The sequence below is a fragment of the Lissotriton vulgaris genome, chromosome 7, assembly GCF_964263255.1.
Source record: "Lissotriton vulgaris chromosome 7, aLisVul1.2, whole genome shotgun sequence".
Classification (NCBI taxonomy): Eukaryota; Metazoa; Chordata; class Amphibia; order Caudata; family Salamandridae; genus Lissotriton; species Lissotriton vulgaris.
The window spans coordinates 13,946,855-14,018,943 of record NC_141695.1 but is presented as its reverse complement, the minus strand read 5'-3'; the positions used below and the strand labels follow the sequence as shown (position 1 = coordinate 14,018,943).

Below are 72,089 nucleotides of genomic sequence, written 5' to 3'. Positions count from 1 at the left end.
ACCAACCGTCCGTAAATTTCACGGACACTCCGTAATTTCGGCTGTCTGTCCGTTGTCCGTGAAGGGATCTCTAACGGACGCCATTTGTCCGTCATTTTTACAGGGCACCGGTTGCCTCACCCTAAAGCCGGCACAGCTTGCACCCACCTCCCTTCTTCACTCGGATGTTGCACCAAAGCTCCTTAGATGCCCCGCAGCATTGGCGAGGCACAGCGGGATGGCAACCCTCACACCTCCAGCCCTTGATGACCTGTTAAGAGGAGCTTGAAGGTGACTGAGAGGGAGGGGCTGCCGGTTCAGGAGCAGCGACATCTATTCACATGCAAACAGCCCTGAATGTGTCATGTCTCTGCTATTTAGAGGGGGGCTCAGTCAAGTCAAGTCAAGTCATAACATTTATATAGCGCACTACATACCCAGAGGGTTTCAAGGCGCTTAGGAAGGGGAGGTGGGTTATTTGTCAAATATCCACGTTTTAAGCTGCTTTCTGAACGCTAGGTGATTCTGGGTGAGGCGAAGGTAAGCGGGGAGTGAGTTCCATGTTTTGGCAGCCAGGTATGAGAAGGATCTGCCTCCCATGGTGGTCTTGTTGATGCGAGGTACAGTGGCGAAGGCTTGGCTGGAAGAGCGAAGTTGGCGGGAGGGGGTGTAGAAGGATAGTCGAGAGTTGAGGCAATCTGGTCCGATGTCGTAGAGTGATTTGTGTGCGTGGGTAAGCAGTCGGAAAGTGATCCTCTTATTGACGGGTAGCCAGTGGAGGTCTTTAAGGTGACCAGAGATGTGTTCGTTGCGTGGGATGTCTAATATGAGCCTGGCTGAGGCGTTTTGGATTCGTTGTAGTTTCTTCTGGAGTTTAGCGGTGGTACCTGCGTAGAGGGTGTTTCCGTAGTCCAGTCGGCTCGTGACTAGAGCGTGGGTGACTGTTTTCCTTGTTTCGGAAGGGATCCAGCGAAATGTTTTTCTGAGCATGCGAAGAATGTTAAAGCAGGAAGAGGATACGGCGTTGACTTGTCTGTTCATTGAGAGTGAAGAATCCAGGATGACGCCAAGGTTCCGTGCGTGGTCTGTCGGGTTGGGTGCATTTCCGAGGGCTTCCGGCCACCAGGAGTCGTCCCATGCAGAGGGGGATTTACCTAAGATGAGGACTTCTGTTTTGTCTGAGTCACACGTTCCATTTCTACCCAGGGCCCCAAACATCCGAGACTCGGCCAGATTACACCCCTGATTACACCGAGGCAGCACGTGGTTCTCTTCACAGAGCGTAATTACTGTCACTGAATTGTAAGCAAACCTCGGTTCTTCAAACATGCAGTCTATAATGTAAGAAAATAAAGAAATCGCACAATCGCACCCACACTGATTAACAAAGTATGGAGGACAATCAGTTCAATCAGTTCTCTCGGAGTATCTCCTGTAAGTACTGTACATCACAGTGGGGGATGGCATTTTGGACAGAGAGCCTGTCTTCTCGTTGTCTTGTGCAGGAGAGGAGCCCAAGATGATACTAGAATACTGCATGCCCACCCCTGTGTTCCCTCTCCTGTGATGGCTCCTGCCCTCCCCTCAGTGATGGCACCTGTCCCCCCCATGTGGTGGGTCCAGCCCACCCCACGCCTGGGATGGCTCCTGTCCCCCCATGTTGTGGCTCCAGTCCACCCCCATCTGTGGTGGCTCTTGCCCCCCCCTGTGGTGGATCCTGTTTCTGCCCTAGGTGGCTTCTGTCCCAGTCCTGGAACGGCTCCTGTAGCGAGGGTGAAGTTCTTGACAGGCCTCTTCTCAAAAGGGTTCAGCTCAAAATTAATATGGAAAGGTCGGCGAGTAAGTAAGTGAAGGGATGCGTGAATGGCTGGATGAATTAGTGAAAGAGTGAATGGATGAATGAAAGATTGAATAAATGGCTAACGAGAGAGGATAGATGGATTGATGAGTGAGGGGAAGGATGGAGAGAAAATGTAAATAGCTGGATGTATAGGTGGAAGGGTAGCTGGATGATGGATGAGGGGAAAGATGGATGAGGGGAAGGATGATGAATGAGGAGAAGGATGGATGGATGGATGGATGGATGAGGGGAAGGATGGATGGATGAGGGGAAGGATGGATGGATGGAGTGGATGGATGGATGAGGGGAAGGATGGATGGATGAAGGGGAAGGATGGATGGATGAGGGGAAGGATGGATGGATGGAGTGGATGGATGGATGAGGGGAAGGATGGATGGATGAAGGGGAAGGATGGATGGATGAGGGGAAGGATGGATGGATGGAGTGGATGGATGGATGAGGGGAAGGATGGATGGATGAGGGGAAGGATGGATGGATGGAGTGGATGGATGGATGAGGGGAAGGATGGATGGATGAAGGGGAAGGATGGATGGATGAGGGGAAGGATGGATGGATGGAGTGGATGGATGGATCAGGAGATGGATGGATGAGGGGAAGGATGGATGGATCAGGAGATGGATGGATGGGTGAGGGGAAGGATGGATGGATGGAGGGGAAGGATGGATGGATGATGAGGGGAAGGATGGATGGATGATGAGGGGATGGATGGATGAGGGGAAGGATAAATGGATGGGATGGATGGATGGGTGAGGGGAAGGATGGATGAAAGGAAGGATGGAGGAGGGGAAGGATGGATGGATGAGGGGAAGGATGGATGGATGAAGGGATGGATGGATGAGCGGATGGATGGATGGATGGATGAGGGGAAGGATGGATGGATGGGTGGGTGAAAGGATGGATGGATGATGAGGGAAAGGATGGATGGATGATGAGGGGATGGATGGATGGATGATGAGGGGAAGGGTGGATGGATGGATGATGAGGGGAAGGGTGGATGGATGGATGATGAGGGGAAGGATGGATGGATGATGAGGGGATGGATGGATGGATGATGAGGGGAAGGGTGGATGGATGGGGGAAGGGTGGATGGATGGATGATGAGGGGAAGGATGATGAGGGGAAGGATGGATGGATGATGAGGGGATGGATGGATGGATGGATGATGTGGGGAAGGGTGGATGGATGGATGATGAGGAGAAGGATGGATGGATGGATGGAAAGGAAGGATGGATGGATGGAGGGGAAGGATGGATGGATGATGAGGGGAAGGATGGATGGATGATGAGGGGATGGATGGATGAGGGGAAGGATAAATGGATGGGATGGATGGATGGGTGAGGGGAAGGATGGATGAAAGGAAGGATGGAGGAGGGGAAGGATGGATGGATGAAGGGATGGATGGATGAGCGGATGGATGGATGGATGAGGGGAAGGATGGATGGATGGGTGGGTGAAAGGATGGATGGATGATGAGGGGAAGGATGGATGGATGATGAGGGGATGGATGGATGGATGATGAGGGGAAGGGTGGATGGATGGATGATGAGGGGAAGGATGGATGATGAGGGGAAGGGTGGATGGATGGATGATGAGGGGAAGGGTGGATGGATGGATGATGAGGGGAAGGATGGATGATGAGGGGAAGGATGGATGATGAGGGGAAGGGTGGATGGATGGATGATGAGGGGAAGGGTGGATGGATGGATGATGAGGGGAAGGATGGATGATGAGGGGAAGGATGGATGGATGATGAGGGGAAGGATGGATGGATGATGAGGGGATGGATGGATGGATGATGAGGGGAAGGGTGGATGGATGGGGGAAGGGTGGATGGATGGATGATGAGGGGAAGGATGGATGATGAGGGGAAGGATGGATGGATGATGAGGGGATGGATGGATGGATGATGTGGGGAAGGGTGGATGGATGGATGATGAGGGGAAGGATGGATGGATGATGAGGGGATGGATGGATGAGGGGAAGGATGGATGGATGAGGGGAAGGATGGATGGATGAGGGGATGGATGGGTGAGGGGATAGGTGAGGGGATGGATGGATGGATGAGGGGATGGATGGATGGATGAAGGGATGGATGGATGAGTGGATGGATGGATGGAGGGGAAGGATGGATGGATGATGAGGGGAAGGATGGATGGATGATGAGGGGATGGATGGATGAGGGGAAGGATAAATGGATGGGATGGATGGATGGGTGAGGGGAAGGATGGATGAAAGGAAGGATGGAGGAGGGGAAGGATGGATGGATGAGGGGAAGGATGGATGAAGGGATGGATGGATGAGGGGAAGGATGGATGGGTGGGTGAAAGGATGGATGGATGATGAGGGGAAGGATGGATGATGAGGGGAAGGATGGATGGATGATGAGGGGATGGATGGATGGATGATGAGGGGAAGGGTGGATGGATGGATGATGAGGGGAAGGATGGATGATGAGGGGAAGGATGGATGGATGATGAGGGGATGGATGGATGGATGATGAGGGGAAGGGTGGATGGATGGATGATGAGGGGAAGGGTGGATGGATGGATGATGAGGGGAAGGATGGATGATGAGGGGAAGGATGGATGGATGATGAGGGGATGGATGGATGGATGATGAGGGGAAGGGTGGATGGATGGATGATGAGGGGAAGGATGGATGGATGATGAGGGGATGGATGGATGAGGGGAAGGATGGATGGATGAGGGGAAGGATGGATGGGTGAGGGGATAGGTGAGGGGATGGATGGATGGATGAGGGGATGGATGGATGGATGAAGGGATGGATGGATGAGTGGATGGATGGATGAGGGGAAGGACGGATGGATGGGTGGGTGAAAGGATGGATGGATGATGAGGGGAAGGATGGATGATGAGGGGAAGGATGGATGGATGATGAGGGGATGGATGGATGGATGATGAGGGGAAGGGTGGATGGATGGATGACGAGGGGAAGGGTGGATGGATGGATGATGAGGGGAAGGATGGATGGATGATGAGGGGATGGATGGATGGATGATGAGGGGAAGGGTGGATGGATGGGGGAAGGGTGGATGGATGGATGATGAGGGGAAGGATGGATGATGAGGGGAAGGATGGATGGATGATGAGGGGATGGATGGATGGATGATGTGGGGAAGGGTGGATGGATGGATGATGAGGAGAAGGATGGATGGATGGATGGAAAGGAAGGATGGATGGATGGAGGGGAAGGATGGATGGATGATGAGGGGAAGGATGGATGGATGATGAGGGGATGGATGGATGAGGGGAAGGATAAATGGATGGGATGGATGGATGGGTGAGGGGAAGGATGGATGAAAGGAAGGATGGAGGAGGGGAAGGATGGATGGATGAGGGGAAGGATGGATGGATGAAGGGATGGATGGATGAGCGGATGGATGGATGGATGAGGGGAAGGATGGATGGATGGGTGGGTGAAAGGATGGATGGATGATGAGGGGAAGGATGGATGGATGATGAGGGGATGGATGGATGGATGATGAGGGGAAGGGTGGATGGATGGATGATGAGGGGAAGGATGGATGATGAGGGGAAGGGTGGATGGATGGATGATGAGGGGAAGGGTGGATGGATGGATGATGAGGGGAAGGATGGATGATGAGGGGAAGGATGGATGATGAGGGGAAGGGTGGATGGATGGATGATGAGGGGAAGGATGGATGATGAGGGGAAGGATGGATGGATGATGAGGGGAAGGATGGATGGATGATGAGGGGATGGATGGATGGATGATGAGGGGAAGGGTGGATGGATGGGGGAAGGGTGGATGGATGGATGATGAGGGGAAGGATGGATGATGAGGGGAAGGATGGATGGATGATGAGGGGATGGATGGATGGATGATGTGGGGAAGGGTGGATGGATGGATGATGAGGGGAAGGATGGATGGATGATGAGGGGATGGATGGATGAGGGGAAGGATGGATGGATGAGGGGAAGGATGGATGGATGAGGGGATGGATGGGTGAGGGGATAGGTGAGGGGATGGATGGATGGATGAGGGGATGGATGGATGGATGAAGGGATGGATGGATGAGTGGATGGATGGATGGAGGGGAAGGATGGATGGATGATGAGGGGATGGATGGATGAGGGGAAGGATAAATGGATGGGATGGATGGATGGGTGAGGGGAAGGATGGATGGAAGGAAGGATGGAGGAGGGGAAGGATGGATGGATGAGGGGAAGGATGGATGGATGAAGGGATGGATGGATGAGCGGATTGATGGATGGATGAGGGGAAGGATGGATGGGTGGGTGAAAGGATGGATGGATGATGAGGGGAAGGATGGATGATGAGGGGAAGGATGGATGGATGATGAGGGGATGGATGGATGGATGATGAGGGGAAGGGTGGATGGATGGATGATGAGGGGAAGGATGGATGATGAGGGGAAGGATGGATGGATGATGAGGGGATGGATGGATGGATGATGAGGGGAAGGGTGGATGGATGGATGATGAGGGGAAGGGTGGATGGATGGATGATGAGGGGAAGGATGGATGATGAGGGGAAGGATGGATGGATGATGAGGGGATGGATGGATGGATGATGAGGGGAAGGGTGGATGGATGGATGATGAGGGGAAGGATGGATGGATGATGAGGGGATGGATGGATGAGGGGAAGGATGGATGGATGAGGGGAAGGATGGATGGATGAGGGGATGGATGGGTGAGGGGATAGGTGAGGGGATGGATGGATGGATGAGGGGATGGATGGATGGATGAAGGGATGGATGGATGAGTGGATGGATGGATGAGGGGAAGGACGGATGGATGGGTGGGTGAAAGGATGGATGGATGATGAGGGGAAGGATGGATGATGAGGGGAAGGATGGATGGATGATGAGGGGATGGATGGATGGATGATGAGGGGAAGGATGGATGATGAGGGGAAGGATGGATGGATGATGAGGGGATGGATGGATGGATGATGAGGGGAAGGGTGGATGGATGGATGATGAGGGGAAGGATGGATGGATGATGAGGGGATGGATGGATGAGGGGAAGGATGGATGGATGAGGGGAAGGATGGATGGATGAGGGGATGGATGGGTGAGGGGATAGGTGAGGGGATGGATGGATGGATGAGGGGATGGATAAATGGATGAAGGGATGGATGGGTGAGGGGAAGGATGGATGGAAGGAAGGATGGAGGAGGGGAAGGATGGATGGATGAGGGGAAGGATGGATGGATGAAGGGATGGATGGATGAGCGGATTGATGGATGGATGAGGGGAAGGATGGATGGGTGGGTGAAAGGATGGATGGATGATGAGGGGAAGGATGGATGATGAGGGGAAGGATGGATGGATGATGAGGGGATGGATGGATGGATGATGAGGGGAAGGGTGGATGGATGGATGATGAGGGGAAGGATGGATGATGAGGGGAAGGATGGATGGATGATGAGGGGATGGATGGATGGATGATGAGGGGAAGGGTGGATGGATGGATGATGAGGGGAAGGGTGGATGGATGGATGATGAGGGGAAGGATGGATGATGAGGGGAAGGATGGATGGATGATGAGGGGATGGATGGATGGATGATGAGGGGAAGGGTGGATGGATGGATGATGAGGGGAAGGATGGATGGATGATGAGGGGATGGATGGATGAGGGGAAGGATGGATGGATGAGGGGAAGGATGGATGGATGAGGGGATGGATGGGTGAGGGGATAGGTGAGGGGATGGATGGATGGATGAGGGGATGGATGGATGGATGAAGGGATGGATGGATGAGTGGATGGATGGATGAGGGGAAGGACGGATGGATGGGTGGGTGAAAGGATGGATGGATGATGAGGGGAAGGATGGATGATGAGGGGAAGGATGGATGGATGATGAGGGGATGGATGGATGGATGATGAGGGGAAGGATGGATGATGAGGGGAAGGATGGATGGATGATGAGGGGATGGATGGATGGATGATGAGGGGAAGGGTGGATGGATGGATGATGAGGGGAAGGATGGATGGATGATGAGGGGATGGATGGATGAGGGGAAGGATGGATGGATGAGGGGAAGGATGGATGGATGAGGGGATGGATGGGTGAGGGGATAGGTGAGGGGATGGATGGATGGATGAGGGGATGGATAAATGGATGAAGGGATGGATGGATGAGTGGATGGATGGATGAGGGGAAGGACGGATGGATGGGTGGGTGAAAGGATGGATGGATGATGAGGGGAAGGATGGATGATGAGGGGAAGGATGGATGGATGATGAGGGGATGGATGGATGGATGATGAGGGGAAGGATGGATGATGAGGGGAAGGATGGATGGATGATGAGGGGATGGATGGATGGATGAGGAGGGGAAGGGTGGATGGATGGATGATGAGGGGAAGGGTGGATGGATGGATGATGAGGGGAAGGATGGATGATGAGGGGAAGGATGGATGGATGATGAGGGGATGGATGGATGGATGATGAGGGGAAGGGTGGATGGATGGATGATGAGGGATGGATGGATGGATGATGAGGGGATGGGTGGATGGATGGATGATGAGGGGAAGGATGGATGGATGATGAGGGGATGGATGGATGAGGGGAAGGATGGATGGATGAGGGGAAGGATGGATGGATGAGGGGATGGATGGGTGAGGGGATAGGTGAGGGGATGGATGGATGGATGAGGGGATGGATGGATGGATGAAGGGATGGATGGATGAGTGGATGGATGGATGGATGAGGGGAAGGACGGATGGATGGGTGGGTGAAAGGATGGATGGATGATGAGGGGAAGGATGGATGATGAGGGGAAGGATCGATGGATGATGAGGGGATGGATGGATGGATGATGAGGGGAAGGGTGGATGGATGGATGATGAGGGGAAGGGTGGATGGATGGATGATGAGGGGAAGGATGGATGATGAGGGGAAGGATGGATGGATGATGAGGGGATGGATGGATGGATGATGAGGGGAAGAGTGGATGGATGGATGATGAGGGGATGGATGGATGGATGATGAGGGGAAGGGTGGATGGATGGATGATGAGGGGAAGGATGGATGGATGATGAGGGGATGGATGGATGATGAGGGGGTGGGTGAAAGGATGGATGATGAGGGGAAGGGTGGATGGATGGATGATGAGGGGAAGGGTGGATGGATGGATGATGAGGGGGTGCGTGAAAGGATGGATGGATGATTAGGGAATGAATGGATGATGAGGGGGTGGGTAAAAGGATGGATGGATGATGAGGGGAAGGATGGATGATGAGGGGAAGGATGGATGGGCGGATATGTGGGCGGAGCCGAGACGGGACGGACGTGGACCGTCTCGGCTCCCGGCCCGCGCGCTGCTCCGGCCTGGAGCCCAGCGTCCTTAGGAGGCCCCCCGCGACGCACACGCTTCCTAATTGTAGCGGAAGGTGTGGGGCACCTGCAGGGCTACCCCGATCGCTGCTGGTGCCTGTGGAGCGGCGATTGCTGAATGCTCCCGATCCCCGCCGAGGACCCAACATGGCGGCCGCCCGTTACCAGCTCGGGCTTTAGAACAACAAGGAAGAGGAGCGGAGACCGGGGGCGAGTCGGACAGGCGCTGGTCACCCGAGCCGTATGTAGGGCTCCTACCGCGTCCCCCGCTGCCACCTCGTTGCTGGTGTCTGTGGAGCGGCGCTGGCTAACTGCTATCGATCCCTGCCGGGGACCCAACATGGCGGACGCCCGCTACCAGCCCGGGCTTAAGAACAACAAGGAAGAGGAGCGGAGACCGAGGGCGAGTCGGACAGGCGCTGATCACCTGAGCGGTATGTAGGGCTCCCACTGCGTCCCCCGCTGCCACCCGCTGTCACCCGCCGAGACTCTGAGGGCATTCCAGGGGCACACCAGTAAAGGGCCGGTGATTGACGACGGCGCCCCTGCTGATGACGGCGCCGCCTTGAAACCTTCCCACCACCTGCTCCGGCGGCCATACACCCCTCTCTCCGCCACAGACGGGCCTGGGCCCGAGGGCAGAGATGTGCCCCCCCCTTCCCCCTTGCTGACTACGCTGTTTAGCGCCAACGGTGCCTGAGTTCAAGATGGCGCCCTTGGGGACACGCTTTCTATGACCGGCAGACACAGGCTCCGGGAACACGAACGCAGAGGATAGTGCCCTGGTGGACTCTGGAGGACTTTTTCGTTGGACTAGTCCCTCCCTCCATACCCTGCATCCTACCCACCCTTCCGCTATGCTGTGAATGCTGCTGTTTTTTTTTTTGGACAGTTTTCGCTGGACTCTAGCCCTTCCCTCCAGACCTTTGCATCCCACCCACCCCTCCTCTATGCTGGTACTCGTGTAGTGTTTGCAGCGGTCCTTTGTACTCTCTACCACCCCTATATTACCCATAGAGTGTTTCCAGTCACATCCCTCCTGTCAAGATAGAAGATAACTAACGACTAGTATCCTAGTTGATTTTTAGATTGTATCCATGTGTATCCCCTCCTGGTGTTTAGAATTATAGCTTTAACGACTAATCGCCTGTGGAATTGTTGGAATATAGCCAGGTGTATCCCTTCCCCCGTGTGAAGAGATAACCCTATTCACTAGAGCAAAAAGAAATGTGTTCCTGAAATGTGTAACATAACTGATTCTATGTAAAGTGCCTTGTAAAGGGGCAGCTGAAATTCCAGGAGCCTAGTCCCGACAGCTCGACGACTTCGGAGGGCTGGAAGAGGTCCCCCGCTACACGGCGGAGGAGGGCACTGGACATCGAATGCTGTCTTATGTAAAGCACTCTGATAACCTAATCAGTTCAAGATCCTGAAATGTGCAACGTAACTGATTCTATGTAAACTGCTGTGATAACATGTAACGGAACTGGTGCTATGTAAAGCGCTCTGATAACCTAATCGGTTCAAGTTCGCGCTATAGAAAACTCTAAAAATAAACAAATAAATAAATAAATGGATGATGAGGGAAAAGGATGGATGGATGATGAGGGAAAAGGATGGATGGATGATGAGGGAAAAGGATGGATGGATGATAAGGGAAAAGGATGGATGGATGATGAGGGGAAGGACGGATGGATGAATGGATGATGGATGGGTGAAAGAATGGATGGATGGAGAGTCGGTGGGTGAAAGGATGGATGGATGATGGGTGGGTGAAAGGATGGATGGATGATGAGTGGGTGAAAGGATGGATGGATGGATGAGTGGGTGGGTGGATGGATGGGTTGGTGAAAGGATGGATGGATGGATGGATGAGTGGTTGGGTGAAAGGATGGATGGTTGAGTGGGTGGGTGGATAGTGGGTGGGTGAAAGGATGGATCAGTGGATTGGATGGTGGGTGGGTGAAAGGATGGATGAGTGGGTGGGTGGATGGTGGGCGGGTGGATGGTTGGGTGGATGATGGGTGGGTAGGTGGATGAGTGAAATGATGGATGGATTGATAAGTGCAAGGGTGAATGAATGGATGTATGAGTGAAAGGGTGGATGTAAGGATGGATGAGTGAGTGAAAGGGAGGGTAGATGGACAAAAGGATGAATAGATGTGTGAAGGAGTGAAATGATAGATGGATGAGTGATAGGATCAATGGATGGATTCATGAGTGGATGAGTAGATGGATGGATGGGTGGGTGGATGGAAGGAAGGATGGCTAAGTGAAAGGGTCGATGGAGAGAGAAAGGGAGGATGGATGGATGGATGACTAAAATAGTGTATGGGTGGAAGGATTAGTAAGTGAAAGGATGGCTGGATTGGTGAAGGTAAATGGCTGAATGGGGGGGTGAATGGATGGATGGGATAAAGAGTGGATGGATAAGTGTACAGATGGATAGGGTGAAAGGGTGGATGGATGATGGATGAGTGAAAGGATGAATGAAGGGATGGATGAGTGAAATGATAGATGGACGGATACATGATGGATAGGTTTGCAAACGGTTGAATATGTTTGGAAATGGCTGGGCTTACTTATATACTATTGCGCGACCTCTGATGTGTCTGTAAAACGTACCTATTGTCCTGAAGTTTTGTCTTGAATTTTGAGCTCCTGTCCTGAATTTCTGTCCTGAATTTTTACACTCATCGTCCTGAATTTGCACCAATGCCAGTTGGTCACCCTAGCTGTGGACGAAGACAAGGAATTCACAAGAAGAATACACGGGGTGTCCATATGAGGCAGTCGGGAAACGCTTCAGGATACGCTCGAAAACACTCTGCCAACATTGCACCTCAGACCTCACTGCCAGCTCTCGGGCCCTTCTTGAGAAGAGATGAGCGGGGCCTGGGAGGCAAACTCTCAGTGAGAAGAACGCAGGTTCAGGGAAATGAACGACCACCGCCGACAAGACTGGCAGGGGGTCTTTCGAAACTAAAGCGCACCCACTCCCATGGTCCTGGGCTCACTGATGCCAAGTGCGCCTCGCCGAGCCCGAGACCGGCCGCCCTGCAGCTGCCCCCGCATCACCGCAGGGGCAAGTCTTTGATATCTTTACCCATCAGAGGCTGCTGAGTCCACCCTGCTTCTGCCCCTGTCCGTGCTGGGAGAGCAAAGCGTGTTACGCGCTGGACTTGCTTACACTATCTACCTGTAGAATCTACTCTGAAAGGTGTCACTGGTACAAATATTTATGATTAAGCGACCATTCACCAACCTACAGTGGAGGCGGAAACATGATAAACTCACATATCCCCATATACGGTTTAGGTGTGCACAATACCCGAAATGAAAGTGCGCCAAACGCCATGCCAAGAATGGCTTTAGTCACTGAAAAAACCTTCCATACAGTATTTCACAGGGCGCCGATGCAGATTCGAAGCGCTGTAAATAACAGGAGGTGCGATTATCCAACTGATGGGACTCCATTTTGACAAAGTACGTATTCAACTATGATTTCTGTTTTCTTTTCTTGCCTAAATCATCTGTAAACGCAATTAAAATGCAGTAACTGTTACAAAGCAAACAGTAACAAGCCAAACCACGAAAGGGAAAATTACAGTGATTGGATGGAGGCCGAGGCTTCTGTTGGTGAAGACGTGTGAGGAGCGTCCTATGGGCAGATGGCGTCTGCGCGCGTTCATGTGGCCTAAAGCGCACGTTCATGTGCGCGTGAACGCAAGCTTTAGGCCACGTGAACCCAGTGGGCCGCACTTTCTAAAGCCCATTTACTATAAGTCCAGCGCTCGACCTAAAAAGGTGATTAACATAGTCCGGTCGCCAACTATCCTTGAATGTCAAGAGAGAGAGGAGTCGACTCGGATAATGAAGTCGAGGTTAGTTGACGTTGGTCAGGAAAGTATTTGTTTAGGAGATGGAGTTTCAGGTCCCTTTTGAAACAGGAGAAGGAGGGGTCGCATCTGAGGACTCCCGGGAGAGCCTTCCACATCCTGGGAGCGTTGCCAGAAAACGATCGGTATTGGGTGGTTTTCTTTTTCAGTTTCGGAGGAATAAGAAGGAGTGGGTTGGAGCTTCTCAGTGTTCTGGATTGACCTGCTCTTACCAGTTTGTTGTTTAGGTAGTTGGGGGCAGGAGAGTGAAGGGTTTTGTGTGTGATGCAGGCCAGCTTGTAAATACACCTCCCTTCCATGGGAAGCCAGTTGAGGGAGTTGAGAGCTGGAGTGATGTGTTCAAATCTTTTTACTCCACATACGAGTCGAGCGGCCATGTTCAGCACTGCCCTTAGAGGGGCTAGGTGAGATTTTGGAATCCCTGCAAGCATGGCGTTCCCGTAGTCGATTTTAGAGAGAATCTAGGGATTGGACTACTGTCTTGAGGTCATCATGGGGAAGAAAAGGTTTCAATTTCTTGAGGTGTTTTAGAGAGAAAAGAACACTTTTTGCAGAGTTTTTGATGTGGGCCTCCATTGATAAGTTCTTGTCAAGGGTGATGCCGAGAGACTTAACTGAGTCGGATAGAACGGGGGGGGGCAGTTTAGGGCAACACGATTCTTGAGCCACTCTTGGATAGGACGATGGTTACTTTTTGGAGAGAATATGATCAGTTCCGTTTTATCTGGGTTGAGCTTCAAGTGGTTAACGTTGAACCAAGTTTGGATCTCCGTTAGAGTGGTATTGATTAGTATTGTTGGATGGCGCTGGGAGACGTGATTCTGAAATAGATTTGGGTGTCGTCCGCGTATGGATGATAGTTCACTCCAGCTTTTTTCAAGATGATTGTGAGGGGCTCCATGAAGAGATTGAAGAGGGACGGGGAGAGAACGGGCCTTGTGGGACCCCAAGTGTGACTTTTGTTGGCTTTGAGAGACAGGAGCACTGACCTTTGAATTTTAACCTCTTCCCTGCGGGTCCCTCAGCCCGGGCACTGACCCTTGTGTATTTTAACCCCTTCTCAGCGGGTCACTCACCCCGGGCACTGACCCTTGTGTATTTTAACCCCTTCCCTGTGGGTCCCTCACCCCTCACCCCGGGCACTGACCCGTGTGTATTTTAACCCATTCCCAGCGGGTCACTCACCCCTCATCCCGGGCACTGACCCTTGTGTATTTTAACCCCTTCCCTGCGGGTCACTCACCCCGGGCACTGACCCTTGTGTATTTTAACCCCTTCCCTGCGGGTCACTCACCCCTCACCCCGGGCACTGACCCTTGTGTAATTTAACCCATTCCCTGCGGGTCACTCACCCCTCATCCCGGGCACTGATCCTTGTGTATTTTAACCCCTTCCCTGCGGGTCACTCACCCCGGGCACTGACCCTTGTGTATTTTAACCCCTTCCCTGCGGGTCCCTCACCCCTCACCCCGGGCACTGACCTTTGAATTTTAACCCCTTCCCTGCGGGTCCCTCACCCCTCACCCCGGGCACTGACCCATGTGTATTTTAACCCCTTCTCTGCGGGTCACTCACCCCGGGCACTGACCCTTGTGTATTTTAACCCCTTCCCCGTGGGTCCCTCACCCCTCACCCCGGGAACTGACCCTTGTGTATTTTAACCCCTTCTCTGCGGGTCACTCACCCCGGGCACTGACCCTTGTGTATTTTAACCCCTTCCCTGTGGGTCCCTCGCCCCTCACCCCAGGCACTGACCCTTGTGTATTTTAACCCCTTCGCTGCGGGTCACTCACCCCTCACCCCGGGCACTGACTTTTGTGTATTTTAACCGATTCCCTGCGGATCACTCACCCCTCATCCCAGGCACTGACCCTTGTGTATTTTAACCCCTTCCCTGCGGGTCAATCACCCCGGGCACTGACCCTTGTGTATTTTAACCCCTTCCCTGCGGGTCACTCACCCCGGGCACTGACCCTTGTGTATTTTAACCCCTTCCCTGCGGGTCCCTCACCCTGGGCACTAACCCTTGTGTATTTTAACCCCTTCCCTGCGGGTCACTCACCCCTCACCCAGGGCACTGACCCTTGTGTATTTTAACCCCTTCTCTGCGGGTCAATCACCCCTCAGCCCGGCCACTGACCCTTGTGTATTTTAACCCCTTCCCTGTGGGTCACTGACCCATCATCTCGGGCACTGACCCTTGTGTATTTTAACCCCTTCCTCGTGGGCCACTCACCCCGGGCACTGCCCCTTGAATTTTAACCCCTTTCCTTCGGGTCACTCACCCCTCACCCCGGGCACTGACCCTTGTGTATTTTAACCCCTTTGCTGCAGGTCTCTCACCCCTTACTCCGGGCACTGGCCCTTGTGTATTTTAACCCCTTCCCTGTGGGTCTCTCACCCCGGGCACTGACCCTTGTGTATTTTAACCCCTTCCCTGCGGGTCACTCACCCCTCACCCCGGGCACTGACCCTTGTGTATTTTAACCCCTTTCCTGTGGGCCACTCACCCCCGGCACTGACCCTTGTGTATTTTAACCTCTTCCCTGTGGGCCACTCACCCCGGGCACTGACCCTTGTGTATTTTAACCCCTTCCCTGTGGGTCACTCACCCCTCACCCCGGGCACTGACCCTTGTGTATTTTAACCCCTTCCCTGCAGGGCTCTCACCCGGGCACTGACCCATGTGTATTTTAACCCCTTCCCTGCAGGTCTCTCACCCGGGCACTGACCCTTGTGTATTTTAACCCCTTCCCTGCGGGTCACTAACCCCTCACCCCGGGCACTGACCCTTGTGTATTTTAACCCCTTCCCCGCGGGTCACTCACCCCTCACTCAGGGCACTGACCCTTGTGTATTTTAACCCCTTCCCTGCGGGTCACTTACCCCGGGCACTGGTCCTTGTGTATTTTAACCCCTTCCCTGCGGGTCAATCACCCCGGGCACTGACCCTTGTGTATTTTAACCCCTTCCCTGCGGGTCACCCACCCCGGGCACTGACCCTTGTGTATTTTAACCCCTTCCCTGCGGGTCCCTCACCCCTCACCCCGGGCACTGACCCTTGTGTATTTTAACCCCTTCGCTGCGAGGTCACTCACCCCTCACCCTGGGCACTGACACTTGTGTATTTTAACCCCTTCGCTGCAGGTCTCTCACCCCTCACTCCAGGCACTGGCCCTTGTGTATTTTAACCCCTTCCCTGCGGGTCACTCACCCCTCACCCCGGGCAATGACCCTTGTGTATTTTAACCCCTTCCCTGCGGGTCACTCACCCCTCACTCCGGGCACTGACCCTTGTGTATTTTAACCCCTTTCCTGTGGGCCACTCACCCCGGGCACTGACCCTTGTGTATTTTAACCTCTTCCCTGTGGGCCACTCACCCCGGGCACTGACCCTTGTGTATTTTAACCCCTTCCCTGTGGGTCACTCTCCCCTCACCCCGGGCACTGACCCTTGTGTATTTTAACCCCTTCCCTGCAGGGCTCTCACCCGGGCACTGACCCTTGTGTATTTTAACCCCTTCCCTGCAGGTCTCTCACCCAGGCACTGACCCTTGCGTATTTTAACCCCTTCCCTGCGGGTCACTCACCCCTCACCCCGGTCACTGACCCTTGTGTATTTTAACCCCTTTCCTGCAGGCCACTCACCCCGGGCACTGACCCTTGTGTATTTTAACCCCTTCCCTGTGGGTCACTCTCCCCTCACCCCGGGCACTGACCCTTGTGTATTTTAACCCCTTCCCTGCAGGGCTCTCACCCGGGCACTGACCCTTGTGTATTTTAACCCCTTCCCTGCAGGTCTCTCACCCGGGCACTGACCCTTGTGTATTTTAACCCCTTTCCTGCGGTCACTCACCCCTCACCCCGGGCACTGACCCTTGTGTATTTTAACCCCTTCCCCGTGGGTCATCACCCCTCACTCCGGGCACTGACCCTTGTGTATTTTAACCCCTTCCCTGCGGGTCACTCACCCCGGGCACTGGTCCTTGTGTATTTTAACCCCTTCCCTGCGGGTCACTCACCCCGGGCACTGACCCTTGTGTATTTTAACCCCTTCCCTGCGGGTCACTCACCCGGGGCTCTGACCCTTGTGTATTTTAACCCCTTCCTTGCAGGTCTCTCACCCCTCACCCCGGGCACTGACCCTTGTGTATTTTAACCACTTCCCTGCGGGTCACTCACCCTGGGCACTGACCCTTGTGTATTTTAACCCCTTCCCTGCGGGTCACTCACCCCGGGCTCTGACCCTTGTGTATTTTAACCCCTTCCCTGCGGGTCACTCACCCCGGGCTCTGACCCTTGTGTATTTTAACCCCTTCCCTGCGGGTCACTCACCCGGGCACTGACCCTTGTGTATTTTAACTCCTTCCCTGCGGGTCACTCACCCCGGGCACTGACCCTTGTGTATTTTAACCCCTTCCCAGCGGGTCACTCACCCCGGGCTCTGACCCTTGTGTATTTTAACCCCTTCCCTGCGGGTCACTCACCCAGGCACTGACCTTTGTGTATTTTAACCCCTTCCCTGCGGGTCACTCACCCCGGGCACTGACCCTTGTGTATTTTAACCCCTTCCCTGCGGGTCAATCACCCCTCACCCGGGCACTGACCCTGGTGTATTTTAACCCCTTCCCTGTGGGTCACTCACCCCGGGCACTGACCCTTGCGTATTTTAACCCCTTCCCTGCAGGCCACTCACCCCTCACCCCGGGCACTGATCCTTGTGTATTTTAACCCCTTCCCTGCGGGTCACTCACCCCTCACCCGGGCACTGACCCTTGTGTATTTTAACCCTTCCCTGCAGGTCACTAACCCCTGGCACTGACCCGTGTGGATTTTAACCCCTTCCCTGCGGGTCACTCACCCCGGGCACTAACCCTTGAGTATTTTAACCCCTTCCCTGCGGATCACTCACCCCTGGCACTGACCCGTGTGGATTTTAACCCCTTCCCTGCGGGTCACTCACCCCGGGCACTGTCCCGTGTGGATTTTAACCCCTTCCCTGCGGGTCACTCACCCCGGCGCTGACCCTTGTGTATTTTAACCCCATCCCTGCGGGTTACTCACCCCGGGCCCTGACCCTTGTGTATTTTAACCCCTTCCCTGCGGGTCACTCACCCCTCACCCCGAGCACTGACCCTTGTGTATTTAAACCTCTTCCCTGCAGGTCACTCACCCCGGGCACTGACCCTTGTGCATTTTAACCCCTTCCCTGCGGGTCCCTCACCCCGGGCACTGACCCTTGTGTATTTTAACCCCTTCCCTGCGGGTCACTCACCCCTCACCCGGACACTGACCCTTGTGTATTTTAACCCCCTCCCTGCGGGTCACTCACCCCTCACGGGTGCTGACCCTTGTGTATTTTAACCTCTTCCCTGCGGGTCACTCACCCCTCACCCCGGGCGCTGACCCTTGTGTTTTTTAACCCCTTCCCTGCGGATCACTCAACCCTCACCCCGGGCGCTGACCCCTTACCCTCAGCACTGACCCCTCACCCCGGGCACTGACCACTCACCCTCAGCACTGACCCCTCACCCCGGGCACTGACCCCTCACCCTCAGCACTGACCCCTCACCCTGGGCACTGACCCCTCACCCTCAGCACTGACCCTTGTGTATTTTAACCCCTTACCTGCGGGTCACTCACCCCTCACCGCGGGCACTGACCCTAGTGTATTTTAACCCCTTCCCTGCGGGTCACTCACCCCGGGCTCTGACCCTTGTGTATTTTAACCCCTTCCCTGCGGGTCACTCACCCCGGGCTCTGACCCTTGTGTATTTTAACCCCTTCCCTGCGGGTCACTCACCCGGTGAGGTTCCGTGACAATTGTAAGTGGTGTTTTTTGACTCGCACGAATATGGTCGAGTCTAGTATCTATGAACCGCAAATGACGAGTTTAGTAAGTGTGCGCAGTTTCGCTGTGCTAACTTAAACCGTTCGTCTGTTATGTGGGTTTCTCATCTGTACCCACGGGTTCCATCTTAGATACGGCATCCATTTTGTCTCTTGCCCTCAAGTAGTCAGCGAACGGACGCTGTCCGCTTCGCGACCCTGGGACTCCCAAGATACTTGCGGAAGACACATGTCCTTTGAAAGTGTCTTTATGACGAGGGGGTTGCTACTATAAGGCAGGTGGCGCCGCTCGAGGCTCATCTTGCCTCACGGACTTATTGTCTCAGCCGTGCATCTCATTAGGCACGTCCCTTTGATGCCTGTATCTCGTGCTTCCCGGCACCTCCCCTTTTACACCCTTTCCGATCTCCCCACTGTCTCCGTCTTCCTCTGCACCTGTCTTCGTTCCTGTTTCGATCTACTTTACTGCTGATTGGAATTTGCTAATGGTGGGAAGATGGGTTTTTACAGTTGGGAACCGCCAAATGTTTCCGCACTTATGTTCCGGACCTTGTATGTTTCAAAGCGACCAAAGCGACCCCTCTGGGAGCTAGATGTGGGAACTGAGTTGTAAACCTTTGTGTTCAATGTTAGCCTATGGGTAAAAACTGTATAAAAGGAGCGATCCACAAAACCAATTTGAAGCAGTCTCCCCAAGTTGCACGTGGTGTACTTGTCGTGACTTCTGTGTTCCCTGCAGTAAATAAACCTTGACTCTTTGACGCCGAAGGAAGTGTCCCGTGTCTCTGTGACTTGTGCGCCGGAGCAGGTTACCCACGAAGGTTTCAGGTGTTGTGCCCTGGCACCGCTGGGTCCAAAAGAACCCAGTCCTTCAGTTGGCGCCCAACGTGGGGCTGCATCAGTGGTACCGGTCCAAGCCCGACGATCGTGAGGAACTTCGTGTGAAATCTCCGAGGGAAGGTGCACCCCGCTTCATCGATCCAGTTGTCGAAATAAGTGGCCCGAAGACTTTTCCCGCGAAGATTCCCGCCTCCTAACGGCTGCGACGGACTGCTGCCCTGACTGTAGACCTGTTTTGGCGCCTGGCGTAGACCTTGGTATAGCGAGACGATAGACGGGCCTTCCTGAGGACGCCATTGATCTTTGAGTTAAGTATTTGTGGGTCGCTCCCAGAATCCTTGGTTGTAGACACTTTAGCGAGTGTCTTTGTTGTAAACACTAGTGGTTTGTTGTTGTTGTACACGCTGTGTGAGTGTTTTTGTCGGTGACACTTTGCTAGCGTAACTTTGTTGTTGTATTTGTTTGACGACTGCAGCCGCCAAAGACCGAGGGTTTAGTTCTTTGCTGGGACTTGGTAAATCCCGAAATCCCGTAACCCTTGAAGTTTGTGAAACTCGGCTAGCGTGCAAGATGCCTGGTCGCAGTACTTTGTTCAGTTGCTTTAGACCTTGTGGTGCGGATTCCCTGCTGGAGGACTCGTGTCCGATACCTCCGGTAGGAACTCCTACTTATGACTTATATAGCAAACATGGGCTAGGCCCGATTGCTTTTAATGACTATTGGATAAAATATACAAAGAAAGACGGCGATCTTCGTTGGCCACCTCATGGTAGCTTCGAAGCGTCGATCTTAGATAATTTGGAAATTAAGTTGTTCGAACGTAAATCTAGGCCGGCCATGTTTGATGCCTTTCGATTGTGGCGCAAAGAAGCCCGACAGAAAGAGATCAGACAGAATAAACGTAGTGAGCGAGATAATGTTGCTACTATTGTAAAGAAAGCTGAGCAGTTTCAGCGTGATAAGGAGGATAAGGACAAGGAAGTGTTTGAGAGGCTGCAACGTATGACCATAGATAAATGCTATCCTGCTTTGCCTACGGAGTCGGATAAGAAGGAAGAGGCAGTTGAGGATCCTTTAATGTCCTATCTTATGAAGTCGCCACCTCCGTACGTACAGGGTACCGCAGCTCCTGTGGTCCCTGCCGTACCTGTTCTCCCACCTGTTATTCCTCCGCCTATTCCTCAACCTGCACCCGCTCTTCCGACTATTCCTGCTCCTGTGCCTGTGTCTATTCCTACTGCTCCTCCGCTTCCACACACTCCTGCTCACACTACTGCTCCTGTGTTGTTAACCCCTGTCGTTGCTAATGTCTCTACTCCTTCTCTTGTTAGTCCTGTGTCTTACTCTTGTCCCTCTACTCGTAACCGTAATTCCCCCATTGCGGCTAGCTTCTTTCAGTCGCTCGGACCTGTTTTTGGGTCCGCTGGTTCTGATGGCCCACCGCAGAGGCGTAGTCAGCTTCCTGGTAATAGGGAACGCGCTGCGCTATACAATATGGCGATGAGTTGGATCGACAATCCGCAGAGAAATCCACCTCGTGTTGTTCTTGAAACGTTTAGTCAATTCAACATACCGACTCAGAGATATGTGTTTGATGAAATGTGTAAACTTTTACGTGATCAGATAGCGGCAGTTGCGCCTGACGAGGTGCTGACCGCCCTGTCCAATCTTCGGCTTCAGTTCGCAACTGGACTGATAGTCGATACTAATGTCCGACGTGCTATTGAGCAGTTGCTGTCTTTCCGCCTAGCTCCTATTCCTCACGCACTGTTTGTAGAGGATCTTGAACGCCAACAAGCTGAGTCTGGTCAATATCCTATGCGTGAAGTTCCGCCAGTTTGGGTACCTGCTGATAATACCGATGTTAATAACCCAATAGCGGCGCATTTCCAGAGAGTGTGGATACATCTCCCATGGAAACGATCGGAAGTGCTTCAGGTGAAACAAACTTTGCCCGATCCTCGCAAGAATCCTGCTGGGTATTATAAGGAATTGTCGCAGCTCGTAGATGCTACGGTAATGAATCTTGCCGATATCGACATGTTGTTTGGCAATGTCGTACCGCAACCGGTATGGGCCAAGATTCGTCACCAAGATCACGCAAATGAATTAGGTGGTGATTGGAATGCTATTACAGCGGCAGACGCTGGACAAGCGGCTGCTACTAAACCCGATCAATTGATTGAACTTCTTCCCCAGCGAATCATTACGTTAATGAAAACGCTCATGCCAGCTATGAAGGTAAATTGGGATAAGTTGTCAGCCTGTAAGCAAAAGAAAGATGAGAGTGTTTCAGACTTCTTTACGAGGTTTGAGGAAACATTCGTTGATCATAGTGGACAGGATATGGGTACTGAGGGTGGACAGAGGTTGTTTGTGGATAAATTTGTATCGAACTTATTGCCCGACTTGTGCAATAAATTGAAGAATTCAGAAAGTGCATGGGCCGTTTCTACCTCAGCTCAGATTCTGGCTACGGCACAATATTACGAAAATAGAGAGAAAGAGGAAACTGACCGCGCTGATAAAAAGACAAAAGAGCTGAAAACTAAAGTGTTGTTACAACAAGCATATCCGCCGCGTTCTAATCAGAATGCGTCTCAGCAGAATAGATCACAGTCGCAATCGCATCGATCGCAATCGCGTAATGATTCCTCTTTCAACAGATCTTCATTAGGGTACAATCAATGTGCTTATTGTAGACAGGAGGGACACATTAAATTTGATTGTCCTGCTTTAAATGATCGTAATAGTGGTAATTCGTCTAGAGGAGGCCGTGGTGGTGCACAGCACGCATCACGTGGTAGAGGTCGTGGTGCTCAGAACGACCGCTCTGACAACTCATCAAACTCTAATAATTGTTTCGATCAACGTGGATCATCGCAAGGACGATCTGCGCAGTACAATGTAGACGATTATCACGTCGATCAGGGAACTGACGACAGTAATTACTAGGACAGCCACAGACAAGGAGAGGGAGTGGTATCAGTTCCGGTTGATCAGAGAGGGCCTTATGTCGCAGTTGCTACATCGGGCGTCGTTGAGCCTTTTCTGTTGGACACTGGTGCAGCGAAAAGTTCTATCATGCATTCGAAACTCCCTGGCGCACCTTTGTCTGGCTTAACAAATGTTTCCGTTGGATTCTCTGGCGCCCCCGTTAGCAATCCAGTTTCGCGCCCTTTGCCCCTTAAAATTGGGCCTCGTGAGCTCGAAGCTCCGTTGATTTTAACCACTGGTTGTGGTGAAAATCTTTTGGGTCTGGATTTGCTTAAACGTTTGTATGCGACTTTGTATTGTTCTCCTGCGGGTGTAAAGCTTACGTTCGGAGAGAAAGTAGTCTCTCCCATGTATTTGTCCCTCGATAAGCTTCCACCGGAATTGGATTCTCTTCCTGCGTCTTTGTGGGCGACGGGTCCAAACGATGTGGGCCTACTTGATGTTTTGGTTGTGGTTTGCGCATTCTCCCGATGGATCGAGGCCTATCCCCTCAAAGACAATACCGCTTTGTCTACTGCGAAAATCCTACTGAAGGAATACTTTCCTCGGTACGGAATGCCTAGAGTCGTGTGGTCAGATAACGGAAGTGAGTTCGTTGGAAGTGTGATGAAGAGTGTGTGTAAGGGCCTTGGAATTAATCAAAAATTCCATAGCACCAATCATCCCCAGTCAGCTGGATTGGTTGAAGGTTACAATGGTACCCTTAAACTAAAATTAGCGAAGATTCAGGCTACGACTGGACTTTCGTGGCCTGACGCTTTGCCTCTAGCATTACTGTCAACTAGGGCGACTGTACACTCCCGAATAGGGCTTAGTCCCTATGAAATAGTGTTCGGCCGTCCTGCGAATGTGTGGGGGGTTCCTAGGCCAGGTATATTCGTTGATCTTGAGTATCCGATGTTGATTGACTACTTACATGACTTGACTGCTAAACTGAGGTTAATTCATCAACAGGTTTACGACGCCTTGCCGACGCAGACGGAGGGTCCAGGCCACCAGCTCCAGCCCGGTGATTGGGTTGTCACCCGTAATTTTTCGCGCAAGAAGAATCTGGACCCCCGTTTTGTTGGACCTCACCAGGTGCTCCTGGCCACGAGGACTGCCGTTCGTCTTGAGGGGCGGAAGAATTGGGTACATGCTACCCATTGTAAACGAGTCCCTATTCCTTTGCTGGCAGACCCGTGGGTGAGGAAAGGCATTGCGTCGACAGAAGCAGAGACATTGCCGGCGTTTGTACCTTTTAGCGACGCACAGCTTGTTGGTGAACACTCAGCGCAGCAGAAAGCCACTGTTGGAACATTGTCAGCAAAAGACTCCAGACCAAATCAACAAACTGATCAGCAGGACGCTGTCTCTTCAACGGATCCTTTATTTGACGAGCAGACACGTCCCGGGAAACATCGATATTCTTTGCGTTCTCATACTAAGGACAAATAAAATTGTTTTCTTGCTTTGCTAAAAACTGATAACTGCAATATCCTCGTTTCCCCTGATCAACTTTGAACATTTCGTATGATTGAAAATTGTTTGTACGTGTATTAAGATTTTTGTATCTTTTTCCTTCCACAGCTGATTTTTGTGCTAAATAAAATACATATTGTGTATTGAGGGCCGTAGGGCCGCGCGCGTACTTCCTTCTGGACAGTAGGTCTTGACGCTAGGTTAAAGGCCGTCGGTTCCTAGGAACTCCTGGGGATTGACTATTGCTGCACAGAACGAAGTGCGTCAAGAAACGTTGCGGACGGTCGTAGGGAAATGGCATTTTCGAAGCTGAATGATTTGGAAGGAGCTCAGGCGTATAGAGTTAAACTGCAGAAACTTAGTCGTACTAAATGTGTTGTATTCCAATTGTTTGTACTGTTTTTAACTGCTTCTGCATTCTTGGCGGGTGGGGTGTATTATGCTATGTCTTACTTTTTACTTCCTACCCCTACTCCTACTTCTTACCCTAACGTTACTCTTACTGCTACTACTGCTTCTCCCCATTCCTTTCATATTTTACCGGAACACGAACAGGCTAGACGTGTAGAATTCCGCAACAATTCCTTTATCCAGCTCCTCCATCAGCATCAGTTAGTGGTTAACACTACTAATTGTTGGGTGTGTGGGTTGATGCCACATACTACGGGTAAGGGAATTCCATATCTGGTGTTACCGTATAGTTCCCAAGGGTCAGCTCGAGCATACCAAACAATGCTTCGAAGCGCACTAGGTTTCCACCCCTCTCCAGAACGTTCCCCCAAACCTGGTCCTACCTCGTATCAGTGGGTGGTGTCGATGGCCATACAGGATTTGGAAGATGAGATCTATGATGCTTTTCTCATCCCTAAGGCAGAGGTACAAGCCTATAGGGCACCGAATCGAGGGGAATATAGTATGTTCACTAATGAAAGGCAGCTTAAAAACTCGCCACCAATATGGGTCGTACCCCACACTGGTAATCTTTGTCTCGTGGGTCGTGGTTCGCAAGCCTCACTTGGAGTAAGTGCTTGCACTGAGAGTTACGTTCTGCCAATGTCCCCGATCCCTGTGTTTCTGGCTGCCAAGGGTACGTACTTCATCTGTCATGATCGTGCATATACATGGTTGCCCTCAGACTTCATGGGCTCATGTTTTGTTGCAAATCTGTTGCCTCCGACGTTCACTGTAGATGCCGATTACCATAAGACTAGAGTTGTACGAGGCGTAATTAGCGAAGAGGATACTGCCGGTCAAGAGGCAGGAGACTTTTTCAAGGGTTTCCTCCCGTTTTGGGGACCTATGGTTAATAGTAGGAACCTGAGACATTTGACTCGAGTGGTAGAATCGACAGCTAATGTTACTGCCAGTGCCCTTGGTAATATCACCACAGAACTTCAGGCGGAGAGACTTATGACGTTACAAAACCGTATGGTTTTAGATGTCGTCTTGGCAGATCGCGGTGGGGTATGTAAAGTGATCCATTCGAGCTGTTGCATTTTCATACCTGATAATGCCCCTACTGTCTATCAAGCCATCTCGAAGTTGCATAAGATCTCCGAATCCATACACGTGGATGTAGGGGATTGGACGCTGCTCGGTTGGTTTTGGGGCCTGATGTCGACTTGGGGTTGGAAGATTCTGATGATCATCGGGGTTGTGGTAGTGTTCCTGTTCACGTGTTGCCTTTGTGTGCAGTGTGGTCCTGCCTTATGTGGCCTCTGTGCTACAACGTGTATGAGACAACCACCTGCTACCAAGGGGAATCGCTCGGACAGATCTATGCTACAACGACATCTTGATGGTCTGATGAATATCGAATATGATTCCGACTAGTGCTTGCCTACATGAGGGCAAAAGGAGCGTCTGAGGTTCCGTGACAATTGTAAGTGGTGTTTTTTGACTCGCACGAATATGGTCGAGTCTAGTATCTATGAACCGCAAATGACGAGTTTAGTAAGTGTGCGCAGTTTCGCTGTGCTAACTTAAACCGTTCGTCTGTTATGTGGGTTTCTCATCTGTACCCACGGGTTCCATCTTAGATACGGCATCCATTTTGTCTCTTGCCCTCAAGTAGTCAGCGAACGGACGCTGTCCGCTTCGCGACCCTGGGACTCCCAAGATACTTGCGGAAGACACATGTCCTTTGAAAGTGTCTTTATGACGAGGGGGTTGCTACTATAAGGCAGGTGGCGCCGCTCGAGGCTCATCTTGCCTCACGGACTTATTGTCTCAGCCGTGCATCTCATTAGGCACGTCCCTTTGATGCCTGTATCTCGTGCTTCCCGGCACCTCCCCTTTTACACCCTTTCCGATCTCCCCACTGTCTCCGTCTTCCTCTGCACCTGTCTTCGTTCCTGTTTCGATCTACTTTACTGCTGATTGGAATTTGCTAATGGTGGGAAGATGGGTTTTTACAGTTGGGAACCGCCAAATGTTTCCGCACTTATGTTCCGGACCTTGTATGTTTCAAAGCGACCAAAGCGACCCCTCTGGGAGCTAGATGTGGGAACTGAGTTGTAAACCTTTGTGTTCAATGTTAGCCTATGGGTAAAAACTGTATAAAAGGAGCGATCCACAAAACCAATTTGAAGCAGTCTCCCCAAGTTGCACGTGGTGTACTTGTCGTGACTTCTGTGTTCCCTGCAGTAAATAAACCTTGACTCTTTGACGCCGAAGGAAGTGTCCCGTGTCTCTGTGACTTGTGCGCCGGAGCAGGTTACCCACGAAGGTTTCAGGTGTTGTGCCCTGGCACCGCTGGGTCCAAAAGAACCCAGTCCTTCACCGGGCACTGACCCTTGTGTATTTTAACTCCTTCCCTGCGGGTCACTCACCCCGGGCACTGACCCTTGTGTATTTTAACCCCTTCCCAGCGGGTCACTCACCCCGGGCTCTGACCCTTGTGTATTTTAACCCCTTCCCTGCGGGTCACTCACCCAGGCACTGACCCTTGTGTATTTTAACCCCTTCCCTGCGGGTCACTCACCCCGGGCACTGACCCTTGTGTATTTTAACCCCTTCCCTGCGGGTCCCTCACCCCGGGCACTAACCCTTGTGTATTTTAACCCCTTCCCTGCGGGTCACTCACCCCGGGCACTGGTCCTTGTGTATTTTAACCCCTTCCCTGCGGGTCACTCACCCCGGGCACTGACCCTTGTGTATTTTAACCCCTTCCCTGCGGGTCACTCACCCGGGGCTCTGACCCTTGTGTATTTTAACCCCTTCCTTGCAGGTCTTCCACCCCTCACCCCGGGCACTGACCCTTGTGTGTTTTAACCACTTCCCTGCGGGTCACTCACCCTGGGCACTGACCCTTGTGTATTTTAACCCCTTACCTGCGGGTCACTCACCCCTCACCGCGGGCACTGACCCTAGTGTATTTTAACCCCTTCCCTGCGGGTCACTCACCCAGGCTCTGACCCTTGTGTATTTTAACCCCTTCCCTGCGGGTCACTCACCCCGTGCTCTGACCCTTGTGTATTTTAACCCCTTCCCGTCGGGTCACTCACCCGGGCACTGACCCTTGTGTATTTTAACTCCTTCCCTGCGGGTCACTCACCCCGGGCACTGACCCTTGTGTATTTTAACCCCTTCCCAGCGGGTCACTCACCCCGGGCTCTGACCCTTGTGTATTTTAACCCCTTCCCTGCGGGTCACTCACCCAGGCACTGACCCTTGTGTATTTTAACCCCTTCCCTGCGGGTCACTCACCCCGGGCACTGACCCTTGTGTATTTTAACCCCTTCCCTGCGGGTCAATCACCCCTCACCCGGGCACTGACCCTGGTGTATTTTAACCCCTTCCCTGTGGGTCACTCACCCCGGGCACTGACCCTTGCGTATTTTAACCCCTTCCCTGCAGGCCACTCACCCCTCACCCCGGGCACTGATCCTTGTGTATTTTAACCCCTTCCCTGCGGGTCACTCACCCCTCACCCGGGCACTGACCCTTGTGTATTTTAACCCTTCCCTGCAGGTCACTAACCCCTGGCACTGACCCGTGTGGATTTTAACCCCTTCCCTGCGGGTCACTCACCCCGGGCACTAACCCTTGAGTATTTTAACCCCTTCCCTGCGGATCACTCACCCCGGGCACTGACCCGTGTGGATTTTAACCCCTTCCCTGCGGGTCACTCACCCCGGGCACTGTCCCGTGTGGATTTTAACCCCTTCCCTGCGGGTCACTCACCCCGGCGCTGACCCTTGTGTATTTTAACCCCATCCCTGCGGGTTACTCACCCCGGGCACTGACCCTTGTGTATTTTAACCCCTTCCCTGCGGGTCACTCAACCCTCACCCAGGCACTGACCCTTGTGTATTTTAACCCCTTCCCTGCGGGGCACTCACCCCTCACCCCGAGCACTGACCCTTGTGTATTTAAACCTCTTCCCTGCAGGTCACTCACCCCGGGTACTGACCCTTGTGCATTTTAACCCCTTCCCTGCGGGTCCCTCACCCCGGGCACTGACCCTTGTGTATTTTAACCCCTTCCCTGCGGGTCACTCACCCCTCACCCGGACACTGACCCTTGTGTATTTTAACCCCGTCCCTGCGGGTCACTCACCCCTCACGGGTGCTGACCCTTGTGTATTTTAACCTCTTCCCTGCGGGTCACTCACCCCTCACCCCGGGCGCTGACCCTTGTGTTTTTTAACCCCTTCCCTGCGGGTCCCTCAACCCTCACCCCGGGCGCTGACCCCTTACCCTCAGCACTGACCCCTCACCCCGGGCACTGACCACTCACCCTCAGCACTGACCCCTCACCCCGGGCACTGACCCCTCACCCTCAGCACTGACCCCTCACCCTGGGCACTGACCCCTCACCCTCAGCACTGACCCTTGTGTATTTTAACCCCTTCCCTGCGGGTCACTCACCCCGGGCGCTGTCCCTTTTGTATTTTAACCCGTTTCCTGCGGGTCTCTCACCCCGGACACTGACCCCTGTTTATTTTAACCCCTTCCCTGTGAGTCACTCACCCCGGGCACTGACCCTTGTGTATTTTAACCCCTTCCCTGCGGGTCACTCACCCCTCACCCCGGGCACTGACCCTTGTGTATTTTAACCCCTTCCCTGCGGGTCACTCACCCCGGGCACTGACCCTTGTGTATTTTAACCCCTTCCCTGCGGGTCACTCACCCTGGGCACTGACCCTTGTGTATTTTAACCCCTTCCCTGCGGGTCACTCACCCCTCACCCTGGGCACTGACCCTTGTGTATTTTAACCCCTTCCCTGCGGGTCACTCACCCCTCACCCCGGGCACTGACCCTTGTGTATTTTAACCCCTTCCCTGCGGGTCACTCACCCCGGGCACTGACCCTTGTGTATTTTAACCCCTTCCCTGCGGGTCACTCACCCCTCACCCTGGGCACTGACCCTTGTGTATTTTAACCCCTTCCCTGCGGGTCACTCACCCCGGGCACTGACCCTTGTGTATTTTAACCCCTTCCCTGCGGGTCACTCACCCCGGGCACTGACCCTTTTGTAATTTAACCCCTTCCCTGCAGGTCACTCACCCCGGGCACTGACCCTTGTGTATTTTAACCCCTTCCCTGCGGGTCACTCACCCCGGGCACTGACCCTTGTGTATTTTAACCCCTTTCCTGTGGGTCACTCACCCCTCACCCCTGGCAACGACCCTTGTGTATTTTAACCCCTTCCCTGCGGGTCACTCACCCCTCACCCCGGGCACTGACCCTTGTATATTTTAACCCCTTCTCTGCGGGTCACTCACCCCGGGCTCTGACCCGTGTGTATTTTAACCCCTTCCCTGTGGGTCACTCACCCCGGGCACTGACCCTTGTGTATTTTAACCCCTTCCCCGTGGGTCATCACCCCTCACTCCGGGCAATGACCCTTGTGTATTTTAACCCCTTCCCTGCGGGTCACTCACCCCGGGCACTGGTCCTTGTGTATTTTAACCCCTTCCCTGCGAGTCACTCACCCCGGGCACTGACCCTTGTGTATTTTAACCCCTTCCCTGCGGGTCACTCACCCGGGGCTCTGACCCTTGTGTATTTTAACCCCTTCCTTGCAGGTCTCTCACCCCTCACCCCGGGCACTGACCCTTGTGTATTTTAACCACTTCCCTGCGGGTCACTCACCCTGGGCACTGACCCTTGTGTATTTTAACCCCTTACCTGCGGGTCACTCACCCCTCACCGCGGGCACTGACCCTTGTGTATTTTAACCCCTTCCCTGCGGGTCACTCACCCCGGGCTCTGACCCTTGTGTATTTTAACCCCTTCCCTGCGGGTCACTCACCCCGGGCTCTGACCCTTGTGTATTTTAACCCCTTCCCTGCGGGTCACTCACCCGGGCACTGACCCTTGTGTATTTTAACCCCTTCCCTGCGGGTCACTCACCCCGGGCACTGACCCTTGTGTATTTTAACCCCTTCCCAGCGGGTCACTCACCCCGGGCTCTGACCCTTGTGTATTTTAACCCCTTCCCTGCGGGTCACTCACCCAGGCACTGACCCTTGTGTATTTTAACCCCTTCCCTGCGGATCACTCACCCCGGGCACTGACCCTTGTGTATTTTAACCCCTTCCCTGCGGGTCAATCACCCCTCACCCGGGCACTGACCCTGGTGTATTTGAACCCATTCCCTGTGGGTCACTCACCCCTCACCCCTGGCAACGACCCTTGTGTATTTTAACCCCTTCCCTGCGGGTCACTCACCCCTCACCCCGGGCACTGACCCTTGTATATTTTAACCCCTTCTCTGCGGGTCACTCACCCCGGGCTCTGACCTGTGTGTATTTTAACCCCTTCCCTGTTGGTCACTCACCCCGGGCACTGACCCTTGTGTATTTTAACCCATCCCTGCGGGTTACTCACCCCGGGCACTGACCCTTGTGTATTTTAACCCCTTCCCTGCGGGTCACTCACCCCGGGCACTGACCCTTTTGTATTTTAACCCTCTCCCTGCGGGTCACTCACCCCGGGCACTGTCCCGTGTGGATTTTAACCCCTTCCCTGCGGGTCACTCACCCCGGCGCTGACCCTTGTGTATTTTAACCCCATCCCTGCGGGTTACTCACCCCGGGCACTGACCCTTGTGTATTTTAACCCCTTCCCTGCGGGTCACTCACCCCGGGCACTGACCCTTTTGTATTTTAACCCCTTCCCTGCGGGGCACTCACCCCTCACCCCGAGCACTGACCCTTGTGTATTTAAACCTCTTCCCTGCAGGTCACTCACCCCGGGCACTGACCCTTGTGCATTTTAACCCCTTCCCTGCGGGTCCCTCACCCCGGGCACTGACCCTTGTGTATTTTAACCCCTTCCCTGCGGGTCACTCACCCCTCACCCGGACACTGACCCTTGTGTATTTTAACCCCCTCCCTGCGGGTCACTCACCCCTCACGGGTGCTGACCCTTGTGTATTTTAACCTCTTCCCTGCGGGTCACTCACACCTCACCCCGGGCGCTGACCCTTGTGTTTTTTAACCCCTTCCCTGTGGGTCACTCAACCCTCACCCCGGGCGCTGACCCCTTACCCTCAGCACTGACCCCTCACCCCGGGCACTGACCACTCACCCTCAGCACTGACCCCTCACCCCGGGCACTGACCCCTCACCCTCAGCACTGACCCCTCACCCCGGGCACTGACCCCTCACACTCAGCACTGACCCTTGTGTATTTTAACCCCTTCCCTGCGGGTCACTCACCCCGGGCCCTGACCCTTTTGTATTTTAACCCGTTTCCTGCGGGTCTCTCACCCCGGGCACTGACCCCTGTTTATTTTAACCCCTTCCCTGTGAGTCACTCACCCCGGGCACTGACCCTTGTGTATTTTAACCCCTTCCCTGCGGGTCACTCACCCCTCACCCCGGGCACTGACCCTTGTGTATTTTAACCCCTTCCCTGCGGGTCACTCACCCCGGGCACTGACCCTTGTGTATTTTAACCCCTTCCCTGCGGGTCACTCACCCTGGGCACTGACCCTTGTGTATTTTAACCCCTTCCCTGCGGGTCACTCACCCCTCACCCTGGGCACTGACCCTTGTGTATTTTAACCCCTTCCCTGTGGGTCACTCACCCCTCACCCCTGGCAACGACCCTTGTGTATTTTAACCCCTTCCCTGCGGGTCACTCACCCCGGGCACTGAACCTTGTGTATTTTAACCCCTTCCCTGTGGGTCACTCACCCCTCACCCCTGGCAACGACCCTTGTGTATTTTAACCCCTTCCCTGCGGGTCACTCACCCCTCACCCCGGGCACTGACCCTTGTATATTTTAACCCCTTCTCTGCGGGTCACTCACCCCGGGCACTGACCCTTGTGTATTTTAACCCCTTCCCCGTTGGTCATCACCCCTCACTCCGGGCACTGACCCTTGTGTATTTTAACCCCTTCCCTGCGGGTCACTCACCCCGGGCACTGGTCCTTGTGTATTTTAACCCCTTCTCTGCGGGTCACTCACCCCGGGCACTGACCCTTGTGTATTTTAACACCTTCCCTGCGGGTCACTCACCCGGGGCTCTGACCCTTGTGTATTTTAACCCCTTCCCTGTGGGTCACTCACCCCGGGCACTGACCCTTGTGTATTTTAACCCCTTCCCCGTTGGTCATCACCCCTCACTCTGGGCACTGACCCTTGTGTATTTTAACCCCTTCCCTGCGGGTCACTCACCCCGGGCACTGGTCCTTGTGTATTTTAACCCCTTTCCTGCGGGTCACTCACCCCGGGCTCTGACCCTTGTGTATTTTAACCCCTTCCCTGCGGGTCACTCACCCCGGGCTCTGACCCTTGTGTATTTTAACCCGTTCCCTGCGGGTCACTCACCCGGGCACTGACCCTTGTGTATTTTAACCCCTTCCCTGCGGGTCACTCACCCCGGGCACTGACCCTTGTGTATTTTAACCCCTTCCCAGCGGGTCACTCACCCCGGGCTCTGACCCTTGTGTATTTTAACCCCTTCCCTGCGGGTCACTCACCCAGGCACTGACCCTTGTGTATTTTAACCCCTTCCCTGCGGGTCACTCACCCCGGGCACTGACCCTTGTGTATTTTAACCCCTTCCCTGCGGGTCAATCACCCCTCACCCGGGCACTGACCCTGGTGTATTTTAACCCCTTCCCTGTGGGTCACTCACCCCGGGCACTGACCCTTGCGTATTTTAACCCCTTCCCTGCAGGCCACTCACCCCGGGCACTGACCCTTGTGTATTTTAACCCCTTTCCTGCGGGTCACTCACCCCTCACCCCGGGCACTAACCCTTGAGTATTTTAACCCCTTCCCTGCGGATCACTCACCCCGGGCACTGACCCGTGTGGATTTTAACCCCTTCCCTGCGGGTCACTCACCCCGGGCACTGACCCTTTTGTATTTTAACCCCTTCCCTGCGGGTCACTCACCCCGGGCACTGTCCCGTGTGGATTTTAACCCCTTCCCTGCGGGTCACTCACCCCGGCGCTGACCCTTGTGTATTTTAACCCCATCCCTGCGGGTTACTCACCCCGGGCACTGACCCTTGTGTATTTTAACCCCTTCCCTGCGGGTCACTCACCCCGGGCACTGACCCTTGTGTATTTTAACCCCTTCCCTGCGGGGCACTCACCCCTCACCCCGAGCACTGACCCTTGTGTATTTAAACCTCTTCCCTGCAGGTCACTCACCCCGGGCACTGACCCTTGTGCATTTTAACCCCTTCCCTGCGGGTCCCTCACCCCGGGCACTGACCCTTGTGTATTTTAACCCCTTCCCTGCGGGTCACTCACCCCTCACCCGGACACTGACCCTTGTGTATTTTAACCCCCTCCCTGTGGGTCACTCACCCCTCACGGGTGCTGACCCTTGTGTATTTTAACCCCTTCCCTGCGGGGCACTCCCCCCTCACCCCGAGCACTGACCCTTGTGTATTTAAACCTCTTCCCTGCAGGTCACTCACCCCGGGCACTGACCCTTGTGCATTTTAACCCCTTCCCTGCGGGTCCCTCACCCCGGGCACTGACCCTTGTGTATTTTAACCCCTTCCCTGCGGGTCACTCACCCCTCACCCGGACACTGACCCTTGTGTATTTTAACCCCCTCCCTGCTGGTCACTCACCCCTCACGGGTGCTGACCCTTGTGTATTTTAACCTCTTCCCTGCGGGTCACTCACCCCTCACCCCGGGCGCTGACCCTTGTGTTTTTTAACCCCTTCCCTGCGGGTCACTCAACCCTCACCCTGGGCGCTGACCCCTTACCCTCAGCACTGACCCCTCACCCCGGGCACTGACCACTCACCCTAAGCACTGACCCCTCACCCCGGGCACTGACCCCTCACCCTCAGCACTGACCCCTCACCCTGGGCACTGACCCCTCACCCTCAGCACTGACCCTTGTGTATTTTAACCCCTTCCCTGCGGGTCACTCACCCCGGGCGCTGACCCTTTTGTATTTTAACCCGTTTCCTGCGGGTCTCTCACCCCGGGCACTGACCCCTGTTTATTTTAACCCCTTCCCTGTGAGTCACTCACCCCGGGCACTGACCCTTGTGTATTTTAACCCCTTCCCTGCGGGTCACTCACCCCTCACCCCGGGCACTGACCCTTGTGTATTTTAACCCCTTCCCTGCGGGTCACTCACCCTGGGCACTGACCCTTGTGTATTTTAACCCCTTCCCTGCGGGTCACTCACCCCTCACCCTGGGCACTGACCCTTGTGTATTTTAACCCCTTCCCTGCGGGTCACTCACCCCTCACCCCGGGCACTGACCCTTGTGTATTTTAACCCCTTCCCTGCGGGTCACTCACCCCGGGCACTGACCCTTTTGTATTTTAACCCCTTCCCTGCAGGTCACTCACCCCGGGCACTGAACCTTGTGTATTTTAACCCCTTCCCTGCGGGTCACTCACCCCGGGCACTGACCCTTGTGTATTTTAACCCATTCCCTGTGGGTCACTCACCCCTCACCCCTCACCCCTGGCAACAACCCTTGTGTATTTTAACCCCTTCCCTGCGGGTCACTCACCCCTCACCCCGGGCACTGACCCTTGTATATTTTAACCCCTTCTCTGCTGGTCACTCACCCCGGGCTCTGACCCGTGTGTATTTTAACCCCTTCCCTGTGGGTCACTCACCCCGGGCACTGACCCTTGTGCATTTTAACCCATTCCCTGTGGGTCACTCACCCCTCACCCGGGCACTGACCCTTGTGTATTTTAACCCCTTCCCTGTGGGTCACTCACCCCTCACCCCTGGCAACGACCCTTGTGTATTTTAACCCCTTCCCTGCGGGTCACTCACCCCTCACCCCGGGCACTGACCCTTGTATATTTTAACCCCTTCTCTGCGGGTCACTCACCCCAGGCTCTGACCTGTGTGTATTTTAACCCCTTCCCTGTCGGTCACTCACCCCGGGCACTGACCCTTGTGTATTTTAACCCATCCCTGCGGGTTACTCACCCCGGGCACTGACCCTTGTGTATTTTAACCCCTTCCCTGCGGGTCACTCACCCCGGGCACTGACCCTTGTGTATTTTAACCCCTTCCCTGCAGGGCACTCACCCCTCACCCCGAGCACTGACCCTTGTGTATTTAAACCTCTTCCCTGCAGGTCACTCACCCCGGGCACTGACCCTTGTGCATTTTAACCCCTTCCCTGCGGGTCCCTCACCCCGGGCACTGACCCTTGTGTATTTTAACCCCTTCCCTGCGGGTCACTCACCCCTCACCCGGACACTGACCCTTGTGTATTTTAACCCCTTCCCTGTGGGTCACTCACCCCTCACCCCTGGCAACGACCCTTGTGTATTTTAACCCCTTCCCTGCGGGTCACTCACCCCTCACCCCGGGCACTGACCCTTGTATATTTTAACCCCTTCTCTGCGGGTCACTCACCCCGGGCTCTGACCCATGTGTATTTTAACCCCTTCCCTGTTGGTCACTCACCCCGGGCACTGACCCTTGTGTATTTTATCCCATCCCTGCGGGTTACTCACCCCGGGCACTGACCCTTGTGTATTTTAACCCCTTCCCTGCGGGTCACTCACCCCGGGCACTGACCCTTGTGCATTTTAACCCCTTCCCTGCGGGTCCCTCACCCCTCACCCCGAGCACTGACCCTTGTGTATTTAAACCTCTCCCCTGCGGGTCACTCACCCCGGGCACTGACCCTTTTGTATTTTAACCCCTTCCCTGGGGGTCACTCACCCCTCACCCGGACACTGACCCTTGTGTATTTTAACCCCCTCCCTGCGGGTCACTCACCCCTCACGGGTGCTGACCCTTGTGTATTTTAACCTCTTCCCTGCGGGTAACTCACCCCTCACCCCGGGCGCTGACCCTTGTGTTTTTTAACCCCTTCCCTGCGGGTCACTCAACCCTCACCCCGGGCGCTGACCCCTTACCCTCAGCACTGACCCCTCACCCCGGGCACTGACCACTCACCCTCAGCACTGACCCCTCACCCCGGGCACTGACCCCTCACCCTCAGCACTGACCCCTCACCCTGGGCACTGACCCCTCACCCCCAGCACTGACCCTTGTGTATTTTAACCCCTTCCCTGCGGGTCACTCACCCCGGGCGCTGACCCTTTTGTATTTTAACCCCTTTCCTGCGGGTCTCTCACCCTGGGCACTGACCCCTGTTTATTTTAACCCCTTCCCTGTGAGTCACTCACCCCGGGCACTGACCCTTGTGTATTTTAACCCCTTCCCTGCGGGTCACTCACCCCTCACCCCGGGCACTGACCCTTGTGTATTTTAACCCCTTCCCTGTGGGTCACTCACCCCGGGCACTGACCCTTGTGTATTTTAACCCCTTCCCTGCGGGTCACTCACCCTGGGCACTGACCCTTGTGTATTTTAACCCCTTCCCTGTGGGTCACTCACCCCTCACCCTGGGCACTGACCCTTGTGTATTTTAACCCCTTCCCTGCGGGTCACTCACCCCGGGCACTGACCCTTTTGTATTTTAACCCCTTCTCTGCAGGTTACTCACCCTGGGCACTGACCCTTGTGTATTTTAACCCCTTCCCTGCGGGTCACTCACCCCGGGCACTGACCCTTGTGTATTTTAACCCCTTCCCTGTGGGTCACTCACCCCTCACCCCTGGCAACGACCCATGTGTATTTTAACCCCTTCCCTGCGGGTCACTCACCCCTCACCCCGGGCACTGACCCTTGTATATTTTAACCCCTTCTCTGCGGGTCACTCACCCCGGGCTCTGACCCGTGTGTATTTTAACCCCTTCCCTGTGGGTCACTCACCCCGGGCACTGACCCTTGTGTATTTTAACCCATTTCCTGTGGGTCACTCACCCCTCACCCGGGCACTGACCCTTGTGTATTTTAACCCCTTCCCTGCGGGTCACTCACCCCTCACCCTGGGCACTGACCCTTGCATATTTTAACCCCTTCTCTGCGGGTCACTCACCCCGGGCTCTGACCGTGTGTATTTTAACCCCTTCCCTGTCGGTCACTCACCCCGGGCACTGACCCTTGTGTATTTTAACCCATTCCCTGTGGGTCACTCACCCCGGGCACTGACCCTTGCTCTGCTTCTGATTCTCATCTGCACCCCGCCTAGATGGGGCGCCCCGTTTTCTTTTCATTTGTGACTTGTTCTCTGTTACTTCAGCTCTTTGCCCCTCATTATACGTTTTTAATCACTTTTCCTTTTCTTCTATTTCTCAATTTTCTTTCAAACTTTAACATTTTCTCTCTTTCTGATCTTTTCTCATGCATATTGTCTGCAATCCCTGTGACACACGCCTCCTGTGAGCTGACCCCAGTTTGTTTTTTCTTCTTTGCAGGGTCATAGATTCCACAGGGCTCCGAATCCCTGGTGAAACCAAAACCTACTCAGCCTTGGCAAAAGCAATGTGTGGAGTCCAGGGTCACCCAAGCCAGCAGGTAATGGCGGAAGCAGCAACTTCTCTCCTTCTCAGTGACCCCCCCAGACCCTCTACCCCCTTAGACCACAGGTCTCCCACCCTAGAGATTCCTATAATATCCCATCTTTCGAAGCCTGGGCCGCTGCTCCGCATACATAGCCCCTCGGCGTCCCACCGTGGTGTGGCTCGGATCACTTTGTCACGCCCACCCAGCACTCCATGTACCGAATACCAGAGTCGAAGCGTCTGCTCTGTGGGTCCCCTATGGTGGAGGTGCTTGGGGTTGGTACACAGTGCGTGCACACACCCTCCCGGGTGCAGAACATATCTGTCCAACTGATATGCGGGCTCGTCCGGCAGCCAATGCCCCCAGTGATTGATGACCGCCACAAGTTGTGCAGCCCAATAATATTTCCGGATATCAGGTAATGCTCTCTCCCCATCATACCACCCTTACATCAGTTTCAATGTGGAAATTCGCGGGGTTCCCATCCCTCAGTAGGGCTCTAACCTCACCTTCAATGGCCCTAAAGTAAGACCCAGAGACCGGGAACGATGTATTTTGTAGAGCATAGAGAAACTGCGGAAGCGCCTTCATTTTAAACAGGGTCGTCCGTCCGAGCAAGGAGAGAGGCAGTGTTCTCTAGTGGGGCGCGTCTCACTGTAGTCACGTCAGTGGGACTTGGGGATTGTGGGTGTGGACGAGATCTGGGTTTGTGGTGACATATATCCAGAGATATCGAAAGCCTTCCTTCACCACCTCTGCTACGCACTTTGGTGGCAGGGTTGGTGTTGGGCCGCGCAGAATGTATGTCGTGGGTTTGGACCAGTTAATTGCATAGCCGGAGTACATGCCAAAGTTAATGAACGTATTCAATATTCTGTTGATGGAGGAATGTGGGGTTGCGATGTAAAGTAGCACATCATCAGCACATAGGGATATTCCGTCCTCCCAGTCCTCAGTCCAACATAGTCCCCGAATCAGCAGGTCTCACTGAACCCAGGTTGCAGTAGGCTCAAGAATTAGAGCAAAGATTAATGGTGACAGGGGGCAGCCCTGCCTGGTTCCGCGCCAGAGGGAGAACGTATGGGAAGCTCACCCATTCACCACCACTTGAGCCAAAGGTCTCTCGTAGAGAAGCTGAAGCCACACAAGAAACCTGGGCCAAAAACTCATTCGCTCTAGAATGGAACATAGGTACGGCCTTTCAACTGTGTCGAAGGCCACTTGCATGACACCTTTACCCTTTCTCCTCCCAGTAGTTTGCGTCTTCTGCTGATCACATTTTCTTACTTTGGCAAATATCATTGACAATTCGTAACATGCAGTCTTTTCAAGTCTTTGCCTCAGATCGCTAGAGTGATCATTGACGATAAGTGGGCCTAAGAAAAGAATCATTCACAGAAAAGCAAACAGAATTGAGGAGGCGCAGTAAAAACGAGCTCAGCTCGTCATGAGCACCGAAGCGCCGAGGCTCATGACGAACTGACCTCGTCATGAGCACCCAAGGGGTTAAACAGTCCAGTGCGATGAGGCAAAGGTTGGAAATCATCATTAAGTCTGGGTTTAAAGGCTCTTGTAACCACCCTCTCTTGTTCCTTCTCTACTACGCCCAACTCCTCAGCTCGGATATCATTGAGGTCGCACTAAGAAAACAAGAATTCCCTGTCTGAAGGTATTCATCGGGCACTTTGCTTTGGAGGATACAATTAGAACAAACAGCAGTGCAACCAGGATTACCGTCTCTACTGTACCAGGATACTCCTATGACTAGGTTGATATTGTCCTGAAAGCACACTAAAGGCGATTGGAGGAATGCTTGCAGATAGCGTAACTGTTGCTGACCGCTCCCAACCCTTCGTTTCATACCCATCATTCCACTCTGGACAGAGGCTTGCCTTATGCAAATCAGTACTGACCCTGCTCCTCATGGAAACAGTCAATCCCCAGCTGCCTGGTGAGGCACGCTGCACATGGGTCCACAAGCCATCGCAGAGCGGTTTCAGCTTTATTAGGCCTCGTCAGTGAGGTATAGCTTGGATGCCGTAGCACAGAGATCAGGGTTAGCACTGATTGTTGGCTCACACATGATGAACATTGACTGCACCAGCATACATACAACATACATATGCAGCGTCGATGAGACACCACTTTTCATCTTGTTTGAGTCACAGCCAAGGATCTTCTTTCTCCTACCTCGCCCCCAAGTCCTGGAACGCCCCCCTTCCTCTCCCCCCCAGCTCTGGACATCACTCTTGCTAGAGGATTTTAGAAAGAGACCCAAGACCTGGCTTTTCGACTGAGCCCTGCTACCGAGCGCCTGGATACCCTCATGAGTGATTAGTTGCGCTATACAAATACTGATTGATTGATTGTAACTTTTCTCTGTATTATTTGCTAAACGGTCATGTGATCAATTCCTATACATTCTATGGTTTGACACTGATGATCCTTTCGATGCCAGTTTGCCTTTGGCGGGCCAGATAGTTAATTTTTCTTTTTCTTTATATGTAATTACATGTAACTCCGTTTTTATAGCTGTTTTCATTTTGTGATTACTATTTTTGTCTGTAAAAGCGATTGGCGGTCCTCTTTCGTCTAGTGGTAGTATTTTTTTCAGTAATTATCTCTCTTTTTGTTAATGGATCATTTTATGTTGTCATCAACAATTATTTTAAATACTCTTTTCCTTCTTTGAGCTTTTGGGGGTTGATACCGGGTACTGCTTTACCTGTTGCCAGGAGGTCTCCACCATCTGCTCCCTGACCAGGACAGTGGCGGTTACATTGCTGGCTTGGGGTGGTTCTATTTATGTGTCCGCGCCGGTTGATGATTGATGCTTTGCCTGCCCACACTGAGTGCCATCCTGGCAATGTTGGGCTCATCATTTTCTAGGTGATTCCTTGACCTCCAGTCAAGTAGCACTCGCCCCAGCTGCGCCGCTCCTCAGCCGGAACGCCAAGTCTTGAGCCTCTCTTCCCAGGGCTCGAGGTTGCTGCGGTACATGTGACCATATTTTATGCCTGATTGCTGCCTCACTGTATTTACTGTCTTTCACAGTTTTTTGCCCTTTTTCACCCGCTAATGTTTTTCTGTGCCCAACTGGTACCACTTTCCCGCTGCTCCTGCCCCTGCGGCCCTGCCCCCACAGTCAGGCCTGCCCCCGCCTCCCACTCCTCTGCTCCTACCCCCCTCCCCTGCTAAATGGCAACCGCACGCAGCCTGGCCGCCCCTAAGCGCATCCAAGGAACCTTCTCCTGCCGAAACTCCAGCTTCACCAGCATCCGCCCGCCAACCCACCCACCGGGAAAGAACCCAACCACCTCAGATGCATCCTTCTCAACACCCGCTCAGCCCGTAAACACGCTGGTAAACTCTGGGACCTACTCGACTCAATCTCCCTAGATGTTGCCTTCCTGACGGAGACCTGGCTGAACCCCTCCTCGGCACCTGACATCGCCATGGCTATCCCGGACGGCTACAAGATCTCCCACAGGGACTGCACCAATGGAGTAGGAGGAGGAATCGCCATCGTCCACAGGAACACTCTCAGAGTCTCGACCAACACCGACAACACCCTCAGCACCGCCGAACACCTGCATTTCCAGATCCACACCGATTCCAACACCACCCTCAGAGGATCCCTTGTCTACAGACCCCCCCGGACCCGACCACTGCTCAGCGACTCCATCACCTCCTCGGGGACCTGAACTTCCACCTCGAGAACAACAATGACACCAACTCCACCTCCCTGATCGACAACCTTGCCAACCTCGGACTCAGACAACTTGTCTCAACACCGACCCAATCCGCCGGCCACACGCTTGACCCCATCTTCTCCGCAAACTCCCACGTCTCCTTCAACCACACCACCGAACTCCACTGGACCGACCATCGCTGCATCCACTTCACCTTCCGGAAACCCACCACGCACCACCGCACCCAACAGATCCCCCGCTGCTGCCGGAGCAAAGTCACCGAAGACCAGCTAACCTCCACCAACGCCCGGAGCCCACCCGCCGATCCCACCGACCCCAACAGCGTCACTCGCAACCCCAGACAGTGGATCGACGACTGCGCCAACACCCTCGCCCGGATCAAGAAACCCTCCAACAGTCACACCAGCAAGAAAGCCAGCTGGTTCACTGAAAACCTCCAGGCCTCCAAGCAAATCTGCCGAAAGATTGAGAAGAAGTGGCACAGTGAACGGACACCAGACAGCTACGCGGCCCACAAGAACGCCTCCCGCAGACACCATCACCTCATCAGATCCGCCAAATGGGCCTCCTTCAAAGACCGCCTAGACAACAATGCACACAACAGCAAAGAGCTCTTCAACATCGTGAAGGAACTCTCCAACCCCAGCTCCAACACCAACAACATCCCACCCTCGGAAGACCTCTGCGACTCCCTCGCCACCATCTTCCATCGCAAGATCGCAGACATCCACGACAGCTTCAACGCCACGACCGACCCGACAACCACCGAGACCTCAGCCTCAAGGGCCCCCAGCCGCAACGACCTCCTGCTCTCCTGGACCAACATAAATGACGATGACACCATCAAAATCATGAACACCATCCACTCCGGTTCTCCGTCAGACCCTTGACCACACCACATCGTCAACAAAGCCAGCACCACCATCGCACCCCATCTCCGGAAAGCCATCAACATCTCCTTCGAGACAGCGACCTTCCTGGAGAGCTAGAAGCACACCGAGATCAACGCCTTACTCAAGAAACTAACGTCTGACCCCAAGGACCTCAAGAACTTCCGGCCCATCTCCCTGCTTCTGTTCCCGGCAAAGGTAATCAAGAAGACCGTCAACAGACAACTGACCCGCTACCTCGAGGAAAACAGCACCCTGGACCCGTCCCAGTCCGGGTCCCACAGCAACCACAGCACCGAAACTGCCCTCATCACCGCCACTGATGACATCAGAACCCTGCTAGACAATGGAGAAACCCCGGCCTCATCCTCCTGGACCTCTCAGCCGCCTTCGACACAGTCTGCCACCGCACACTACGCACACGCCTTCATGACGCTGGGATCCAAGAGAAGGCCCTGGACTGGACCACCTCCTTCCTCTCTGGCAGAACCCAGAGTGTCCACCTCCCCCCTTTCCACTCCGAAAACACCCAGATCATCTGCGGCGTACCCCTGGCCTCGTCCCTCAGCCCAACACTGTTCAGCATCTAAATTGCATCACTCGCCCACGTCGCTGTAATGACTAGGTTTTTGGTATATTGGAGCTCCTGTCACTCACCAAGTCATTACTTACCACAGCCCTTCTCAGGACTCATAAAAACACCACACATAGAATACCTGCCTGAGAAAGGAATAATACAAATAACAACGCATACAGCTGGAAATACTAAAGATCTGTAGCCATAGTTTTGGGGAATATGTACAAAAATGCAAAAAACGACGACGAAACAACGCCTTCCGGTGAAACAACGCGCCTCAGCACGACAAGAAACAACGCCTTCCGATGAAATAACATCTTCTGGTTAAACAACGCGCCTCAGCACGACAAGAAACAACGCCTTCCGACGAAACAACACCTTCCGGTGAAACAACGCGCCTCAGCACGGCACCGCATACCTATGCAACAAAGCAATCCTGCGAGAGAACAACACACCTAGAGTTTGGACATTCCTGCTGGGAGCCGATTTCCCTCCCGTGAAAAGGGGCCCGACATTCCCTCACAACGAATACAAAATAAGGATTGCACTTGTATTCATCCCTAATTAGAAGTAGAATAATTCCTTGTCTTCAGTTACCTGTAAGAAGGGAAACTTACCATCCTTCTGTACGTCAGCAGCTGGCTAAGAATAACCCTCACTCCCTCTCAGAGACAACAGACAAATGATACTAATGCACTTTGGGGTCTCTTTATTACATGATGATAGGATGACAAGGAAAGAAATAACTAAACATCACAGTGAACATTTGTAGCAATCACCAACACATACATACATATAGAACCTAGGAATAAAAATATAGTTTACTATTGATGTTCCCGCCCATGTGGGCAAAACTGATCGACACATTCTAGTATCACAGCTTCAAGAAAAAGCTGCTGAGATTAATGACAATCATACCTGGAAAAAATACCGAAATATATATAATTAAAACAAAATTTTGGATAAAACAACGGAAAACAGTAGTCTGATAGTCAAAGTCTTCTGAATATACTAAGTCATATATAACAAGCATTGGAAATGCAATAGGTCTCGCAGTAGGAAAGTTAGAGCTATAGGTGTTATTTATTTTTTTGTTTTTTATTTATGTGTTGTTTTTTCTAAATAGCTAAATTAATAGCTTTCTTCTTTACAAAGCCAATAGTTATAATTTTTGTAAATGTGACACCTCTAGCATTTGTAAAGCAACATGTTTTGTATTAACGTGACTTATATGTATTGATATAAAAAAAATCAATGGCTTTAAAAAAATAATAATAATTAATACGTAAATAAAATGGATTTTATTTTATATTGCTAATAGCTTAAAGTTTATTAAATATATTTAGTGAAGATGCTGTGGTTGCGCTGAGTGATGCTGTTGTTGAGCTAAGTGATGCTGTTGTTGCGCTGAGTGATGCAGTGGTGGTGCTGAGTGGTGCTGTGGTGGTGCTGTTTTATGTTGTGGTGGTGCTGAGTGATGCTGTGGTGGCGCTGAGTGATGCTCTGGTGGTGTTGAGTGATGCTGTGGTGGTGCTGAGTGATGCTGTGGTGGTGCTGAGTGATGCTGTGCTGTTGAGTGATGCAGTGGCATTGAGTGATGCTGTAGTGTGGAGTAATGCTGTCGCGTTGAGTGATGCTGTGGCTTTTGTTGTTTCTGTGTCGTTGAGTGATGCTGTGGCATTTTTTTGTTTTTGGCGTTGATGGATGCTGTGCACTGAGTGGTGCTGTGGCGTTGAGTGGTGCAGTGGCGTTGTGGGGTGCTGTGGCATTTTGTGGTGCTGAGTGATTTTTTGGCGCTGAGTGATGCTGTGGCATTGAGTGGTTCTGTTGCGTTGAGTGTTGCTGTGGTGTTGAGTGGTGCTGTGGTGTTGAGTGACGCTGTGGCATTGAGTGAGGTGTGTGAGGGTGATGGGGTGTGAGGGTGATGGGGTGTGAGGGTGATGGGGTGATGGTGAGTGATGGTGTGTGAGGGTAATTGGGTGAGGGCAAGTGAGTGTGTGTGATGGTTATTGTGTGAGTGATTGTGGTGTATGAGGGTGAGTGGTGTGTGAGGGTGATGGGGTGTGAGGGTGATGGGGTGTGAGGGTTATGGTGAGTGATGGTATGTGAGGGTAATTGTGTGAAGGTGAGTGAGGGTGTAAGGGTGAGTGATTGGGGGTGACTGTAAGTGTGTTGTAAGTGTGTGTGTTGTTGTGTTGTTGTGAGCTTGTGTGTGTGTGGCTGTGTGAGTTTGTATGTGTGTGCGTTTTGAGTACAAATTCCGTACTCATTTGGCATAGTCCTAGAATTAGTCCCTTTTTTTTTTGCGCGTATAAATGCTGGACGCTACCCTGTGCCATAACGCTACCTATGTTTTTTAGGTAGTACAATGTCCAGAAATGCTCTAAATGTATCCAACATGATTTCAGTGCTGAAAAAAATGCTAATCGCTATGCACAAGTCACTGTTGAAATCAGTATATACAGAGCGCAGTACACTGTCCAGCTTTCCGTTCTGGTAAGGCACAGGGGAGCCTGGAGAGCAAGTCATGTTGTGCAACATAGTACACGCTTCCGGAGAACTCCAGTCAACATTCATAATAATGTCTTAATTAGATAGGACGACAAACCAACATTTCAACTTCCCACCTGCCGTGCTCCTTTAATAATAATGGTGACCTAGTTAGAGGCAAGCAGAGAAAAGCTAAGAAGAAGCACGGTCAACTCCAGGCTGGCTCAGCTGTACTCATCAATACTTACAAAAACGGCCGGGATATGAGAGTTAGAAAGAAAGCAAACAAGCCACAGAAAAAAACATGGACAACAGGAGGGGAGAGAGTAATTTACAAATTGAACGGCATGAGGCGGGGAGGGAGGGGCTAAAGGCAACACTACCAGGTGATGGGAAAAGTGAAATGTGGGGCATGCTTGGAGTAGAGAGAAACATGGGAAACAGGAGGGGAGTGGAAAATGTACAACTTGAACGGCATGGGGAGGGGCTAAAGGCAACCCAACACCGACACCGAACAACCGGTAAAAGAAAACAGGCTGCGTTGTATGAAAAGAGGGCAGGCTTGGAGCAGGCAATTAACATTTGAAGCAGAGGCAAAGGAAACGAGTTATGGCGACTGCTGAAAATACCAACCACAGCCAGCATGACCTCGCATAAACCAGCGTCCTACCCGCTTCATCAACACTGCAACTATTTCCTGTAACAATCACTGCTGTACTACAGTGCTGAAACGCATCTGTTAACATCCTGTGAGCGGTGCCCACATTTGGAAAACAGCTCTTGTCCGTTGATGCAGAGGAGAGACATTCGGTTAAGACATTTGCGCGCTCGGTGGGCAGATGGGTAAAAATGACCCTAAATAAATGAAGAGCAGGGCAGTGGGAAAGCGCTGGTTTTACTTTCATAGTGAGCGTATGCGGATAGCGGAGTTGGAACAAAAGGAGCAGCGAACACGTCTGCCACACCGGGCATTGCTGTGGGGAGGGGGAGAAGAAATGCGACACGTCCGAAAGGCTTTGATGCAGCAGGGGGCGGAGCGGTGGATACCTTTCAAGTGAAGCTGCTGGCGGCAGATGGCTGGCTTTGATGTGCACGCGCTTTGTATGTCAATGCGCATGCGCATTGAGCGAGCTTTTCACGGGCACTGCAAGGAATCGCCTTGGAATCGCAAGTTGGTTAAAGTCTGTTTAAGCCCCCATAGTCTCGCAAGCTCAATGCGCATGCGCATTGACAGGCGAGATCTAAAAATGGACTGCCAATTCCTCACTGGAATTAAGCCCCATTGGACTCATTGTCGCCGATTTCACTATATATCTAGACTCAAGCTGTCTCAAAAGGAGCACCCTATTGCCCCCACGGATGTTAGCATCAATGGAGTCTAAGACCACCATCTGTAACAGTTTCTCATTTTGAAAGTGGTGCTCAAAAAAGTGCCTGGCCACTGGGTACTGCTTGTTATTATGTCTGATGGCCCTTAGATGCTCCAGGCATAGTGAATAGTACTCCCTATATAGGCCATGTTGCAGGGACAAATCAAGGCATACACGCAATGCGTTGTAGTGCAAGTAAGACTTTTCCTGATCTCCCACTCTTTATCAATGCTAGATATTGTGAGTTTGGAACAGTCAGTGCTATTACTGCACGCCTTGCACTTCCTACATCTTTGACACCCAGGACTACTATCATTACTGCCTCGATGAGTTTCTATTGTGCACGTGCAAACACGGACATGACGGCAATGGAATGCGTGGAAACAAGTTTCCCGCTGTAGCACTTAAACATAGATTTATTGTTTTGTTATTTATGCACATCATCCAAAATTGTTTTTTGAGACACCAGTATTTGATTGACTGCGTTGCCTTACTCTGCTCTGGGAAGGCCTTTCATGGGCGCTGCGTGGGCGTTGCGTGGGCGTTGCGTGGGTGTTCCCACGCAACGCCCATGGATTTTGATGCATTCCCAGAACTACCAGAATTAGTAAACCTGGGATTGCGCCAGAAAGATCCGCCTTCCCAGGAACGGCGACACCTGGTTACTTGCTCTTTCCATGTGGGCTGCAGGAATACGCCTCTCAGGATTGTTTTTATGCAGGAAGGAGACCCTTCCTGCACTAAAGCAACCCTGCATGTAACGGAGACACCCTTACTCCATGGTGTAAGGGTGTGTGCTTTGGTGCTAGGCAGCCAAAGGGGTGCCAGTGCAGGGGAGAAGGTAGGAATGCGCTGTATAGGCTTAAATACGGCACATTCCTGCCCTGCACTGCATGACAAGTTAATGCCCTCCCCTCCGCTGACTACATCCTCCTGGGGGACATCAACTTCCACCTGGAGAACAACAACGACCGCAACACCACCACCCTGCTCGACAACCTCGCCAACCTGGGACTCAAGCAGCTGGTGACCACCCCCACCCACCTCGCCGGACACACACTCGACGCCGTCTTCTCATCCAGCAAAGACATAGCCTTCACCCACGCCACTGGACTCCACTGGACGGACCACAGCTGCGTTCACTTCACCTTCAAAAGAACGACGATCCACCACCACCAGCAACAGGTTGCCCGAAGAAGCTGGAACAAGATCACAGCCGACCAGCTCGCCGCTTCCCTGAGCCAGCACCCTCCCGCCAGCTCAGCGAACCCCAGCCAGGCCGCCGACAACCTCACGAAGTGGATCAGCAACTGCGCGGACGAACTCGCCCCACTGAGGACCCCGCCCAGCAGACCCGGCAGCAAGAAGGCCCCATGGTTCACCGACGAACTCAAGAGCTCCAAGAAGAACTGCCGAGCCCTCGAGAAAGCCTGGAGAAGGGAGCCAACACCGGACAACATGACCACCCTCAAGCTCGCCACCCGGAAGCACCACCAATTGATCCGCGCCACCAAGAAAACTGCATTCAAGGATCGCCTGGACAACAACGCACACAACAGCAAGGAACTCTTCAACATCGTGAAAGAGCTCTCCAACCCCAACGCCGGAAACAACGACATCACCCCATCGCAAGAACTCTGCAACTCCCTCGCCTCCTACTTCCACAACAAGATCGCGGACATACACAACAGCTTCAGCACCCAACCGACGAGCGCCACGACCGACACGACCGAACCAACGCCCCCCACCACCACCCTCCGCACCTGGACCCCGATCAGCACCGAAGACACCGTCCGCATGATGAACTCCATCCACTCCGGATCTCTGACCGACCCCTGCCCTCACCACATCTTCAACAAGGCCGACGCTGTCAACGCACCCCACCTACGGGACATCATCAACACCTCCTTCACCACCGCCACCTTCCCCAAGAGCTGGAAGCACGCCGAACTCAGCGCTCTACTCAAGAAACCAACAGCGGACCCCACCGAACTCAAGAATTACCGCCCCATCTCGCTGCTCCCGTTTCCGGCCAAAGTCATCGAGAAGACCGTCAACAAGCAGCTGGCCGCCTTCCTCGAGACGAATGAATCCCTCGACCCCTCGCAGTATGGCTTCCGGGCCAACCACAGCACCGAGACCGCCCTCATCGCTGCCACCGATGACATTCGAGCCCTGATGGACAACGGAGAAACAGCGGCCCTCATCCTCCTAGACCTCTCCGCGGCCTTCGACACCGTCTGCCACTGCACCCTAGTGCAGCGCCTCAGCAACATCGGAATCCAGGAGAAGGCACTGGAATGGATCATCTCCTTCCTCGACGGAAGAACACAGAGAGTCCGTCTACCACCGTACAAGTCAGAGGCCACCGAAGTCATCTGCGGCGTACCCCAAGGATCCTCGCTGAGCCCAACCCTCTTCAATGTCTACATGAGCCCCCTCGCGGCCATCGCACGTCAACACAACCTGAACATCATCTCCTACGCCGACGACACCCAGCTGATCCTCTCCCTGACCAACGACCCCGCCGCCGCCAGAACCAACCTTCACGAAGGGATGAAAGAGGCAGCCGAGTGGATGTCGACCAGCCGCCTGAAGCTGAACACGGACAAGACGGAAGTCCTCATCCTGGGATCCTCGCTCTCCGCCTGGGACGACTCCTGGTGGCCCCCCGCCCTGGGCACCGCACCCAAACCGACAGACCACGCACGCAACCTGGGCTTCATCCTGGACTCCTCCCTCTCCATGACCAGGCAAGTCAACGCCGTCTCCTCGTCGTGCTTCAACATCCTACGCATGCTACGGAAGATCTTCCGGTGGATCCCCACCGAGACCAGGAAGTCGGTCACCCAGGCCCTCGTCACCAGCCGACTGGACTACGGCAACACCCTCTACGCCGGTACCACCGCCAAGCTCCAGAAGAGACTCCAACGAATCCAGAACGCCTCAGCTAGACTCATCCTCGACGTCCCACGCCACAGCCACATTTCCGGACACCTGAGAGACCTGCACTGGCTCCCGGTCAACAAGAGAATCACCTTCCGTCTCCTCACCCACGCACACAAAGCCCTTCACGATCAAGGCCCGAGCTACCTCAACAACCGCATCAACTTCTACGCTCCCAAACGACACCTCCGATCAGCCAGCCACGCCCTCGCCACCGTCCCCCGCATCCGAAGAGCGACGACAGGAGGAAGGTCCTTCTCCCACCTCGCCGCCAAGACCTGGAACTCCCTCCCGACCGACCTGCGACTGACCCAAGACCACCTCGCCTTCAGGAAGAAGCTCAAGACCTGGCTGTTCGAGCAGTAGCAGCACTCCCCCCCCGCCCCCCCCTAGTGCCTTGAGACCCTCTGGGTAAGTAGAGCGCTCTATAAATGTCTATGATTGATTGATTGATTACATCTGTCCCTATGCATTGTAAGCAGCCTTTAGTTATTAGACAGAATCACCTCAGCATGACTACTTCTACTCAACATAGAAGGCTGTGTGCATCAGGCACTAACCTATGTACATGTGCTTGTTTTGGGTCAGAAGATTGGTTATCTGTGACGTTTTCACCACAGTATGAGGGCTTCTGGTAGTACGATCTTTAGCACCTTCAGACCTTGGTTATTTTAAGTGAATAGTCTCTCTTTAGACACGTTTTGCATAGTGTACACTGTTCTTAATAGATACTCTGTGGTATATTTCTCATAAGAGTTTTAATGTCTGCAAACAGTGTGATACAGAATAAACTCTCTCCATAGAGTAAACCGTGTTTCTAACACCTACTTTTCTGCTAATATCCACTTAATTTATTACTGTAGGTTTGATGAATGTGGAGGGTTTGATACAGGTATAGAAGGTCTGTAGTAGAGCATTAATTATGTAACAGCTTGAGTATCTGTGGGAACTTGGTCTTCCCTGTATAGTTGTACACAGATTGAACACCGTGTGCAGGATAGATTACCCTTTCATCTATGGTTCATAGTCAACAAAAACTCAGCTACCCATGAAGTGTCTGGTATAGGGTCAGTGTTGCACATAACACACGCTTGCTTCATCTATGGACGTTGCATGTGTGATAGCAGTAATGATGCTCTATAGTATTCGGAGCTATTTTGCACCTAGAGCAATTGAACAATGTGTCAAAAGAAGCTTGGATGATGTCATGTCATTGATGACTTCACTGTGCATGCATGGCGGGCTCAAATTATAGTTACTTTAGGGCATGAGTTATGGTTTCTGAAGATAACTATAACTGGTGAATTTCTGTGGTTTTGTTAGTTTAAAATGATATGTTTAACTGACAATTTCACCTAACTATAACGTCCATTTAACCATTGTTGTTTTAAGTGAAATAAATAACTATATAGCGGTAAATATGTAGGTGGTTCTGTTAGTAGTTTTGTGGCTTGCTTGCCATTGCATCTCCAGCTGTTTACAATGCAAGATGGTGCTTCAAAGTTTCTGTGTGTACCAGCTGGCTTGCTTTTCAGACCTTCTTTGCTTCTTAGGCTTCATTGGAGCGAGTGAGTCAGCCCAGTTCCTTATCAAGTTGTGGAAGTTGGCAACGCACCTGTTAAGGTTGTCTGTGAGGTTGGTTGATCCGTGCTGGGAGTGCTGAGTCAAACTGTTTCTGTGATTCTTTTTTCCCCAATCTGCTGGTTGGCTGGTACTGGTGGGTGCGTTGACAAGCGGTGTGTTGACTTGGAAGTGGATTATGGAATAGTTGGTCCAAGTGAGCGGGGCGGTGGGGTTGTATTGGATGCCGTCACTGGTGATGAAGATGGGGTCTCGGGTGAGTCCTGCAGTGTGCGCTGGTTATTTAATGAGCTGGGTAAGTCAGATGTGGCCCAGGCCTTCGAGGAGTGCTGCGGGGCTGGGTCGGATCTGTCTTCCACATGACTGTAGAGTGGATGTTGAGATCGCCAAGGAGTATGTAGTCTCTGGAGTCGATGGGGAGTAGGGGGGTTAAGTTGGTGATGAGACTCTTAAAAGTGGCCCTTGGTCCGGATGTACGATATGCACTGGTCCCGTACAAGGTGACGTTTTCCGAGATTTGCATCTTGAAATGCAGATGTTCCATGAATGGGGTGGCGTTCTCCATGAATGTTGAACATATGATAGATTCTTTGTAGATCAGGGCTCGAAAAATCCACTCGCCCACTAGCATTGTCAAGCAAGATTTATTCAGGGCGAGCTATTTTTAGGGACTACTATACCTTCCGGGCAAGCTGAAAATTCTCTAACTTCAGTCACAGAACAAGAAGTAGATGTAGGAAGGCAAACTGACTTTTGGCCCCTGTCTCTGAAAGCAGCACATGTGACAAGATAAGATTTAAAGGTATCTTTATTGCTCACAAAGTGAAAGAGCAAGAAAAATGCCTTCAAATCTCGTTACCTTGTCACATTTACTCCGCTTTCAGAGACCGAGGTCAAAAGTCAGTTTGTCTTCCTTCATATTTTTTTCTGTGACTGAAGTTAGAGGATTTCGTAAAGTGAACTGTGTGACAATCGAACTATGCAAAGCATGGTGAATGAAAGGCTGTCAGCTGTCAGGATTTTCTAACACAACACTGAAATAGCTAAGTGAACTGTTCAAATATTTCATATATATTTCACTAGTTATGAAGACCCATTTGTGTACTTCTGTGGTGGAAAAATATTTTTATAGAATCAAAACAAATTATAACACTTTACTTGGTGATGTGCAAATTGTAAATATTTTTGCTGAAACCCAATTTCTGTTTATGCGCTATTATCGGTACAACTACATGTTAGTAGGAAAATGTTGTGGCCATTCCAATGGAAAATAAGTTATCTGTAAATGTAGTTCACTACCACAGCATGCCTTAGTAATATATTTATGAACAGTGAGTTTTTAAACATGAACTGGGAATTATAACTGCTCCTGCCAAGATGACAATGCTGTTAGTGAACTAAGAGGCAAGCCAGGGATCACGTGTACCCTGTACATGGGCTTGATTCTTATTATACATGGAGCAAAAGTTAAGTCTCGTAAATAAAGAGTTTTTTTGTACAGCAGAAATAGTGAACTTGCATATTTGAGGGTGCTCACTTATGTGATAATAAAGAAGCCAGCTGCTCCTTAAGACAAAATACTTGCCTAGAATCACACAATTTGAGAGGAGTTCATTGGTGACGTACATTACAGTTAGGTTGAGTAGATTTTTAAAGTTACTAGACCTGCAAGTCTGGTAAAATTGTTTGTCTCTATGGCTAAGTCAGTGTTGCATTCACAAAGAGTCATTGTTTTAAATGGGAGAAACTGAATGAAGAAAAATGTTTAATAAACTTTAAAAGTAAATGTTTTAAAACAATGGCTGTATTTTTCTCTTTCAAACATGGAGCTGTGACTACTATCCACTGAGGCAAGATGCTTGCTGTTTGTAAATGGGACACAGTCCTGTTTTGCAAGTGCAGTCTTGTAGCCTGCTGGCATTACTGCTCCAATGTTGGGTGCAGATGTGGAGTAGAGGCAGGTTTTGGTGAGGAAAAGGATGTCTGGTGGATCACTACTTAGCAGGTCCCAAATTTCTGTTGTGCGTTTGCTGAGCAATTGTGTGTTGAGTAGCATGCAATCCAGTGATTGCTCTCATGTGAGGTCGCTGTGGCGTATCGTGTTGGGCGTTGGTGTTGATGTCATTGCTGGGGCCTGTGTGGGCGGGTAACTGCAGGAGACCCGCAGTGGGTGGAGGTGAACGCTCTTATCGTGGTGTGTGGTGCGGCGCTGCAGCAGTGGAGGATAGGCGCCTCGGATCGAGTGTTTGAAGGAATGCTGCGGAGTGTCCCATTTGGACCAGGGTTCGTGGGGCTGGGCGCAGTCCAGGCGCAGATGGACCTGCCTTTTGCATGCCACCATTAAGTAGGTCCTGGGAGGGAAAAGGAGTGCAGAGGCAGTGCTACTGCGGCACAGAAAGAAGAGGTGGGAAGGAAAACATGACAGGAGCAGAGATAAGGAGCAAGGGTAGGCAGGAAAAGAGCGGTGGCTGTGGGGTGTTTACAGGGGGCTACAAAAGCAGAAAAGAGCACAGAAAGTGCAAAAAGAGCACAGACTAGTTAAAAAGAGCAGAATTAGCACATAAAAGCACAAAAGAGTAGAATAAGCACACATAGAGCACAGAAGAGTACAAACTGTGCAAAAAGAGGACAAATAACACAAAAACTGCACAAAAAAGCAGATAATGGCACAGAGTTGCGCCAACTGTTAGGAATTAGTAAGGTTTTTCCCCTTTTTCGCAATCCTGTTTCTATGCTCATGTGTTTGGGTCATGTGTTCAGGGTCTCTTTCCCTTTATATGGGCGTCCAGTCCTTCCCTCCCTGCTTGTAATCTATTGATTTTCCAGCCCACCTGAAGAATCGTGAATTTTGCTGAGGACGAAGCCTATTTTGAATATCCCCCTGCCTTTGGGACGCTTGTGATCGGATTGCTGGTTGGGAGCTCTTGGTTCCTTGGAAAATTTGGCTCCTTTCTGGGTCTTTGCTTCGTGACATTTTTACTAACATCTGTTGGGGCATTCTTGGCTTGAAATAGAGCACCAGGACCTTGCCTTTTGAACCGCTTGCATTTCGAAGCGGTTGTTTGCAGTATTTAGCCTGTTTTACCGACTGGTAAAACACGAGTACTGTGCTGCTTCCTGCATTTTTGTAGCCGCTCCACCTCACTATGTGGAGTTTGGGTCAAAACGCGAGTAGCCTGGTTTTGATCACGTTTTACCTTGTTTTTTTCTGAGCTTGTTATAGTGGCCAGCACTAATCTGCACCCACCTGGTGAAACACTCAAGACTTTCCAAGTGTACTCGCTTGTCGATCTGAACTGCATCTATCATGATGCCCAGGGACGACTCTGCTGGGAGGTGAAGCAGTGTGCTCCCACACCAGTTTCTTACTTAAAGGCTCCCTCGAGCCGCTTTGAGCTGACGAGCTCGTGGAGAGGCACCTGTGCGCCTGGAGAGATACTGCGTTCCAAGAATACGGCAGCCTGCTCAGCAACCCCAAATAATTTTGCCTAATCTCTGCTGATGACGGATAATAATCCAGAAACACGTGTCCAGAGATGGCCAGCACTAATCTGCACCCACCTGGTGAAACACTCAAGACTTTCCAAGTGTACTCGCTTGTCGATCTGAACTGCATCTACCATGATGCCCAGGGGCGACTCTGCTGGGAGGTGAAGCAGTGTGCTCCCACACCAGTTTCTTACTTAAAGGCTCCCTCGAGCCGCTTTGAGCTGACGAGCTCGTGGAGAGGCACCTGCACGCCTGGAGAGATACTGCGTTCCAAGAATACAGCAGCCTGCTCAGCAACCCCAAATAATTTTGCCTAATCTCTGCTGATGACGGATAATAATCCAGAAACACGTGTCCAGAGATGGCCAGCACTAATCTGCACCCACCTGGTGAAACACTCAAGACTTTCCAAGTGTACTCGCTTGTCGATCTGAACTGCATCTACCATGATGCCCAGGGCGACTCTGCTGGGAGGTGAAGCAGTGTGCTCCCACACCAGTTTCTAACAGAAGAAAGTGGGTTTACATTTATTTAATACCCATACTGAGAGGGTTTTTTTCTGTGATGATAAAAGAGTTTTTTTCCCCTGGATCCTTATTAAGACTTTGCTTATAGAAGGCGGTTGCATGATGGGATTTTGAGTACAGTAGGGAATAATTGTCTCCTGCTTCATGCTTTTCATCATCCACAAGACTTTCACAGTGGAATTGGTGAGATATCACTTTGTTCTTTATTTAATACAGAACACAGATTGGGTTGCACGAGCATTGAAACCGTCGTTACTGCAACACTTACGGTTGTTTTAATTCTTCACTGCAGGTGCTGTCCGTTCCCATCTCAAACAAGAAGAAAGGGGGGGTAGCTGTGTGTCCCTTCTGCCTTCCTGGTTTTGTTTCTCCCGGTACCCCAGTGATTAGTGCCTTGTGGTCACTATTTAGTGTACGTTACGGGGGCGGGGGCTGGAGGAGGATTGGGGTCATCCTCGTTCCTGCAGCGTGTGGGCAGAGCTGGGCGTGTGAGCTGTGACAGAATAACAAGCCCACGTATTATATCGCTGCCTGAGCGTGGATGAATGAGACTGGGAATGCGGTGGGTGAGGGTAGTCCTACGTTGCAGGACTTGATGGGGGCCATTACATCTTTACAGTCCCCAGTACTTCAGAAGGATCACATTGCTCTCCAGAATGCCCTCCTACTGCTTGAGGCCTGCTCTCCTCAAGGAGAAGTGAACCTGCTCCATTGAACCCAGAACTCTCCAAAATGACTCCAACTGCCAGTTCGCTGGCCTCCTGTGTGAACTATAGGGACACAACATATCCATCAAAGTCGAAGTTGCCCAACGCAGCACAATTCCAGACCTGATTGGCAAATTCAGTCTTGATTGAAAAACAGGTTCTGATTGGCAAATTATTCACAAATGCAGTGAGATATATATTTCGACACTGGAGTTCACATCGCATCTCCTGGACGGCGAATCCCTCAGCTTTAAAGCAGCCCGACACACTGCGACGCTGGACTTTGCATCGCAGCTCCTGATCGGCGACTCAGCACTGCCACTGCGCAACACATCTTGACGGCAGACTCCGCATCTCATATCCTGGTTAAGTGAGTGCTCGGCATCGATGCAGACTGACACACTGCAATGCCGGACTTCACAGAGCAGCTTCTGATTGGCTACCGACCAGCACCGATTCATCAGGAAGCATCTTGATTTAAGGCTTTGTATTTCGCCCCCCAAACACACAAAGGTATATTTCTCATGCGACCAAACCCGGTTCTGTACCGGGCCAGCGCTCCATCGCGATCAGCATGAACTTGTGACTTGGTCCTGTGCGAATAGATAACTGCAGTGATTTGTGCTTCTTGGTGCTATTTTTACTTAAAAGTTTTAACTTTCGTAATTCCGGATCCATAGATTTGATTTCTGGGGTTTTTGTGTCATCTTATTTATTAAACGATAATCTATTTTGCTAACTCAGTTTGGGGTTTTCCTTTTTTTGTGTTTCCACTTCCCACAACTGGGAATTGCTTGTGCCAAGCTACCAGATTATGCACAGGTTCATCTAGTGACTGTTGTGGTTCTCCCTGATGAGAATTCTGGCTTTTGCTTTAGAAGGGTTCACACACCCGCTTAACCTACAAACCAATATTTCACAGTTACCCCAGGGAACCTTTTTCCTATTGGTTAAAGAGGGGCCAGGAGTCTTCGCCACCTACAGGCTAGTGCCAGGCATAAGTGTGGCACCACTGGGCACTTCCTTCAGAGCCCTACTGGCCTATGGAAGTCAGAAGAAAGACTGCACCTGTTAGTGAGACATATGAGGAGATCCCTGCTCCCACCTGTACCCAGGACAAAGACATGGACTCTAAGGGTCAGTTGGTTGAAGTCCTGCATGACTACATGGACACAACACTGTTAGAAGCCCCTTTTCCTTAAGAGCCCAACTGACCAGTTCAAAATGAGCCTTCTCTTGACCCTGCTGGTGGCTTCTGCTGATGTGGGTCCTGACCCCTAGGGCTGTCCGTGAGGTCCTGGGACAGTTGAGCGTATCAAAGCATACTCTTCCTAACTTCCTGAGAAACCTGGAACTTAAAAACTTTTAAGCTCCAAAGATCTCTGGAGGACTGGGTCAAACCTGCCAGGTCAATCCAACGAAGGGTTGTTGTGCTGGCTAAAGATTCAGGGTGCCAAAGCTTGGAGCTTTCCTGTAGTAGCAAATCTATTTCTACTGGAGGTCACGGAGAAGGAGTAAGGCAGCGTGGAGCCCTGTTTGGCTACATCTTGCAGCCTTGCCCTGCTAGAGGAATCTGGGCTCCAAAAAAGTGACCTAAGCCTGAACGAAGGCAGCAAAGGTATCTGGCCAGTGAGTAACCTTCCTTAGGTGTGAGTTTAGAATTTCTCCCGCTCTGCACGTTCCCTCCAAATGTCAATGCCACAGCTTGCTGACTTTCATCTCAGCGCCTTAACCGTGGCGGCAATTCCGCCGCGGTGCGAAGCGTTTCATTGTGTGGGCAGGGCCGCAGCGGCCAACGGATGTGCGCAGCACTATGGAGGTAGTGCTCGCGACGGCTGTTGCCCGACGGTCGCAAGGAAAGGGTTAGAGACTAAGTCAGAGGCTAAACCTTCCAACTTAGATTAGGTGTCACAAATTGGCTCTACGGGTCCTTTGCACTGACACGTCCTCTACCGCTATGGTGTGCGGGGTAGCCAAATACTTGGGTAGTGCATGGCAGACACGTATAAGGAGGGCTAACCCACGCCCGATCTAACCTAATCGTCTGAAGGCCCTATGGAAGGGAGTTTACCTTGGGTTTTATCTATCTGTTTTTAGTGTATATTTTTATTGATTTTAGAATTTGGGTAATATGCAATGCTGTATGTACATAAGGATTGATGGGTTCCTGTCTTTTTTATCCTTTTAATGTTTGCACAAACTATATACTTTTATGATGAAATGCTGTATATACATAAGGATTGGTGGGTTCCTGACTTTTATCTTTTCAATGTACTGTATAAATTGTATACTTTTATGATGACATTTTTTATCGAATAAAGTACTACTACTTAGATTAACCTGTTTCTTATGTCATGGTCAGTCTTAATTACTACATAGGTCCCAGTCATTCTCAATCAGATGACTGCTGTTGGTACTTAATACATTTTGGCACTACTTTTATTCAAAACTTAAAAAATTCCTATCTCTGGTTCGGTTTTCTATCTCATGTGAACAGGATAGTGGACTGCATCCACATTGAGTGTTAACTTATATAGCTGTGAGAGCTGTTGCACCACTCTTGTTTAATATATTGTTCTTCTGCATACTTCCATGGATATTGCACCAATGCCGGTCACACCACCAATTAAAGCATTCCGTCCCTCACTTTTTTATATACTTTAGTATGTCATGCTAAGCGGGACCAGACGTGGGTCCTGTGCACACACTGGAATCAAGCTATACCTGGTTTATGAGCTATATTTTGGGCGAAACCAGTCCCAGTTTACTTATTTTGTGATTCAGGGAGAATCTGGCCTGGGAGTTCAGTATGAACGCTTTCCGTTGGAGCAGGGTCTACACTGATTTGCATACTCTTGGGTCTAAAATGAGGTGGCATGGTGTGAAAAAAATGGTGCACTGGTATGTGGCCTGAGTAATTACCAGTGGCTGATATTAATTCAAACATTCAATCCATCCCTTTTTTGTATACTTTAGTATGCCTCACCACCAGTATCACTTCACTCTTCTTGCTGTGCAGAATTCAAATGAAAATATATTTCTCTGATGAGAGCTCAAAACCTAATAGAATGTGTGCTTTCCTAGTTAAAATTGTTCTTGAAATGTGAGGTCTTGTGCAGTTACTTCCATGCGTGAGACCCATTCCAAGCTTTGAGATCTTCAGGAGGGGGCGGGCTGTGGAGGTAGTTCTACTCTGGTCTTGGTAATCTCATGTTCTGCTACCACTAACGTTCTACCACAGGCTTAGGGGCAGAGAAAGCACCAAAGGTGCCCCCAGCAGCTCTTTACTTGCCTCTCAGAAATGCATGCACCGTGCATTGAGCTCCTCGTGTGTCTCCATCGCTGTCTCCATTCCTCCTGGATGTAGAATGTCTTTGCGCCGAAGGTCTCTGGGTGAACAGGTACCTCCAGATAGGATTCCCTTTGTGCAGCATCATTGCTGCGGGATTACAAACCATCTTTGTGAGAACAGACTGCAGCATGGCAAGCGTAGACAGACTGCATCTCAAGGCGCTGCTTGGGTGTGTTTGCCCTGTTACAAGCAGGTGAAGGAATATTTGCCTCCGGACTTGGTGGCACCATCCCAGCCCTTCCAGCTGCAGGTACTAAGACTTGAAGAATATTTAATGAACAACTTGAATGTTCAAAGCTAACACCTGAAAAGTACAAACATACAGCGAAACCAGAGAAAAACATTTTAACAGACATTAATTGGGGGCTCATAATGTCTCTGAATCCATTTTCTTCATTTAAAATAAAGGTTTACAGTATGAATACACATTCCACTGATATGCCAGTAAGAGGTGCTGTAAGCTGACCACACCATTAATGTTAAGTCATATATAATTGTTCTGAAAGGCAAAGCAGGTTGCAGGAAAGGAAAATCATTTTCACAGCACAGCCATTGAAGATAGTGTTTCCTGATGTATGATTCTTAAGTACAATACATATAGGTATAATACATCGTGTGAGGATAGGGTAAGCCGCAGTTTCATGTATTAACTTTAATTTGTCCTTCTAACAGCAGTGTGTTTCTGAGCAGCATATCTGCAGTGAACCTCGTTCTTTACTTAAAATCAACCAGACATTCTAGATGAATACATGTTGATTTTCTCCAAAAACCTCTGGGTGACATTCACCTCTTTTCGATGGACCTTAGAGTGCTAATGCATCAAACATGGTTAGTACACTGAAAATGTCACATTTCCTTAGTCTTAGGATTCATTAATCTAGCAAGCAAATGATAATCAACCAGTTTGACCTATTTATTATATAGGTACTTAGGGCTGGTGGGTCCCATAGACGGATGGCTGGAATATATGATTCCTTTGTGACATTAAGTTGCGATTGTTCTCTTTCCAAACACAGTTCCAGATGTTCCCTGTTAGTTCTGTTTGTGCGGTATTCCAAACGGAAACTGTTTGATTTGGAATTCTTTGCACACTGTGAATCTGTGTGTGTGCATGTAGCACACACTAGCTTGTGGTGTCTAACTGTATTGTTTTTATGCACTGTGTTTCTTTGTGTCCAAGGAGTCATTATCTGGATGTGCGTTTGTTGTGTGTGTATGAATGTGTGACCATCCCTCCTACTTTCTCATTAGGACCCACCTTCTTCAGTAAGTTCCCCCATTGACCCACCCTCAAGTTGCACACAGATTCTTTCCCTGCATTCAATGACTCACCCTTCCATATAACCCCACTGAAACAAATATAAAGGCTTCAATCAGTTAATAGTCACTTTCACTATTAAAAAGCTAGGCCTATCAGCTTTGCCAGTACTGTTGTTCTTTTTGTTGGTGCAATAAGCATTATTAAAGCCAAAATATCAGCTAATGCCTTACAAAGGGGCAATACATTGGTAAAACCAGTGTTTGTTCCTTCTGCTTTCTACGCCTGTTTTGGGGAGATGGTACCCAGCTTTGTTTTCTATGTCCACTGGTTGGCTACAGAGATTAGTTGTCCTTAGCTCAAGATCAAGGAGCAAACTACCCAAGAACATCTGTGGTGCTCATTCCTTTGAGAACAATTCCTGAAGCAATTCCTCCAGCTCATTGTTTACCTCTCTGGCTTCAGAAGTGTTGTCTAGTAGGAAGAAGTTTGGGTTTAATCTCTCAGTGACCGGATCTTGTGAGATTGCTGTGTTACCTGTGTGGCGTTGGTAAGCACCAAGGAATGATGACTTCAGGCACCGGTGGTGAATCACAATCCTGTCTTCTGTCTTATTCTGTGCAGCTCAATGACTGGGTGCTACTGGGGTACAGATAGTATGCGTGCATCCTGAATCCACAGAAACTCAGAGCCTTGGTCTTTACAACATGACAAAATAGAGATCTCTTTGCAATGCCAGTGAGAAATACCCTGTACCATGTTGATAATGCTGTGTTAACATGAATAACGCTAAAACTGTACCACTCTATTTAATTTATAGGTGACTGATATGTGAGCTGAAAAGCAACAATTAACATCCTGTTGATGCTTTGAAGATTCAAACTGCAGGCAGCCTAATTCACACAAAAAAGTGACATTGCCAATTCAATGTGCCAGCAAGTCAAAGGAAGATAACAGCTTACACATCAGACACACAAAGGAAATCTGTTGATCAGAATAATATCTTATTTCTTCATGATGAAACACAGGGATTAACGATCATACCTAAGTATAGTAAAAAAATGTTGAGCATTTGCAGAACAAATGTGCAATATTTAATATGAAAAAAGTGAATTTTGGAAAAGATTTGCGGAAAGCATACTTTTAATGTACTAAATCTGAATATAGCTTCAATGAAGTGAAAGTGTATCAGGCAACCCATACCAATGAGAAACCTGACCTACATTTGACCCTGCACCAGATTACTTCATGCAGACAAAAACGTACATAAAGTGACAAATTCATACTTGGAAAGATGCCTGAGCACCAGAGAACTCATTCGGGTATGAAACCTTTTTAGAGCACTAAATATGAGACAACTTTGAATTCAAAAAATGCACTTACTATTCACCAAAGAGTGCATACAAAAAAGAAACCATACCATAGTATTGAATATATGAAAAGTTGGATTCAGAAAATATGTTTAACTTCTCATCAAAGAGTGCACAGAGTCAAGGAGCCTTATCAGTGCAATGAATGTGATCAAAACTTCAACCATAAAGGGAATCTTACTTGGCATGAGAGAACACATACTGGTGAGACCCCTTATGAATGCAGTGAATGTAGCAAAAGCTTCACTCAGAAACAAAGCCTTAGTATGCCTGAGAGAAAACACACTGGCGAAAAACATATCCTTGCGCTGAATGTGGGAAAAGCTTTAGTCAGAAAACAAATCTTTCTGTACACCAGATAACACACACAGACATGAAACCCTATCAATGCACTGAATGTGGAAAATTCTTCCGGTGCAAGGAAACTTTAATTGGGCATCACAGGACACATACAGGAGTAACTCTTTATCAGTGCTTAGACTGTGGAAAAGGGTTCAGTTTGAAAAAATGTCTTACTATTCACCAGAAAGCACACCGAAACGCAAAATCATATCAGTGCTCAGAATATAACAAACGTTTCAAAAGGAAAGAAAATGTTACTCTTCGCCACAGATTACACTCAGATGGGAAAGCTTATCATTGCTCAGAATATGGACAAGGGTTCAGAAGAAAGGATTGCTTTACTGCTCATTAAAAGGCACACATAGCCAAGAAGCCTTATCAGTGCTCAGAATGTGGAAACAAGTTTAAAACAAAAGAAAAGTGTACTGTTCACCAGAGAACACACACAGGTGAGAAACCATATCAGTGCTTCCAATGTGGAAAATGGTTCAGTCTGAGATCAGTTCTTCTTTTTCATTATAAAACACACATAAATGAGAAGCCGTATGAATGCCTGGAATGTTGGAAATGCTTCCGTACAAAAGCAGCTCTTACAATTCATCAGAGGAGCCACACAGGGGAGAAACCTTATCAATGCAGTGAATGTGGGAAAAGGTTCAGTGTAAAAGGAAAACTTACTGATCACCAGAGGATACATACAGGTGAAAAACCACATCAGTGCTCTAAATGTGGGAAAAGATTCTATTGGAAACAACGTCTTAAGACTCACCAGAGGACTCACACAGGTGAAAAACCACATCCATGCTCAGAATGTGAGAAAAGATTTATTTCAAAAGCAAGTCTTACAACTCACCACAGGATACACACAGGTGAAAAACCATATCCGTGCTCAGAATGTGGGAAAAGGTTTATTTCAAAAGAAGGTCTTACAACTCACCAGAGGATACACACAGGTGAGAAACCCTATCAGTGCTCCGAATGTGGGAAAAGATTTATTTCAAAAGCAAGTCTTACAACTCACCAAAGGATACACACTGGTGAGAAACCATATCAGTGCTCCGAATGTGAAACATGCTTTGCACAGAAAACAGATCTTATAATGCACCAAAGAATACACACAGGTGAAAAACCACATCAATGCAGTGAATGTGGGAAAAGGTTCAGAGCGAAAGGAACCCTTACTGTACATGAGCGGTTGCATACAGGGGTGAAACTTCATCAATGCTCAGAATGTGGAAAACGTTTCAGTAGGAAAGGAATTCTTACTGAGCACCAGAGGACACATACAGGTGAGAAACCATATCAATGCACAGAATGCGGGGAAAGGTTCAGTTTGAAAGGAACACTCACTGGTCACCAGTTGACACACACAGATGAGAACCCTTATCAATGCACTGAATGTGGGAAAGCATTCACTGTGAAGAAAAGTCTCACTGACCACCATAGGACACACACAGGTGAGAACCCTTATCAATGCACTGAATGTGGGAAAGCATTCACTGTGAAGAAAAGTCTCACTGACCACCATAGGACACACACAGGTGAGAAACCTTATTCATGCATTGAATGTGGGAAATGTTTTAGTGCTAAAGGAAATCTCACTCATCATGAGAGAACACACACAGGCGAGAAACCTCATCAATGCTCTTTATGTGGGAAAAGGTTCAATGAGAAAGGAAATCTTAAAGTACATGAGAGGAGGCACACAGGTGAAAAACCTTATTCATGCATTGAATGTGGGAAATGTTTCAGTGCTAAACAAAAACTCACTCATCATGAGAGAACACACACAGGCGAGAAACCTCACCAATGCTGTTTATGTGGGAAAAGGTTCAATGAGAAAGGAAATCTTAAAGAACATGAAAGGATACACATAGGCAGGAACACTTAACAGTGATAAGAATATGGAAAAAACTATGGTGGTAAAGAAGTCCTAAAATTCACTTTAGGGTACTCAAAGATGAGAAACTATATCAATTCTCAGAATATAGTAAAAGGTTTAGAATTAAATGAAGTATCACTACTCACCAGGTGGCACATCTGGACAGAAGACAGGACTACTTACTGTTCTTTCACGGCTGATCTGATCGGTTTCACAAAATGGAAACAGTTAGAGTGAATCTTTAACATATTTCATTAAGACAACACCACTCTCACTATATCCATCATACGAAGGGACCCACCACCAGCTCTGGGCATGTGCTTTGTTGAGTAATTTTTCAAACCTTCAGTTTCAGTAACCAGTCTATTGAGATTAGTGCAACATAAATCTAGATGGTTGTACCGCAGAAGTCTGAGATAATAGTTCAAAAACATAAAATGGAAACCATATGGGTACTGACTGTGTATTGCTCATGAAGTCAACACGATAAGCACACTTCAACCTTTTCTCCAGAACATCACCCGGCAAAGCCCTCCCTTTTGAAATAGGCTGCTCTAAGCTTAACAAAAGCAACTGCAGGAAAAAAAGAGGGCTATTGTCCAACTGTGAATAAACTTGCTCATAAACTTTGAACAATGAGCTCCAGAAACAATAGTAAATGCTAGACGTATTCCTACACTGTATTCAAATAATTTTCATCTTCAGTTTACATAAACAAACATGCATTTGCAATGCAACAGGTCTCGCTTTTACACGAGTTTGAGCTATTGGCATTGTAAATGACAATGCCTTTTATTTATGTTTTTGTTTTTGAAATATAAATAAAACACATTGTCATTTACAATGCCGATAGCTTAAGCTTGCGTAAATGCAAGACCTATTGCATTGCAAATGCTTGTTATACAGGTGAACACCATCTGGCCAAAGGGCTCTACTCATTAGTACCAGTTTAACATCGGAATACAGCTATAAGCTACAGAAAGCGGTCCACTCAACCATTGCAAATTGGCTTCCAATGCGCGGCAACACGTGTTGCCGTGTTTTTTTACTAACTATGTGCTAAAAACTATTTATTTTCCTTAAAATCTGAGGTTTATGCGCATATTATTGAGTATTGTGGCAAATGCGGAAAATCCATAATTATTTGGGAAACACCACCCCTGCAACATCGCATAATTCCAGTGGCACTGATTATTGTATGTATTGTCAATTTCTAAAACGCTCATTCCGTCCAGGAACAACAGCTTCAAATCAATTATATAAAACAGCTAAAAAGTGTTACTACGTGTCTTTTCGTTCTCCTTTACGATCCACGTGGCCCACTGAAACATCAACCAAAACAGCAACAACAGTTTTATGATTGACACCTCTGAAGTTATGAAGGATGGCTGCCAGCAAGTGACTTAAATCCGGATTGAATGCTATAAAACGAGTGTTTCCTGTAAAGGACTTGAGCACATGTACATTGGTTTCAGAAACGGACGAGCATCATCCATCTTCTTTTTAGCCAGACTACTGCAAACAATTTAGAGCCATTTTGGTGAACTAGACATATTAAAATGAATTATAGAAGCCCGTATTGATTTGTTGAACATGATTTAAAAATCTTAACAAACACTGCAAAATCCGCACAGAGACCCCACAATGGACGCATGCAACTAGACATCTTAATTTAACAACTAGGCAGATATTAAACAGCATTAATAGCCATGCACTTAATAGATCAATTCCCACTGTTTGTGTAATGTGGAAATAAAAAAGGCTTATTAAAGGACAAGCTTTCCGTGGTTTGGGCTAATTATTTATAAACGGCTTCTGAGTACTAATTTAGTGGGGAATGTGACACTGAGACGCAGGTACTGCGTGAACTTTCCCTACCTCAGTGCCAAGAGCACACCCCTCAGCCTAAAAAACGGGAACCGCTGAGAGGGTGGTGTTGTACTCTCGGTTGATTTGCGACTAGGTTTGGCGCCACTACCTGACGGCAGTTTCTCCGTTTATGGAGTATTTGAGAGAAAGCGCGAAGCCCACTGACCAGAGCTGGGAACCTCCCTGGGCTGGCTTCAGAGCACGGGATCATGTGCTCCGGGGCTGAAAGAGAAAGCAAAGCAAGAGTATGTGTGTGCACACAAAGCGCAGCAACTGGTATGTACGTGGCTCGGAGTGAATCATGTGCCATATAAAATAATAAGTAGGGAAAACAAAAAAGCTAAGTAAAATACCTTTTCCACAATGCACTGGTGATGTCAGCAGCTGACTTGGAGGACTCAGCGCGCACCATCCGTGCAGCGCAAGTCCTTTGGAAACACGACGGATTCTGGAAAACGACTCTGCACACGGGTTTCTCAGCAAGAAAGGCACGCCAAGGATGCCTGCTTGTGCCCCGGGGGGACCGCAGAGTGCGCTCTGATAGAGAAGCAGACTATTCAGTCCCTGCTTGTACCTCAGGGGGACTGTAAAGTGCATGCAATGCTGAAACAGCATGTGGCCCAAAAACAAAACTGAAGCGTAGCAACGGTGACTCGAGTGCCATGCTAAGTGCTCCCTCGGTGTCAGCGTAAAATACAGCAGTGTCTCCAGGTAGATTTGAACAGCAGCGCTGCTGAGGCCGCAAGCCAGAAAAAACAGGCCTAATCCTACTAAAAAATAGCCCAAATTACGGTTGACATCAAAGTCTTTGTTAAACAGCCACGGAGGACGTTTTATGAGGATTGAGTGCCTTCCATCCGGGGAGCATAATTACATTTTGCTTTCCGTGGCTGTTTAACAAAGACTTCGGACATGATTTGAAAACCACAACTTGCAGGATATTGTTGGTCCCTGAATTGCTTCAGGCAACCACTAGCCTCAAATTCAAGAGGTAACCTTGATGGATTCTACCCCCCGTTTGGGCTGTCTACAACACCCTAGCCTAGAAGAAGACTCGCTGTGACATCAATGAATTAGGCTGTTGTCAGGGTCAAAACGTCGGCTCAGCTACAATAAGTCTCTTGGTCTAGAATAATGAGCAGGCTTGCCTTATACTGGAGACATTGATTTATTTTGTTCTGACCATTTTTCCGCATTTGTATATCTAGTTTGATCGTTTTGTAAATATTTTATTCTTGCACCTGTATATAATGCTTTCACATCACCACAGTCACTGAGCACTCACTTCACTGTAATATATGTCACTTTTTGTCTTGACAGCCTTAAAAGTTAAAATAAACATTCTGATTGCAATTTTCACTAAAAAGTGAAACTGACATTCGATGAAGTGAATTTCTTTGCACAATTTTTTGGTTTAGGTTTGTGTTCAGCTATTATCAAAGTTGAATGATACTTTTGCGATTGTTTGTGCCTTAGTGAAGAAATCATTTGTTTACCCAACAGAACCGCTGTAGCTTTTCTGATAAATACCCAGGTTCTGAGGGACACAGGGTCACCCCGTTGTATTTGTACAATAGTTGCAAATTATAGCAGTAAGATGGTGTAAACATTAATATGCATAATATAGAACCATAACCTCTTAAATGTGGAAGTAATGGCCACTCTGTGCTCCATACTCCTGTCTTAGTTCGAATAATGTAAAGGTCACATCCTGACCATGATGTAAAGCTCTTACGGTCTGAAGCATCTCACTTTTTTTTAAGTAGGCTCCATCACTATTTTAGATCATGGAGGTCGCTATATTTCTTCCTGTGCAGAATCATTTTCATATCTGCCATTTGATACTGATGTCGTCTGACCGTATTTTTCTGATAATAATTAATGTATTAGGTTGTCCGACTGATGACATATATATTACACATGCTCTAACATATGTCTGGGTTAAGTGTCTACCTACCACCGTATCTAGATCACACAAGAACAAAAGTCAAAATAGTTTAGTCTGAATTGATATTCTCTTATATCAGAAGTTACCTTCTCAGATAAGATTTAGTATATAAAGACCACCATTTTACCACTTATGAGAGAGGCCCTTCACTCGAGACTCTCCCCGAAGATAGTCTCACCTACTGCCAGCGCACTTGAAGATGCAACATCTCACTCAGTGCAGATAAAGCCAAGTCCAGGAGGAAGGCTGCTACTGCAGCATATGCGTGCCCTTCGCCGGGAACACAGCCTCCACGCCTCCACTGATAACAACAGCCTTTGCTGTCAAAAAGGTATGCAGTGCTTTGCATCTCTCTAAGAAACTCCAGACTGCAAGTTGCTCTGCTTTTATGCGCTTTTAGTGCGGTGCATAGAAAGAGATTTTAGAATATTTGGTTTTAGATGACATGTAAATTATGTTAGAAATTTCTCTTTTATTCGTGTTGCCCATAACTTGCCTTCCTGCTGTTTTTATGATATGCTGTGTAGTTGTTTTAAGATTACTAAGAAACAAGTTGTTCCTGTTCTAATACATGCTTTCATTTAACACCTTCGGTGCTCATGACAAGCTCAGCTTGTCATGAGTCACAGTGGAGCTGTGCTTATGACGAGCTGGGCTTGTCACGAGCACAGCGGCGCTGCGCCCCCCTCCCATCCCCTGCACCACAGGGGAATTACCCCTGCAGCAATTGGGCTAAGTGTACATTCATTTTAGTACAGTACATCTGTGATAATGTGAACACCAAAACTGGTTTGTTTCTGTTACCACAGTGCCCCTAATCCCTTTATAGGGAACCCAAAATCAATAACTCTGTTTACAAAGTGTTCTGAGGGGCTACAATAACCTGTCTTTCACATTTAATACTGGTGTATCGAGCTGAGTTCACTGTTGTTACCCGTGGGTAGGAAAGCAACCATTGTAGCACAACATCCAGCACCCAGGAAGCGGTACTAATACTAGGCATTTTTGACAACTCGAGGATTGAGGGTGGTGTGGCTTGCATGGATCCCTGGAAGTGTTGCTACCGAGAATACCCACTAAAAGTCCATACTATGTGCCTTAGAACCAAATTTCACCATACTTTCTAGAGATCAGCAGTAGTATTTCAGCCTGAGGTTGGCCAGCACACTGGCAAATCTATCAGCCTTGGGTATTTGTGGCACCTAAATGCCCAGTGGTACCATGGTGGGGTCTCTTGGGTGATCCCCTTTAAGTTCCTACCCAGAAGGCCCTGCAAAGGTCTATAAAACCCGATGTCATCTCAATTCTCATGGGTGATATGACCCTATGGTCAATTGCACCTTTCTTACACAGCAAGCACCCGAATTTGGTATGGATACCTTTAGGAGAAAAAGTCATGAAGATGTCCTAAAGACCCTAAGGCCCGATTTCCTTTTGTGCCAGACGAATAAACACCCCCCATCCTCACCATACCCTCCTCCAGTGTGAAGTTATTTTTTGGGCTATTTGGGGAAGTTAGGCCTCCATAACGTTTCGTCCACAGAAGCTATTCACGCCAAATTTGTGTCCTTTTTTTTCAGTATCCTGTGGATTCTAAAAGTACCCACGGTTTGTGGATTTCCCTTGGAGGGGCCCGAGAAATAGCCAAAGATAGCAAAATTTTGTTTGGAGGGGATGGTGCCTGTTTTTTTCCTGCAAATGCCAATCAACGACAGGTTTGCAGTGCTGAAATCACTATTTCTCCAGCTAATAGGAAAGGCAAACTTGCTTCTGAATTTTTTTTTACCAGTTTTGGCATTCTACTGGGAGATAGCCCATTTTTCCTATTTTTTGTGATTTAAACCTCCTTCTAGTTTGTGGAAGAAACTGGTGTGAAACCCAGGGTGCAACCCAGTAAGCTATACATTGCTGAAACCTAAATAAAATTCTGAATTCAGCAAGGGGTATTTGTGTAGATACTTCATGGTTTTCCCCAAGAAAATAAGTTTGAAATAAAAATTAGTAGGAAAAAAACCCATTTGTGACAATGTTTTCATTTGTAGCTTTTCGTCATGATGGGCGATGTACAAAATCAGTATACCATTACATCTACTAGACCATTCTGCTTGCAGGCACATAAAGGGTTTTGGGGTTTTCCAAGAACCGGGGTACCCAAGCCCTTGTCTCCTAAAACCCCAGGGCCAAACACTGAGCTGCACCTTGCAATGGTTTTTCATTGTGTACAGCAATTCATATGGAAAAATATAAATAGTGAAAAATAGGTATCAAGGAAACCTATGTATTTTTTCCGAAATAGGCACAACTTATTGAGTTTAGAGGCAGTGGTTATTTGGACATCTCAAAATGTGTGGGTACCCATGCTAATGTCAATTAAAGGGCATTTCTCTAAATGACTTCTGTTTTACATTTGGAAGGCGCAAATGCAGAGAAATACTATTGGTAATGTCACTTGCTCTACTATTCTGTGTTCCTCTAAGTCTCCCAATCAAAGTGGCACTTCACTTGTGTGGGCAGGCCTAATGGCCTTGACAGGAAACGGGACAAGACACAACATATACACATCACATTTTTCCATTGAAAACTGACCCTTTTTTATGTAATGTGCATAGCTGTGGATTGAAGGCCTTCGCTCTCTCGGCATCTTGGGAAATTCAGCAAGCCTGGACATTTGTGAAAACTAGACACCTAGAGGCATTCAGGATTGGGTGACTTGCGTGGCTCTTACTTGGTTGTGTTACCCAGAATCCTTTGCAAACCTCAATCTTTGACTAAAAAATACCTTTTCCTCACATTTCTGTGAAGGAAAGTTCTGGATTCTATGGGGAGCCACAAATTTCCTTCCACCCAGCATTCCCCCAAGTCTTCTGATAAAAATAGCACCTCACTTGTGTGGGTAGGCCTAATTACTGCAACAGGAAACGGCCCAAAACGTAACATGGTCACATCACAATTTTTTACCGAAAACTGACCCTTTTTTTTGCAATGCGCCTAGCTGTGGATTTTGGGCCTTTGCTCAGCGTGCACATAGGGAACTGTGAGGAAGAGCCTGCCTGGACTCCAGAACTGGGACACTTTCCCCATTACCATTCCCTGTCTCCTCTCCTGTATTCACAGAACTCCTCCGAAGACTGCTGGGTACCCGAGGAGTGCTGGTCCTTTAAGACGACAGGCTTCCCAGTCCAGCTGTTGGGGTCACGTGCTGCCGAGAGCTTCAAAGTGGAAGCCGGGAGAGACAGTGGGCGTTCACTGGGACCAACGGACGGAGAACGCCAGGAGAGGACGCTTGCTCGGACATACTCGGTGTTTCCTTGGGACAAAGCAGGAAGTCTTCAGGAGGAGTGCGAAGAGCCGCCAACCGAGGAAAAGAACCGGAGCAGAACGGTACCGGACGACGGGACAGACGGGCAGCCAGACCCTACCTGGCAACGCGACAACTCGAGCCACAGCCCTGGAGGGACGTGGCTCCACAAGGTACGGGGACGTATTTCCTCAGTGTGTGGGCGTGCATTAGAGGGCTCTAGAGGGGGAGTAAAAACGGGAGACCAAGAGCCAGGCCCATCTTCAGCGTAATATCGCGCAGAGCAGAGCATGAAACACTGATGACGGTAAAGGTGGCAATTCCCTACACTTCCCTGCTTCCCTGCGCAAAAAGCTGTAGAGTTCAAGACAACCCTTACAGGGTTCTTTTGTTTCTTTTCCTTTATGGTCTC

At 50.2% G+C, this 72,089-nt stretch overlaps 1 pseudogene across 1 annotated transcript; it reads left to right on the top strand.

Moving 5' to 3' along the window:
• The first annotated feature begins 38,018 nt into the window (after positions 1-38,018).
• On the top strand, positions 38,019-65,299 carry LOC147700521 (uncharacterized; annotated as a pseudogene). Its single transcript, XR_015297385.1, has 2 exons — positions 38,019-38,080; positions 61,789-65,299. The product of XR_015297385.1 is annotated as an uncharacterized LOC147700521 (transcript).
• The last annotated feature ends 6,790 nt before the right edge of the window (positions 65,300-72,089 follow it).